Source organism: Garra rufa, chromosome 5 (assembly GCF_049309525.1).
Source record: "Garra rufa chromosome 5, GarRuf1.0, whole genome shotgun sequence".
NCBI lineage: Eukaryota > Metazoa > Chordata > Actinopteri > Cypriniformes > Cyprinidae > Garra > Garra rufa.
The window spans coordinates 44576525-44648613 of NC_133365.1; the positions used below are offsets into that span (position 1 = coordinate 44576525).

The following is a 72089-nucleotide window of genomic DNA, read 5'->3' on the forward strand; positions in this document are numbered from 1 at the left end:
ATATATATATATATATATATATATATATATATAATATTTTACATTATAAATGTACAAATCTATTTTAAAATCAAATTTTTGTAAACAAATATATAATATAGGACAAATATGCATTCCGTTAAGTTATTTTTTAAATATATTTATCTATGGTTTTGTTTTGCTATCTGTTGCAGGGGATTTTTTTAGGCTTTCCCATAGCACATAAAGTCCTTGAAATGTATATGTTAATGCTGATTTATATTTAATATGGTACATAACATTGCTATATATATATATATATATATATATATATACATGGGCGACATATATATAGCTATATATATATAGCAATGTTGTATATATACTGTGTGTGTGTTCCTTTAGAATTTTATATTGTTTAAAAAAAATATTCTGAAATATTATTACAATGTAAAATAATGTTTTTCAATTTTAATATACATTTAAAGCTAATTTATTTCTGTGATTAAACCTGAAATTTCATCATTACTTCAGTCTTTAGTGTCACACAATCCTTCAGAAATTTTTCTAATATGCTGATTTATTATCAGTGTTTGAAACAGCTGTGCTGCAAAATATTTTTCTGGAACCTGTAATACTTTTTTCGGGATTCTTTGATGAATAAAAAGCAAAAAAAGAACAGCATTTATTTAAAATAGAAACCTTTTCTTACAATATACACTACTGTTCAAAAGTACATTTTTATTCCTTCTTTTTTTGAAAGAAATTCATACATTTATTTAGCAAGGATGTGTTAAATTGATTAAAAAAAAAAGTGATGGCAAAGAAGACTTATATTGTTAGACAAGATTTATATTTTAAATAAATGCTGTTTTCGTTTGTTTGTTTGTTTGTTTTTACTTTTTATTAATCAAAGAATCTTTAAGTATCACAGGTTCCAAAAAATATTTGACAGCACAACAAAGATAATTCTAATAATAAATCAGCATATTAGAATGATTTCTGAAGGATCATGTGACACTAAAGTAATGGCTGATGAAAATTTTGATTTGCATCAGAAGAATAAATAATATTTTATTTATATATTTTACAATATTTTGATAAAATAAATGCATCCTTGATGAGCATAAGATACTTCTTAAAAAACATTACAAGTCTTACTGATCCCAAACTTTGGACTGAATATACTGTGTTTGCATGTTAATTTATAATTGTATATTATTTATATTAAAAAAAAAAATATGTATAATATAGAATTTGTATTGTATTGTTTCAGATTTTGAGTTCACATGGTAATGAATGAGAGGGGCGTGCAACACTCTTCAGCTGTGACTATATTCAGAGTTTATTTGGCCTCTTCTCTCTTGCTGCTCAGATAATAAAGAGGTGAGTGAGAGCGCAGTGTTCAAACTCTACTCCATCACATCAGTCTGCTGCAGGTGTTTCTGAGATCATGGCTTTACATAAATATATTCCTTGCGAAGGAAGCAAACACAGCTGTTTTAAAAATCCGGAGAGCTTTAGTGTGGTTCATCTGGCCATCTGTATGTGATGTATAATAGCACTGATTCAGTCTGACTGCTGTCAGATTATGGCCCTGCAGCCAATGTTTTTAACAGACAAGACAGTGCAGAATGAACAGGGTGTAGAACATGACATTTCCTTCACACTCTGATTGCTTGTGTGTGCGCTGGGGTCTGTTTGTTTGTTGTGGGCTGCAGAGTCTGAGTGTTCATCAGAAATCCGCAACAACCCAGCAGAGGGTATAATTTACAATGATTGCATTTGAATACTCTCTGACACACGCTCCGTGACAATTCTACTTACTTTCTTTCTTTTCTTCATTCTTCCCCAATTGCTTTGCCTCACTCTCTTTCGCTGAGCAGGTTGGAACAAGTGTATCGGCAGTCAGACAGATTGGTTTCTACCCTGGCATTTTGGGGATTAGCTGGCTAAATCAGCTGATAGTGTCCATATACACAAAAAAAAAAAAATGATGAAACAGTTTTCAGTGAAACGCTATGTGAGCTGCCACACAGATGGTTCTGGAAATGTCAATTTACAGTTTTTCACTTTAATTGAATTGTTGAATTTATCACTTCCGGAAATGGAGCCCATTTCCGCCACTGAATACTTTTTAATTTACAATTTTTACGTTTTTTTACTAGTGGTGGGCCGTTATCGGCGTTAACGTGCTGCGTTAACGTGAAACTCTTATCGTGCGATAAAAAAAATATCGCCGTTAATCTATTCTCAAATTTGGGTTGGGAGCTGGGTCTAAACTACGCAAGCTATGGTGACTTTCACCTTGATAGTTTAACGTGGATGTATACCGAAGAATATGGTTGCGCGTTTAAGTCTCCTCCACCAAAACACAGACGGGATCGCGTCGTCCTCCATTCATAAAAACCGAATCTACTATAGCGAAATGCCACGTAAATTCGTCGTTTTTTGGATTCATAAATCAAATGTTGGTCAGTCACTTAATTCAAATCGCGATATGGACTAGTGTATGTGAAAACTGAAATGCAAAAAGACCGTTTTAATATGAATCCGATATGTTCCGTTTGCCTAGCTGTATGTATGCATTGCGGAGACGAGCTTTTACTACACGCATACTGAAACACACGTGACGCTCCCGGTAATTTTTGGCATTTTCATCTCACATGAACAGATAAACTCAATCTCCCAAACTGCTGTGAGTGTCACTTTTACCGTTTCATTTGAGAAAACTAGCATCATATCATACTGTATGACACAGAAACTTCACGGCAACCTGTCAAAATAAAAGTACGGTGTAACATGTAATGGGCTGGGTAGGTGTTGACGTTAAAAAAACACAATCTAATAGGTAGAAAAAATAATTTCATTGTTAGTTAGTTAGTAAACACAAGTACATCTAATTGAACATAATTTATTTTCATCAACAAATTATCATAGAACAGCTTTATGAGCTTTATGATCCAGAATTTAAGTCATTATTTGGGTAGCACACATATTCTGAATGCCTTCAGCAGAATTCAAATTAGCCATTGTAATCTAGATTAATCTAGATTAATTCCAAGATTTAATCTAGATTAATCTAGATTAAAAAAATTAATCTATGCCCACCCCTATTTTTTACACAATTGTGAATTTAAATCTTGCAATTCTTTTCTCAGAATTGCCCAATACAAACTTGCAATTATGACTTTTTTTGTCATAATTGTGAAATATAAACTTGCAATTGTGAGAAATTAAGTCAGAACTGCAAGACTGCAAGACTTATTTTTTACTTATAGAATTGCAAGTTTATATCTCGAAATTGTGACTTTTTTTCCCCTCAGAATTGTAAGTTTATATCTTGTAATTTTGAGAATTGTTTCGCAATTCTGACTTTATAACATGCAATTGTGAGAACATATCAGTCCATTTTTTCACCCTCAGAATTGGACTTTATAACTCGCAGTTGTGAGTTTATATCTCATAATTGAAAGAAAAAAAAAAGTTACAATTGCAAGAAAAAAAATCTGAATTGTGAGATATAAACTCATAATTGTGAGGGAAAAAAGTCAGAATTGCGAAATACAAACTCGCATTTGTAAGAACAGTCAGAATTGCGAGATAAAAGCGATTGTAAGTTTATATCAAGCATTTCTGGGAAAAAAGTCAGATGAGTTTATATCTTGAAATTGTGACTTTATAATATAAACTCACAATTCCGAGAATTCTTTTGCAATTCTTGACTTTATAACACACAGTTGAGAGAACATATCAGTCTATTTTTCCCCCTGAAAGTTGGACTTTATAACTCTCAATAGCGAGTTTATATCTTATAATTCTGAAAGAAAAAGTCAGAATTGTGAGATATAAATTTGCAATTGCAAGAAAAAAGTCATAATTGTGAAATGCAGATTTGTGAGAAAAGTCATAATTCCGAGATTAAATCAGAAATTCTCGCAATTGTAAGTTTATATCACGCAATTTGGACTTTTTTTCTCAGAATTGCGAGAAAAAAAAGTCAGAATTGTGAGATAAAAAGTCTTTAGTATTTTTTTTATTGAGTGGTGGAAACGGTCTTCCATAGTATTTTACTGTGCAATTACATGAAATATTCTTGTTTAACTATCCTTAAATTAATGATATAAATAATAATGCATGTATAATCTATATAAAAGTTACATTTATAATATATTAATAAAGAATATATATATGCATCACAATAACGAAAAAAAAAAATTAATAGGGTTAGATTTTAACCACTATTTTACTGTAATAGATCTAATGGGACATTTCATGAAATTTTACAGTTTTTCATCATATAGAGTAAAGAAAGTCTTTTACTGGTAAAATTATTTTTTTTACAGGGTTTCTTCTTCCATTCCTATCTTTAATATTTTTTATCTAAATAATGATAATAAACAATGCAAATAATAATGCAAACTAAATAAAAATGGTTGTTGAAAAGCTGAAATAAAATTATAATTAACAAAAATAAAGAAATATTTCAGTAGTCTAATCATCTGGTGATCATTGATGTCACTGTTAACTAACGCTAAACTGAAAGTAAAAAAAGAAAAAAGAATAATAAACCACTTAACAAAATCACTAAAATTTTAACTAAAATTAAAATGAAAACTAAACTGGTAAAAAAATATAAACAAAAAATAAATTCAAAATGTTAATAAATATTGTAATAGTATAAATGATACTATAATAACATCAATATCAGTATGGCATCCCTGCGGAAATGACCCACAGAGACACATTACATGATACATTTAGATTTATTCATTTAGCAGACACATTTATCCAAAAGGACTAATGAATAAGGAATACAAGCAGTGATTCATCATAAAGAGGCAAATAAACACAAGGAGTGCTTGTAATACAGTTTTTAAACATCATTTAGAACAGTACAAGCTAGAACAGGGAGGCATTAAAGGGGTCATGCAAAATTCATTTTGACATATTGAAGACAGAGGATTACTTATTTGTGATCCAGCTTTACCTACAGAAAAAGTGAGTGTAAGTTTTTTAGTGTAAGTTTTGTTTATTTTTTTTATTAATCTTTGCAAATCACCTTTGCTAATAATGTGCTATTAATAAGTTGTGCGACAAATGCGGCTAAAATTAACAGTCTCGGAGAACTGCTCATCACCCCACAGAAGAGAGGGGTGGGGTGAGCAGAGCTCATTAGCATTTAAAGGGACATGCACCGAAATGGGTCGCTGTGAACAGGGCTGTTTTTGACAAGGTAAAAAGGGTGTTGTTTTAACCAAAGTATGTTATAGACTTTTCATTAAGCCTAAAGAATTATATACTTGTAGAAAATGGGCACTCGATGTTCCTTTTAAGGGCAAGTTAAAGCATATATATTATTATTTTTTTATTATTAAGATGCTCATAAAAGAGACGAGTATTCTTCTCTCTGTACACGATCTAGCATAACTGATGTAAAGTTGTGCATGTAAATACTAGTTTGTTATCTTTTGAAAACTACTTTTATGGCTAGTTTTCTGTTTTCACTGCTGAAAGTCTTTCTTTATCAAACAAAACAAATAGAATGTGGCCAAGCACAAAAAGCAGACTGTTTGTTTATCTGCTGCTCAGTCCTGACACTCACTTAACATTCAGCCGAGCAGAGACTGATGGATTTAATTATGATTCTGTCCATGTGAGTGTGTGAATGATTTCTCAACATTCCAGAATGCAAATAGCAGGAGAGGAGGGAATTGTTCATGATGGGAATCAGGCAGAGAAAAGAACAAGTGTGGGGGTATTGCATGTCTGATTAGTTCAGAAGCGGTTTAAAAATGATATAGTTGAACTGGTTTGTGGTATGAGAGCATGTTGGCAGCCAAAAAGTGACGAGAACAGGATGCATGACTCATGATGTGGGTGAAATGGGACCATCATTCTCCTTTCTAAAGAATATTACAGGAATGCAACTGTCAGATTACCTGGCACTGGGTACAAAACATGACAAATAGTTGTTTTTCACCTCAGTTCTATAAATTCCACCCCCAGTTTTTTTTGTTTGTTTTTTTTTCAGATTGAACAACAGAATTGAAAAAACTGCCATCATTGCAACTATATGTGTAGAAACTGAGAAAATGTAATCATTTACTTGTCAACTCAACCAGAGGTCCCCAGCTCAAATTTTGATTTTGCCAATATTTATTTTTAAGAAAGATAAACATATTTAGTGATTGAAAGCCAAAATATTAAATGTCATTGAATATTTATTGGGTAATCCACTATTTTGTAGAGGGAGGTCAAAATTACAAGTTACAGTGAGGTAAAAATTACTTCAGAAAGATGGCAGCATCATTATCTTATTTTTACACAGAGATTGGTAGTTATATTAGTAAAATATGTTGACTTTAGCAATCTTATTTGCGTTATGTGCCAATGGTGACCATTCAAAAATGGGGAAACTGCACTTTTTCAAGTTTTTCTTCAAAGTTTGAATGCCTGTAACTCAAGAAGTATTAAAGATATCTTAATGCTCTTTTAGATACTGGGTTTTGACAAACTTTCCTTTTGGCATTTTTATTTTTAATGCCCTATGAGATTCGGTTCCAGAGGTATTGATATTTTAATATGGCTCCAGAAGAAAATCGTTAAATTGTACGCATTTTCAGTGGTCAAAAACCAAATGTGGGTCAGTTTGCAAAAATATGACGGACATTGTTCTTAATAATAATAAATAAATAAAATAAGTATCAGCTGTACAAAAAGTGACCAACATTTGTTTTTTGACCCCTAAAAATATGGGTAATGTTTAACAATTTGGACATGGAGCTTTATTGAGATCCCAATATCTCTGGGACTGAATGATGTAGGGTCTTGAAATAAGATTCTAAAAGAAAAGTTTATGAAGAACTAAAATCTAAATTCATGTTATCTTTAATACTTTTTGAGTTATAGGTATGTAAACTTTAGAATAATATTTATGGCACTCAGACTGGTCTGTTCAATGCAATTTGTTATTCAGACATTCCTATTTAAAACAAAAGAAGTATCATATATTTGCAAACTGACCAACATTTGGTTTTTGACCACTGAAAATTTGTACATTTTAACGATTTACTCCTGGAGTCATATTGAAATTCCAATATCTCAGGAACCAAATCTCATAGGGCAATAAAAAATAAAGATGCCAGAAGGAGAGTTTGTTAAAGCCCAGTATCTAAAAGGGCATTCAAATATTTTTTTATATTTCTTGAGTTACAGGCATGCAAACCTTGGAGAAAAACTGTGCTGTTTCCCCATTTTTGAATGGTCACCATTGGCACATAATGCAACAAGGAGTGCTAAAGTCAACAGATTTTACTAATAGAACTATCAATCTCTGTGTAAAAACAAGACAATGATTCTGCCATCTTTCTAAAGAAATTTTTACCCCCCTGTAACTTGACTCTGAATCTAAGGTGAAAATTGCCATTTTGACCTGCCTCTACAAAGTAGTGGATTACTCAGTAAATATTCATCCATGCCACTTAATATTTTGGCTTTCATCACTATGTCTATTCTTCCTCAGAAAAAAAATATTAGCAAAATCAAAAATTTGAGCTGGGCAATGTAAAATGTAAAAATTTGGTTGATTTGACACGGAATGACCCTTGTATGCGCACATAAAAGTTATTAATATAATTGACATAATAATTTAATTTCTAAGGAAAAAAATAATTTTAACAATTAAATAAAAATTAATTTCTAAGAAAAATTAAAAACGAACAGATGCATTTATAATAAATAATAAATACATAAATGCATTATAAACAAATGGGATTTTGCTGCAAATTCGCTGTTGTGTAACTAATAAAATAAGAAAAGATTAATTAACAACTATTAATTGATTCTTTTTATATCATATGTAAGATTTACTCAGCTTGTTTGATTTTTGCTCTCCTTTTTTCTGTTTTTATTTCTCTATATTCATGCCAGCTTTTTAATTTTTTCCGTCTTTGCTAAAAGACTCCAGATGGAGTCTCATATGTGGGTTGTATATTCTAAAACTATATTTAAATAACAAACCCCCCAAACCTAAGTTTGATTGATTTGTCTGAAGAGCTCCATTTGTGTTTGTATGTGATCGGTCTGGCTCTTCTAACAGCCAGATGACTGTGTTTTTGATGAATTGTCCAACAATCGTTTGATTGACTGCTCCTTGTTTTGTCTTCTGGCAGTGTCCCCACGTCAATATTCTCCAAATACAAGGGCTGGTCCTGTCCTGGTGGATCTGCAGGGAGGAAACCATGTCAGAAAGTTGCCAGGCAGCTAAACAGGTGCTCAGCAAAACCGTCAGTCCTCACAGACTTCCCCGCTGGTGTGTATTTATATACAGTTGACTCGAGAACTGCGTCCGCCCACCTTCCCCATGTCTGTCTCTCAGATCCAAGATCTTATCAGCTGTTTGAAACTGAAGTGTTAGACTGCTGCCCACACAGACATACACACACCTTTAAGTCCAGATAAGAGATATAGACATTTCAGATTAGTGCTGACAGAGATCTACAAAAGTCAAGCACTTCTATCCAAAAGGACACCAAGGGAGCTTGTAAAAGGAGGTGAAATTGCCTACAGGCCTTTTCAATTTAATTTTCCTAAGCATTTGTTTGTCACTTTGCTAATTTGAAGGATCTGATGAAAAACATTACATAAGAAATTACTGGATAAGATTCAAAATTGAACGTTTGATTCTTTCATACACGCAGCTTTTTACTTAACAATGTTAATTGATGGACTGGAGTCATGTGGATTGTTGTGATGTTTTTATCAGCTGTTTGGACTCTAATTCTGACGGCACCCATTCACTCCAGAGGATCCATTGGTGAGCAAGTGATGTAATGCTCTGTTTATCCAAATCTGTTTAGATGACTACTATCATATCTGTATCTATATATATCATATTTATCATGTATTTTTTTGATTAACAACTTTGCAGAGTGTTTATACTGAAGGATAGCCATGTTACAAATTGCATAAAAGACATTTTTCAAAATCCCATATGACCAGGGGCCTCATTTATAAAACTTTCTTACGCACTGATTTGATCTTAGAGTGTTCGTACGATCAAATCCACGTCAAAGTACAGATTTATAAAAACCGTCTTTGACGTGGAAAAGTACTTATCTCCACGTCACATTCCAGCTTGGCGTACGACCGTTTCCTTGTGGTAATGCCTGGTATTGCAGATAGTTCAGCCTCACTATAATTTGATTTCTTGCGCTCCTTTTTACTTGCCATTGTCACAGAGTTTTTGCTTTAGGAATGAGCTCATTTTATAAGTTAATTAATTAAGCAGGGGCGTTTTGACGGCGGAACATTCAGCTGCACACAATTCCACGATCATTTGTGATTTATAACCGAATGACTGGCGTACGCATGGATTTCGTGGTACGTTAGTTTTCTCTGAATCGCTCTTACGATCAAATCATCAAATTACATAAAATCAAGGATGGTTTCTACACAAGTCTTTATAAATGAGGCCCCTGCTCTTTAAATTCATCTCAGTCAAAGTAACAGTTACATGCTGGTGCTTCAGCAACCTGTTATTTGGGTATTAATTACAATCAATAAGTGATGTTGTAGCACTACAGTGACAAAGTCATACATATAATCATGCTCAATTCATACATTCTGTGTAGGAAAGAAATTCATCATGGAGAGCATTGTGAATATAAACGAGTGTTAATTAAATGGGGATGTTGACTGTTCTTCTATTTCAAGTAAATTTGGACACATACCAATTGGTATGATCACACCTTGATGCCTAAATTAGACGGCAGTCCGTTCTGAACGATATCATAGCTTGCATGTCAGAATTTTCCAAACCTAGCAATTATTTTAACAGTGGTGTGATTTCACCCAAGACTTGCCATAAAAAGTTACCAAATTTGTGCTTCAGCACTGTTTGCTTTGTTAAAAATAAAACGGCATATGCTGGTTAGGTAGGTTTTGAAGCATGCCAGCTGGTTTGAGCTGGTTTAGGCTGGTCCTTAGTTGGTCATGAGCTGGTTTAAGCTGGTCAGTCCTGAGCTGGTTTAGGCTGGTCCTTAGTTGGTCATGAGCTGGTTATGAGCTGGTCTTGAGCAGGAGCTAGTTGCTTAGGATCAGTACCCGACCATTTTTAACCAGCTCAGGACCAGCTTTCATGCTTCAAAACATACTTAACCAACACATGCTGTTCAGTAGGGTGTAGTACATTTAATTTCTTCTTTGACTCTCAAATCAGGATGTTAATCAACTGATATAACCGATATAATGAAAATGTAGAATTCAAAAATAAATATGCTATTTATATTATATATATATAGATTTATAGAAAATAAATCTTTCAAAGTCACTAATTATTGTCAGAAATAGACAAGTATTTCAGACAGCTTTCAGATGATGTATAAATCTCAATTTCAAAGAAATGTATCCTTATGACTTTTGTGGTCTGGCGTCACATAGAATTCAGCTGACATGTTGCTATATTGCTATAGTTTTATGGTTTTATTGTTTTATGTAAAATGAGAGTTGATATTGTATAAAATGTGAATGTGAAAATCTGACCATGTGAAGTATTAATGTTTGTACTCCTCATTCTAGGAAGTTCTTCAGCTCTCGTCAGTAAGTCAAGGAGGACAGCGGGGCCAGAGGCCACAGTGTCATTGTTTGTGCCAGTCTGAGGGACACCGTTAATATATTTTACTCTAAGCCTTTTCAACACCAGGATTTATATTGTATTAAAACCAGTCCTGACACACTGAGGTTGCTTCTCTCCAAGCTTCAACCTTGAGAGCAATGGCATTGTCCCTCTCCCACAGCTCTCTCGAGGGACAGAGAAAAAAAAGAGGACGTATTAAGAGGACTGAGAGGTGTAGATGGACTGCCATCATGTGGCCCTGCTGCCCACTGCTTCTGCAGAGAGAGAAAAAACTGACCCAGAGAGCTCTCACCTTACACTCTTTTGCACTGCATGGTGGGTGATGCTACCATAGTATAATTTTAAAGGGTTAGTTTACCCAAAAATGAAAATTAGCCCATGAATCACTCATCCTCCAAGCATCTTAGGTGTATATGACTTCCGTCTTTCAGACAAATCTAATCAGAGTTATATTAAAAATTATTCTGGCACTTCCAAGCTTTACAATGCCATAGGCAGGTGTTTCACTTCATCAGTCCAAAACAAGTCTAATAAAGTGCATTCATCCATAATAAAAAGTGGCTTACACGGCTCCGGGGAGTGAATAAAAGCTTCCTATAGCCAATCGATGCATTTTTGTAAGAAAAATATCCATATTTAAACGCAATAATTACTTTAAGCCATGGAGAAATCAAAACAACGTTCACAAATTAGAAGTTCAAAACAAGGATTTGTAAAGGAAAATGTAGGAGGATTTTGATATAAATCAAGAGGAGACTGGTTTTCCTTTGCTAAACTAAGGAAACTTTGCTTCCTTTGCTCCTGTAAACAAATGCTTCCGGGTAAGACCAGTTGGCAGAAGCTAGATTAAAGTGATTCTTACTTTTTTAAATATGGATATTTTCCTAGGATGCCTGAACGGTGAGTAATGCATGAGCTAATTAACTAACCCTTTAATAGCTGAGCTTAAAATATTAACTAGCTTCAAGTCAAAACTATTAGCTCTGGAACAAATAATAGATTAATGAGAGCAAAGACTGCCTGTTAGATTTACCCCAAGTAAATTATATCTCATGTTTAACCACTAAAGATACATCAGAGCCAGTGGCAAATTCCATAAGATCTGGCCGAGGTAAGGCTGCTCTCGGTGGGTTCATGAGGGCTGAATGCCTGCTGACTCCCTGGAGCTCACGTCTCCGAAAACACTGAAGCAAATTTTTGAGTAAACCGCATATTTGAAGTCTAAACAAGTACATTCTCCCCTAAAAACTCTTAAAACTACATTCCGTAAATCAGAAACAGTATTATTTATACAATTATAGTGGATTTGGGCGTCCACCAAGACATTAGCTATAAGAAATATCACAACTGAAATGATACAAACAGTGAAACAGTTGGAGCTCTGTTATCACTAGAATATCGCACCTCTTTCAGCCAATCAGATTCGAGGTATCTATCAGACTAATTAAAACAGTAAGTCTAAGAGTCTGTGAGTTGATACATGTGACCCTGAACCACAAAATCAGTCATAAGGGTACTTTAAAAAAAAAAAAAATTAGATTATACATAATCTGAAAGCTGAATTTGATGTATGGGACAATACTGCCCTCCAAAGGCAAAGTGCAGTAACTACGCCAACACTGAAACTTTGAAAAATGCCTTTAAGGTTTTTATACGCTAGCTAGTCAAACATGTTGACACTCTTGTTTCTCTGGAACAAAAATAAACCAGGCGACTTTGCCACAAGACAAAAGAGTTGTCACAAAGTCCATTTTAAGCCTTAACTTTGACCAAATGCGTAGTTACTGCGCTTTGCCTTTGGTCGAGATACAACTATTTGAAAATCTGGAATGTGAGGGAGCAAAAAAAATGTAAATATTGAAAAAATCACCTATAAAGTTGTCCAAATTAAGCTCTTAGCAATGCATATTACTAATCAAAAATTAAGTTTTAATATATTTACAGTAGGAAATTTACAAACTATCTTCATGGAACTTTACTTAATATTGTAAGGATTTTTGGCATAAAAGAAAAATCTTTCATTTTGACCCATACAAAGTATGGTTAGCTATTGTTACAAATATCCCGTTCTACTTAAGACTGCTTTTGTGGTCCAGGGTCACATATGTTTTGATTCACAAAAAATAATTGTTACATTTGTTTGTGAATCAGACTAAACTGTTTGTCCTGTACATTGCATGCAGCTCTTTAGGACGAGATGAGTTTTCTTGCTATGATTTCTTGGTATACAACGTCTTCTCTTATCAAATTATGTTTGAACTGCAAAATATGAGTTCTTTTGGCATGGTGCTGTAGATTCAGCAGTGTGAAATAACTTTATCCCAGGGTAAAATATGAACACAGTATCCAAGATTGCATAAACCTATGCTAAACTACAAAGGTACTGCTTCCATTATTCTTTAGCTTCTTTGTTAAAAAAAAGTACTGTTCTGTTTTCTGTTCCTCACTTCAAGATAAACAAGTTTTGCAGTTGGAGTCTAAATGATGAAGAATGAGAGTGGAATTCATAACTTCAAAACTCATTTTCCTGTGAGTGTTCAAACAGATTTAAGTGAAACCCTGTTCAGCTTCACTACAGTGCGCTGCTGTCATATCCATCAAATCTGTCGACAGGTTGAGATGGTAAAAGACTCGGGCCTCGACAGCCTCTCTGTGGTGAGATGTCCCGTGAGGTTTCCTCTCTGACAGATGGACCACTCATTGACCTCCACTGTCTGTTTCTGCTAAAGGCAGCATGGCCCAAATGTCACCTGTCCATTCATAATTCATACAAACCCAAATAAACAAATATCACAAATTTGATGGGCTTTTGTCACAAAGTAAGTATTAGTCTTTCAAAGTTTTGAGTGTGCTTGTCATGATAATTGATGGGTGACAACTTGTTCTCCAAAAATAAGAACTTATTTGAGAACTATTGTCATAAATTGTCATCTCATGTCCAACAGACAGTCACACAGCCTAGCAATACATTTTGAGGTGTCAGGTTTGAATATGTGCAAATGAAAGCTGTTGTATAACTTTAAAAGACTTAGAAAGTACAGCCAAGAGTCAAACAAATGACATTTATGGTGCTATTTTCATCATTTTTAGAGGTCAACAGCTCCGGTCCCCATTCATGAAATGTTCAACACATGAAAGTCCAAGTTTGGATTAACATGAGGGTAAATAAATAAAAATTTCAATTAACTTTTCTTTTAAATGTAATCAGAAATTATCAATGAACAACTAATACATGTTTCTTCCCCTGTCTGCCTCCATTTCCCTCTCCACACACAGAGTCAGCTGGAGCAGTGAGCTATTAGTCTTCGCACTGGTCTGAGAGGTGAAAGTTTGAGTGTGTAAATCATGAAATGTGCTGTGTGTGAGGTTTCAGGCTGTGGGGTTTTTGAGGGGACGGCTTTTAAATTGTGTTTAGCTCAGAGTCAGACCTTGTGAGATGTAGGCAGCACATGTGTCACTTTTACTCTTCCTTCTGTCTCTCTCTCTCCTCTCCTGTTTTCTGTCCTGTCTTTCTCAATCTAAAGACACTGTAGCCTATGTATATTCTCTCTGTACTGTTAGTATTGCGGCTTTCAGAAATGGAGTGCCTTGTTTTTAGATTATATACATATTCATAGGGGTCCGTTTTTTAAAATGTATACATCAACTATTTGAAAATTTTGAATCTGAGGATGCAAAAAAAATCTAAATATTGAGAAAATTGCCTTTAAAGTTGTCCAAATGAAGTATGAATATATTATATATTATATATTAATTACATACAAACTTTTAATTAAAATTTTAATTATTTTTTTTATTTTATTTCTTTTTTTTCTGATCAGTTGCTGCTTTGACATTTCAATGCAGTTTTGCATTTTAAAGTGTGTTTTACAGGGTGTGTTTCAGAGTTGGATTGCTTTTGTTTTTTAAAATTCATAGTCTCAAACTAACATTTTTATTTTATTTTATGTCTGTTTAACTGCTGCTTTGACTGACATTTCAATGCAGACTTAAATTTTTAAGTGTGCTTTACAGGGTGTGTATCAGGATTTCTTTGTTTTTAGATTTCATAGTTTTTAATTAAATTTTTTATTTTTTTATTATTTTGTTGTATTTTATTTTATATTATCTGATCAGCTAATGGTTTGATTGACATTTCAATTGCAGACTTGCATTTTTATGCATGTTTTACAGGGCCATCGTATATTACTGTAATATATATATATATATATATATATATATATATATATGTGTGTGTGTGTGTGTGTGTGTGTGTGTGTGTGTGTGTGTGTGTGTTTGTATATGTGTGTGTGTGTGTGTGTGTGTGTGTGTGTGTGTGTGTGTGTGTGTGTGTGTGTGTGTGTGTGTGTGTATTTGTATATGTATATATGTGTGTGTGTGTGTGTGTGTGTGTGTATTTGTATTTGTATTTGTATATGTGTGTGTGTGTGTGTGTGTGTGTGTGTGTGTGTGTGTGTATTTGTATTTGTATTTGTATATGTGTGTGTGTGTGTGTGTGTGTGTGTGTGTGTGTGTGTGTGTGTGTGTGTGTGTATTTGTATATGTATATATATGTGTGTGTGTGTGTGTGTGTGTGTGTGTGTGTGTGTGTGTGTGTGTGTGTGTGTGTGTGTGTGTGTGTGTGTGTGTGTGTGTGTGTGTGTGTGTATTTGTATTTGTATATGTATGTGTATGTGTGTGTGTGTGTGTGTGTGTGTGTGTGTGTGTGTGCATGTTTTTTGATAGTAACAACAGTAATTTTGTGAAATATTATTACAATTTATTTTTTTAATTTTAAGACCTCAATGTACTATCATCACAAGCTGCATGTGTGTGTGTGTGTGTGTGTGTGTGTGTGTGTGTGTGTGTGTGTGTGTATTTGTATATGTATATATATGTGTGTGTGTGTGTGTGTGTGTGTGTGTGTGTGTGTGTATTTGTATTTGTATATGTATGTGTATGTGTGTGTGTGTGTGTGTGTGTGTGCATGTTTTTTGATAGTAACAACAGTAATTTTGTGAAATATTATTACAATTTATTTTTTTAATTTTAAGACCTCAATGTACTATCATCACAAGCTGCATGGTTTACTTAGTTTTTTTTCTGTGTATTTTTTTTACTATTGAAGATTTGGTAACCATTGACTGCCATTATATAAATGACAGACTACAACGGTTTGAGTTAAAAATCTTTGTGTTCTACTGAAGAAACAAAGTCACCTACATCTTGGATGCCCTCAAATTTTCATTTTTGGTGAACTATCCCTTTAAATATTTTAAAATGTAATTTATTCTTGTGATGCAATTTTCAGCAGCCATTACTTTAGTCTTCAATGCCACGTGATCCTTCACAAATCATTCTAATATGTGACCCAGGGACCACAAAACCAGTTATAAGGGTCTATTTCTTTTAAATTTATACATCAACTATTTGAAAATCTGGAATCTGAGGGTGGAAAAAAAATCTAAATATTGAGAAAATCACCTTTAAAGTTCAACTTCTTAGCAATGCATATTACTAATCAAAAATTAGGTTTTGATATATTTACAGTAGGAAATTTACAAAATAATTTCATGGAACATGATCTTTACTTATATCCTAATGATTTTTGTCTTAAAAGAAAAATCCATAATTTTGACCCATACAATGTATATAATGGGCTTCTATGGTGCCCCTGAGTTTGAACTTCCAAAATGCAGTTTAAATGCAGCTTCAAAGGGCTCTAAATGATCCCAACCGAGGAAGAAGGGTCCTATCAAGCGAAATGATTGGTTATTTTCTAAAAATATTTACAATTTATATTCTTTTTAATCTCTACACACAGAGCTAGACAAGATGAGCATTTGAGGTTAAAAAGTATATAAAATGTTTTTTTTTTTTAAATAACTGATCATTTTGCAAGATAAGACCCTTCTTTCCTCAGCTGTAATCGTTTAGAGCCCTTTGAAGCTGCCCTTTGAAGCAACCCTTGGAAGGTCAAACTCGGAGGCACCATTAAGTCCATTATATGGAGAGAAATCCTAAAATGTTTTCCTCATAAAACAATTTCCTTACAACTGAAGAAAAAAAAAGACATGAACATCTTGGATGACAAGGGGGTGAGTACATTATCTGTAAATTTTTGTTCTGAAAGTGAACTACTTCTTTAAGACTGGTTTTGTGGTAAAGGGTCACGTATGCTGATTTGGTGCTTAAGAAACATTTATTATTATTATTAATGCTGGAAACAGTTGTGCTTCTTAATATTTTTGTAGAAACCATTTTCAGCATTATTTCATGAAAAGAAAGTTCATAAAAACAGTATTTGTTTGAAATAGAAATCTCTTGTACCATTGTTTTTACTGGCACTTTTGACTAATCAAATGCATTTTTACCAAGAAAAAAATTATATAAAAAATAATAATAATAATACTGACCCCAGGCTTTTGAACGGTATTTTTTCTTGTGTGTAAACTACTTTTCCCTTCAGAATCTGTAAGTAAACAACAAAAAGCTTGAGCAACACACTAAAATGGCATTTTGGCATTTTCTAACATTTATATAAATGTTCAGATCAACAAGACTGAAGTCATTACAGCTGTGTTTGTTTCAGAAAAATGGCATCACTCCGAACTACGGCGCCAAAAACGGCATTTGAGCCCCAGAGAGCTGACACTTAAAAGCCCTTAGGCGAGGCCTCTGGACTGATATGGTGAGCAGAGAAATGTGAATTAGAAATGAAGGCTTTTGAACACTGAACACAGACGCTTCTGACTTATATAAGAGGCATATTGTCCATGCTAGAGGTCTCTTTATGAATTAGCTTGTGTGTGTGTGTTAATGCAGATCTCAGGTGTTTATCCTCTAGTGTTAAAACGCAGCTGTTCCTGCTTTTATAAGACTTTTCCATTGTTCGCACAATGCTAAGCCATCCATTAAATGCTAAGGGTCATAAGTCTTGGCCACTTGAAAAGAAAGTTGTTCATGTTTGACGAGTGTTACATTTGTGTATATACGCATTGTGATAATTGAATTCTTTTGTATTCATTTGGAATATTCTGTATGCAAGTACGGTTAATACTGTGGCATTTATGAAGGTCACAAGCTTTTCACTTGTGCTGGGGTTTGATATACAAAAAAACAAACAAACTTTGAGACATGCAAGTTAAAGGGTTACACTCTTAAAAATAAAAATGCTTTAAAGGGTTCTTCAAGAAATGCCATAGACGAACCATTTTTCAGTTAAAGGTTCTTTAAAGAACCATCTCTTTCTTACCTTTTTAAAATCTGAAGACCCTTCTTTCACACAACGAACCTTTTGTGAAACAGAAAGGTTCTTCAGATGTTAAAGGTTCTTTATGGAACCATTTAGACAAAAAAAGGTTCTTCTATGGCATTGTGAAGCACCTTTGTTTTTAAGAGTGTAGTTCACCCAAAAATAAAAAATTATTTTATTACTCGCACTATTCATTTCTCACCCTGTAAGACCTTCGTTTATCATCGGAACACAAATTAAAATATTTTCGATTAAATCCGAGAGATTTTGAAGGCCCAGAAAGGACATTGTTAAAGTAGTCTATGTGACATCAGTGGTTCAACCATAATGTAATGAAGCTACGAAAATACGTCTTGTGCACAAAGAAAGCAAAAATAACGACTTTGTTCAACAATTTCTTCTCTTCTGTGTCAGTCTTTGACGTGCGTTTGTGAGAATACCTTGATGCATCTCACAGTTCCACACAGTATTGCATTCAGAATACTCATGAGGATGAGTAATTAATGACAGAATTAAAATTTTTGTGTGAAGCATCCCTTTAACATCAGTTATGGTTCATCATTTTATTTTAAAAGAAAAGCAAGATACAGTAATATTTGATGTTCTTACAAAGATGCTGCTGCGTTGCATTAGTCAGAATAATCAGATACCTTCATAAGTATAATCTTTCTATTGAATATAATAAAAAGTGCATACTATTAGGTTAGTCATTGGTCTGAAGAATAATGGAGTAAGATAATGGATCCAGCAACCATTCACCAAGATGTTGTGTTTTCTTTAGCTTTGTGCAATACCATTCAAAAGTTGAACAAGGATGCATTACATTGAATTGACAGTATTTAATTATAAAGTATAAGACTTTAACGTTATTACAAAAATGTTTTGTTCTCTGTTCTTTTGAACTTTCTATTCATCAGAAATTCTTTGGAAAAAAAAGTATGTTTCCACAAAAATAAATGAATAAAAAATTCTAAATTAAGAAGCACAGCTGTTTAAAACATTGATAAGAGTTTTCTTGAGTACCATATTAGCATATGTGACCCTGGACCACAAAACCAGTCATATTTTTTTCCAAATTGAGATTTATACATCATCTAAAAGCTGAATTAATAAGCTTTCCAATGATGATTTGTTAGGATAGGACAATATTTGGTAGAAATACTATTTAAAAATCTGGAATCTGAGGGTGCAAAAAAAAAAAGTAATTTAAGTAATAGTATTGAGAAAATCGCCTTTAAAGTTGTCCAAATGAAGATCTTAGCAATGCATATCACTAATAAAAATGAGGTTTTGATATATTTATAGTATTAAATACACTAAATATCTTAATGGAACATGATCTTTACTTAATATCCTAATGTTTTTTGTAGGGCTGTCAAAATTAACGCGTTAATCGCGCGTTAACGCAAATTCATTTTAACGGCACTAATTTTATTAACGCGCGATTAACGCAGCGCGCATTTCTGTTTGACCCACTACCTAGCCCATAGTTAAAGAAATGGATGCAGTGCTGCCAACCTAGCGAAAAGTGTCTAGCAACAATACATAAACACATAATTGGACAAACCCAATATAGTTTCTGAGGCTCTTCGGTTTTGCTGAACGTGCGTGAGGTCTCCCAATGAATGCGCGCGCACCTCCCTCTCTTCATATCTGCGTCTGCTCTGTTCAGCGAGCGGCAGTGGAGCAGCGCTTTCGGTTAAAACAGATGTTATGTTCATTCCAGTGCTTGAAGTGGGCCGGTACGCAGGTACTTCTGTATTTTATCCTTTTGCGTACACCGGCACTTCTGCCATATTTAATGAATGCAAGCGGAGTCGGGCTACGTTAGGATTGTTGCTGTGGGGTTGATGCGTAAAGCCACATACGAGTATGCACGCGAAAACGGCGTATTAAATGCACGTCAAACACATGCATAATTGCATATCATATGTACGCCAAAGTTAATTTCAGCTTGTTAATAGCACGCCAAATAGAAACAGAAAGTCGTGCTAGTGCGCATTTGCATGAGACCAGGCTCTCCAATCAGTACATTATAACCAAAACAATACATTAAAACATAAAAGAAGCAGGTTTTTGGGATCACATAACTTTAAATGGCTAAACACCTAAAAAGTCAAAGGATCCTGAAGGCATTCAAACAGGAAGTTAAAAACAACGATAATAATGCAGGGAATAGTGACTTATGTCCAGATGCCGGTAAATGATTCTTTTCAGTGATTGAATCATGATCATAATTCAGGATTTTTTTTCAGTTATTATTTCATATTACTTTGGTTGTCTGATAACAGAAATATTACATCAAAACAATGGAAACAGTTTTGTTGAGAACTTGGCTGCATCAAATGACAGTATGTGGGCACCTAGAGGCAAACAAATGTAATAATAAACGTAGATTTTGCATGTTCAGAAGAAGTGAGCTGCCCTGTCCTGCAAATAATGTAAACAGGCTTGTGTAAGTAAATTGCTCAGTGCAAAGAAAGAGAAGTAATGGGAACCTGGTGTTTCTATGTTCTTTTTTTCATGTGTCTAATAGACATGAACAAGTTATTTGAAAAACATCTATGACATTTGAAACAAGTTAGTCTAGTCAAGTATGGTTTCACTGATAATAAGCACATATTTGCTTAAAGCATCCATGCCAATGTTGATTAGAGTATTAAAAACTTTAAAAAGTGTTAATTTAAGGTACATTTAGAACAGATAAAAATGTGCGATTAATCGCGAGTTAACTCAAGACAACCATGCGATTAATCGCGATTAAAAAATTTAATCGATTGACAGCCCTAGTTTTTTGGCATAAAAGAAAAATCAATAATTTTGACCCATACAATGTATTTTTGGCTATTGCTACAAATATACCCATGCTACTTAAAAGAGAAGTTCACTTCCAGAATAAGAACTTACAGATAATTTACTCACCTCCTTGTCATCCAAGATGTTCATGTCTTTCTTTCTTCAGTTGTAAAGAAATTGTTTTTTGAAGAAAACATTTCAGGATTTCTTTCCAAATAATGGACTTCTATGGTACCCGTAACTTCCAAAATGCAGTTTAAGTGCAGATTCAAAGGGCTCCAAACAATCCCAGCCGAGGAAGAAGGGTCTTATCTAGTGAAATGATTGGTTATTTTCTTAAAAAAAAATTACAATCTATATAATTTTTAACTTTAAGAGAGAAATCCTGAAATGTTTTCTTCAAAAAAAAGTTTTCTTTACGACTGCAGAAAGAAAGACAAGAACATTTTGGATAATAAGGGGGTGAGTAAATTATCTGTAAATTTTTGTTTGGAAGTGAACTTTTCCTTTAAGACTGGTTTTGTGGTCCAGGGTCACATATTAGAATTTCTAAAGGATCATGTAACACTGAAGACTGGAGTAATGGCTGCTGAAAAGTCAGCTTTGCATCAAAGGAATAAATATTTTTAACAATTATTTTAAATGGTAATATTTGTTTGTTTGTTTTTTCAAATAAATGCAGCCTTGGTGACTTGTTTAAAAATATATATTCTAAAATTTGTACCAACTTTTGAACAATAGCGTACTTTGTTTTAAATCATGCATGACACTAAAAACATCAGGGGCCTCATTTATAAAGACTTGCGTAGAAACCATCCTTGATTTTATCTAAGAACTTTTCTGATTTGAACGTAAGAGCGATTCAGAGAAACGAACGTACCACGAAATCCATGCGTCCGCCAGTTATTCGGTTATAAATCACAAATGATCGTGGAATTGTGTGCAGCTGAATGTTCCGCCGTCGAAACGCCCCTGCTTAATTAATTAACATATAAAATGAGCTCATTCCTAAAGCAAAAACTGTGACAATGGCAAGTAAAAAGAAGCGCAAGAAATCTAATTATAGTGAGGCTGAACTATCTGCAATACCAGGCATTACCACAAGGAAACGGTCGTACGCCAAGCTGGAATCTGACGTGGAGATAAGTACTTTTCCACGTCAAAGACGGTTTTTATAAATCTGTACTTTGACGTGGATTTGATCGTACCAACACTCTAAGATCAAATCAGTGCGTAAGAAAGTTTTATAAATGAGGCCCCAGGTTTCAGATATTTCCATCAACCATGTTGTAGTACCTAGAAAAAGTTTCTTACCAGTGCTGTTCTTTTCTTACCAAAGCCCTGTATTTCCAGCAAGAGAGTGGTAAATTTGGACCTGGCTGAAACAATCAGATCTCTACTACCACCACCTGCCCAAAGCAAGGTAGTACTACATCATTCAGCACCAATAACAATGCCCTGATGTTGGTAAGTTTGTACCAAAATCACATACGAGAGAGAAAGAAGCAGCAGATATTAGAATTGGTAAATTGTTTATTCCTTTTTTAATTGAAGGTTTACCATTTTCTTAATTTTATAGAAAACGGAGAAAAAAGAAATTGCCTTTTACAAACATTTACAAATAAATGACAAGTGGCTGTACAAATAAGAACTGAAGGAGAAAGACCAAAGAAAGGAGGGAGGGAGAATTGGATCACCACTTATAGCAACTTTTAGTTGTAGAAGTAAAAATGTCCAGTTTTAAGATGACCGCCATGCCAACTTTGTGCTTGATCAGAATTATCCCAAAATGTGAGCTAACCCATCCTTGTCATTTTCCTTTCTTACCACCGGCACAAAGTTTACAAACATAATTAATAAATGTATTTAACAAATTCATTCTTAAAAAAAAAAAAAAGAAAACATCGTTATTTTTGTCCATTTTAATTAGTGTCCATGTCTGCGTTAAAGATAGTGCTGTCAGTAAAGCTAAGGCAGACTGTTAGCACATGTACAGGCCAGGAAGGGGTCAGGGGTGAAAACATCAAAAAGTCAAAGGTGAAGTGCTATTTCAAACGCAGCAGTTCGAGCTGATCCTGATACTCGGTAAAGAGTCTCTGGAACCGCAAGTTCTGACCAATCACAGGCAACACCTCTGTCAACAGATCCCTCTTTCTCAATCCCTGAAATAGACACAGATGATTGTGAAAATTATTTTGAAAGGCACTTTGGTTTTATCAGTAAATGCAGCAAATCTGTATGTTCATACCAGGACTGTTGGCTCCCAGGAGCTGCTACTGGATTTGTGAACTGGTCCTAGTAAATCCTGACATAGTTCCCTTAACCTCTGCTCATAACCTGCACAGATGCAAACAGAGTTACTGTAAATCTGTTAAGATTACGAAACTACTCATTTTCATCTTAAATATATTTTCAACAAGTTTTCTGTGAACTACTGCTTTTTTTTACCAGCTGTCCAACTCATCACTTACCCTCGTTTACGATGAAACGTGCGTAGATGAGAAGCCAGTATCTGTACTCGCTTGCTGAGAGGAGGATGAGGGCAGAAGAGAGCTGGTTCTCCAAGAAGGCCAGAGTCATTCCCTGCTGTAAGTGATGAGGAGTCGACGACAAGCGAGATGCCAACCGCCCCGCACTGAAAGAAACAAATGAGAGACAGTTAAGGCCTGTTCACCCCAAGAATGGCAACTTATCCACTTTCTTTTTCCTGTAAGAGCAGCACGGCCATTTGTAAATTTTATGGTCTGGCTTTCAGTCTCATCTGCGTCCAGCTATTTTTAGCCGTACAAACAGCTTGTTTTGCTGCTTGATATTCCACATTGGTGTGTCTTACCATGTTATTTTAATGTATTGAATCTTTAATTTTTTTTTATCTCATTTATGAACACATAAAGCCATAGGCTTTATTCTGCATTGAAGAATAAGGTGGATAATGCAGGGTTCGTACAGATAGCGTAAAAATGAAATTCCAGGACTCTCAAGGACTTTTCAAGCACTACTTTTTTTGATTTTCAAGGACTTCAATTAGAGACCTCGAACAATGACTTCTATTTCAAATTCTAAAAAACTGAAAATATATGAGAAAAAGGCAAAAATAAAGCACATGCAAAGTATTATTACTGAAGTATACTGCATTTTTACTATAGTAAACCCACAGTTCATTTTCTTTAGGGATTTGTATTTGTGTATACTTTTTTCTTTCTTTTTTGTTTTTAGAACTGTACTGCCTTAATGGTTCGTTCCGAGAACTGGTTCGTTCCGAGAAATGGTTTGATTTCAGATCGCTCTGAAATCCTGATCTGAAACAAATGATTTGCGAACCCGCACCTAAGTCCCAATCTAAATCAAGTGATTTGTGCAATGCACTTTCAAGTTCCAATCTAAAGGAAAAGATTTGCAAACCCGCTCCAAAGTTCCAATCTAAATCAAATCCTCTGAAAGACCAATATGAATAATAATTTGTGAACCATCATTTCAGATCAGGACTCAGAGGACAGATTGACTTGGATCTGAACTTTGTGTATCGCAAATCATTTGATTTGAATCATTCAATTCGTAAAATGATTCACAAACCTGTTTCAATCTAAATCAAGTGATTTGCGATACGTGCTCCGAAGTCCTAATCTGAATTAAGTGATTCACAATACATGAATTTCTGATCTAAATCAAACGATTTACGATATGTGATTTGAAGTCCCGACATAAAAAAAAGATTTCCGACACACGATCCAATTGGAGCACTTTAAAACAGTGAATGATTCTGCGATGCAATAGTTTAACTGATTCTAAGTTTTGAAAAGCACCGTTTCACCCATCACTATGTGCTTTTTAAAATCATTATGTTGAAATGATAATTTGATGAATAATGAATCAATCAGAGTGGTTCCAGCATTAATAAGTCAATTGTTCACCCAAAAATAAAAATGGTCAACATTTACTTGCTCTTAAGCGGTTCCAAACATAAAAAGTTTGTTTCTCCTGTTGAACAAAAAAGAAGATATTTCGACAGTCTGGTTACCAATAATCTTTCAAAATATCTTCTTTTGAGTTTACAGAAGACGGAAATTCATACAGGTTTAGACAAACAAAATATGAGTAAATGAGGATAATTTTCATTTTTGAGTAAACTATCACTTTTAAATGTGCAAACGCTTTAAAACTATGATAACGGCATGGGTATTACTAGTTTAGTGTGGACTTCCCTAATCTCAAATTTATAATGAGTATTAAACCTAGTTATAGTGATTGTCTCTAGTGTGAACAGGCCGAAAAGCAGCATTAGCAGAGTACAGAAATGGCTTTTACCTTAGATTACGGCCCTGTGTTAGGGCCAGTGGCCCCGTGGAGCCCACAGCATCCTGAGAGGACATGCAACTGCGGAAGTCTGCACACTGTACTAGAGAGTCCTGTTTATCTGCAATCAAATTCCTATTGGAGATGAAGAGAAAAGACAAAATATCAGAGGCAGAATAGTCATAGTGGCCCTGAAAATTATTTGGACAGTTTCTGGTTGTTACATGTTAGTGAAACTTAACTTAACACATGGTTTGTGTATCACTCACCAGGTCTCCAGTGATGAGTTAAAGCAGTATGTTTTGCCATTTGACAGCGACACCACAGGTACACCTTGCTGAGTCAAAAAAGACCGACTTACTGTGGCATCTGTGCCTGGAGTGACAGAGAGATTATATGAAGTTATTATATTTCAATTGATTTATCATAGTTCAATTATTCCTAATCATCATTTTGTCAGATAGGCTTTTGCTCTTCATGAAATTCAGCAGATTTGTGTACAGTACCATTCAAAAGTTTGAGCTCAACACAATTTTTAAATGTTTCTGAAAAGTCTCTTATGCTAACTAATGCGGTTTATTTGATCAAAAACACAATAAAGAACAGTAATATTGCAAAATACTACTACAATTTAAAATAACTGCTTTCTATTTGAATTTCTTTTTTAAATTGTAATGTATTCCTGTGATGCAAAGCTGAATTTGTAGCACTCAGTACTCTTTTAGTGGCCTTCAGTGTCATTATCATTCAGAAATCATTCTAATATGCTTATTTTCTGCTTAGGAAACATTTAGTGGCCTTCAGTGTCATTATCATTCAGAAATCATTCTAATATGCTTATTTTCTGCTTAGGAAACATTTATTATTGAAACAGAAATCTTTTGCAATATTATAAGTGTTTTACTGTCACTTTTGGTCAAACAATGGGTCCACTCATGTGCCACTTTTACGTTGACTTAGAAGCATGTGCATTTTTTCCAGCCCATCAATTTTTAAAACTTTATGAGCAGTAGGTGATGAATGAGGTCAACATAAAGATATAAAAAAGGCAGAAGAAAACAAAATCACACCTGATAAGATTGGACTCAAAGATTCATTTTTGACCAAAGCCGTCTGTTTCTGAACATCCCTGCAGAAAAAAAGACAATACCAGACATTTAACATTATGTCAGATCTAGATCTTTTACAATTTACGTTCATAATCGCTGGCCTTTAAGGCACAAATCAACTTCAATCCTATAATAATATAGCCACGTTTTTATCATCAATCAACAAATGACTTGTCTGGACTTTTCTATTGAGAACTAGAGAGGAAGGGTCAGTACCAGACAAACAGCGTGGCTGATGCCATCAGTGCCATGACAAAGTGTCCCGAGCAATGAAGTGCTGACATGGGGGCAGGCAGCATGATGGATGGAATTAGTCTCCGTCCACAGGTAGTGAAGACAGAGAGTGTGCGGTCCTCGCATGCTACAGCAACAACATCACTATGAAAAAATAAAACAAAAATAAGTTATTTTTAGTTGAGATGTCAAAATCAGGCATAAACCAGTGTGTTTTAATATTGTGCACTAACCTGCTCCCAGTTGCTATGATGATGCGACTAGGCAGCAGAACGTCCCACTCTCGCCCCTCTCTGCTCCATTTGAGCTGACTGAGACGAGCGCCAGACACCACAGAGACCTCGTTCTCCACCTCCAGATACGTGATGGCGTCTGTGCTCACCTAACACGAGATTAAAAACCCCATGAAATCAAAATGACCGTATTGTCGATTTAAGTCAATGTTTTTATTATAAGCTGATTTAAATCCTGAGTCATTAATAGCTTAGCTATTTGAATTACATTACATTGAACACTTCTATAGACTTGAGCTTCCTGATTACACATTACAATCTGCCGAGAGCATTAATTGCACACACAAGACTGATATTTTGGGTGTAGAGTGTTTTCGTGTCATACCTGAGTGCTGAATGATTTCTGTATGGATGGGGTAGGAAGTTTTAACACCACTACAGGTGTTGTTATTCGAGACGGCTCCTTCTCTGCTGAGACTGGAGTCTACAACAGAAAATATGAATCAAAAGTCAGTAAACAGAATTTGTATTTGAGGCCCACTGACATCACATGGGTTCTAATGAAGAACCCTCCAGGTTTCTTAAAGGGATAGTATACCCAAAAATTAAAATCTGTCATTAATTACTCACCGTCATGTTGTTTCAAATCGTGAGATCTTAGTTTGTCTTCGGAACACAAATTAAGATTTGATTAAGATTTGATATATATTTATTTTAAAATGAAATAAAGAAATTAATGGTTTTATTCAGCAAGGATATATTAAATTGATCAAAAGCGACAGTAAAAACAAATAAATTCAGTTCTTTCGAACATTCTTTTCGTCAAAGAATCCTGGGAAATTTATATTTATTTTATATATAAGTTTTTTTACTAACAATAACTGAGAATAAGAACTAAATTAGCATGTTAGAATAATTTCTAAAGAAAAATCATGTGACACTGAGATCTGGAGTAATAGCTGCTGAAAGTTCAACTTTGCCTTTAAAGAAATAAAATATTACTGTTTTCACTGTATTTTTGTTAAATAAATGCAGCCTTGGTGAGCAAAAGACATTGATAACACTTCACATTAAGGTTCGATTAGTTATTGTTAGTTAATGTATTAACTAACAATAAACATTAACAAAGATGAATAAATACTGTAATAAATGTTTCGTTTGCTGTTTGTTCATGTTAATTCACAGTGCATTAACTAATGTTAACAAGCACAACTTTTGATTTTAATAATGCATTTAGTAAATGCTGAAATTAACTAAGATTAATAAATGCTGTAGAAGTATTGTTCATTCTTAGTTCATGCTAACTAAAGCAGTTAACTAATGTTAACTAGCGAACCTTATTGTAAAGTGTTAATGAGACCTTTCAAATGCATAAAAAAAATCGTACAGACCTCAAACTATTGAATAATAGTCTATATGTATAAAAATCCAGATTTAAATATGTATATATTTAAAAAGTAGCACCAATGCTTTATTTTACATGCTTACAGCATGCAGTGCTTTAGCATTTACACAGTTTGCACGGTGAAACCCTCTCAGAAAAGATCTGAAAAGGTCCCATGAGTCGACTTTGGGCTCCAAATATCTTTCAAAAGAAGAAATGTCACCTGTGGGAAGGGCTGTGATATGGGCATCATCATTTTGGCATCTTTCCTTGGCCTTCCCTTCTTCCTCTTCTCCACCACCTCTGCTCCCTCCATCTCTCCCTTCCTCTTGGTCAGAGAGAGTGATTTCACCATGGTCTTGTCCTCACTGTCGCTACTAGTTTCATCTTTTCCTTTCGGCTCCTTCACAGAGCTGCTGTCTTTTACCCTGAGTGAGAACCACAAAACAATTTCAGATTGTTTCTAAGTTCACTTTAGAACAGGGGCGCCCAAACTCAGTCCTGGAGGGCCGGTATCCTGCAGAGCTTAGACACACCTGAACCAGCTAATCAAGCTTTTACTAGGCATACTAGAAACTTCCCAGCAGGTGCGTTAAAGCAAGTTGGAGCTAAACTCTGCAGGACTCTAAAGAACACACCAATTATCATGCAGACTTTATTACCTGTCAAGTGGGGTGATGCCTATAGTGAGGGGAACACTAGAAACCCCTGGCGTGGCTTTTGACCTTTCAGTAAACCGTGAATCTAGGGCTTTCATGGGCTCGATCTTGGAAGCAGATGTCAACAGCAAATTCGATTTCATTCCGATTGAGTTCACAGCTGCAGTTCCACTAAAACAGAGACCAGAGAAAGTAAAAGAAATTAGATTTTTACAAAGTACTGGAAAAGAGATGAGGACATTACATACATGTACACTTACCTGTCCTTGTTCTCCTCCGCAGTTTTGTTGGGGGAGGTGGTTGTAGGGTCGTGTGAGGGTCGCAAGCCTAGTGAGTTGGCTGTACTTGAATCCGAAGAGATCTGAGGGGTGAGCTGAGTCGATGCGGACGACCCCGGCAAGATTGGGACGCTGTTGAACAACGCTGGTGAGAAGTCCCTAGATAAAAGAAAGAGACATTCAGCCACCGAACGTATGTTGTGTTATAGGTGAGTGATAATTTTAGACGTGTTGTCGTGCATGTTCGTTACCCCGTGTCGAGCTGTGCGATGCAGAGAGGTGTGATTCTTCTCCTCCCATCTGCGGTTCTGGTCTCCACCTGCTTCTTTAAGAGGTTCTGTCCAATCCCAAAAAATAAATAAAAAGTGTCATTTGTTGTTAATTGCAGTCCTGCAAACATGTTATTTGGAGACAAAAGTGTTAGGATACATCTTCAAGCTCTCTAAACTACTATGCTATGGCCATCATGGTATTAAATGATACATAAATATACAGATTCATACAGAGACAGAGAGACAGGCAGATGTGCATGCAAGTGTATGCAAATTTTTTAATATCACACACCCACACATTATGTATTTGCATGTAATATGCATGTAAACCATTACAATTTTACATAACCACTCATTATGTGCCATTTCATTAACAAAAGTGTCTTTTTGGGACTGTGTAAGTTACACATAAAATGTAAATTTCATAAATTTAGATACCTAAATAACAAACCAACTAGCATGGTTTGGATTTTAAATATTTGACAAAGCAGCAAACTATACTTTTTACTTTGTAAACTTGGTGGAAATACGAGTAACTAATCATTATTTTGCATATTAATCATTTTAAGACTGTTTGATATTTCATCTGACCTTCCTGATGTCCTCCAGGGACTCTCCATTGAGCACATTGGTGAGTTTGGTCGTCTGGTTCTCAGGGCCGCTTCCCTGGGCTCCATTGGGGTTCTGGTTCCCCTGTCGTTCCTGCTGATACTTGAGCATTTCTGGGTTCTCAATAATAGTGCTGGAAAGTTGGGATTCCATAGTAATGGCCAGACTCTTTCCGTAGATGTTCTGATGAATAGAATTCTACAAAAAGGCATACAGAAATCGTATTTTTCACCACCACGTTAGTTTGTGTGTGCTGAGTAACTAACTAAAAGTAGCAAAGCTATTAAGCCATTTACATTCTCCAGAAGCGTGACAGTAGCTCGGCTGTTTTCAAAACAGTGTGGCTTTTCCTGTAACAAGCTATTTTTTTTTTCAATGCTGCATCGCTGTTTTTGTCACACTGCATTAAGCAAGCAAAGGCAATTAGCAAACTCTTCTAGAATGTGTTGTATCTTTTTAAGCAGCAGTGGAAAATTTGATTCAGTTCGACTGTCTGAATGAACAAATTTGCTTATTCAACAAATGGTTCAAAGAAACAATACACTTAGGTCAGATCTCACTTTTTCCAATTATATAACTGAAAGTTATTGTTGCCTTAAAGGAGAAGTTCACTTCCAGAGCAAAAATTTACAGATAATGTACTCACCCCCTTGTCATCCAACATGTTCATGTCTTTCTTTCTTCAGTCGTAGAGAAATTGTGTTTTTTGAGGAAAACATTTCAGGATTTTTCTCTATATTGTGGACTTCAACGGTGGCCCAAGTTTGAACTTCCAAAATGCAGTTTAAATGCAGCTTCAAATAATCCCAAATGCGGTTGTAAATGATCCCAATCGAGGAAGAAGAGTCTTATCTAGCAAAACGATCAGTTATTATTTTAATTACAATTCATATACTTTTTAACATAAAATGCTCATCTTGTCTTGCTTTGCCTGAACTCTGTTTCCAGTTCAAGACAGTTGTCAGTATGTCGAAAAACTCCCATCTCATTTTTTCCCCCAACTTCAAAATCAATCTACATCGCTGTTTTACATTTTTTGTGTGTTTGATCTTCTTTGCATGTTCACTTTGCAAACACTGGGTCAGTACTCCTGCAGTGATGTAGGATGATTTTGAAATTATTTTTGAAGTTGAGGGAGAAGATGGGAGTTTTTCAGCATACCCTGACTGTCTTGAACCAGAAAAAACTGTTCAGGAAGAGCAAGACAAGACGAGGGCTTGAGGCTAAAAAGTATATAAATTGTAATTTTATATATAAATAAAAATTAAATAACCTTTCGTTTCGCTAGATAAGACCCTTCTTCCTCAGCTGTTATCACTTACAACCGCATTTGGGATCGTTTGAAGCCACATTTAAACTGCTTTTTGGAAGTTCAAACTCGGGGTACTATAGAAGTCCACTATATGGAGAAAAATCCAAAAAAAATTTCCTCAAAAACAATTTTTTTTTTACGACTGAAGAAAGAAAGTCATGAACATCTTGGATGGCAAAAGGGTAAGTACATTATTTTTTACATTTTTGTTCTGGAAGTAAACTTCTCCTTTAAATACATAAATACATAAAACACTGGTGTGTGCATATTTTCTCCACCTTTTCCTCTTCATTCAATGGATCTCCCAGTTCATCTTGCGAGAAGTCCAGGAAAGCCACAGTTCCATCCATGGAGCACACCAGAAGTCCCAACCCATTGAGTGTCCTGAAAGATTCAATCCATTCACAAAACTCTCATGCATGCAAGTCTTTACACCACTACAATGTTTATGTGGCTTAAAGCTTGGAAGATAGGAAATCTTTTGTTTTTGTTAACTTACCATGTAATATCCATAATGGACTTATCAAAGAGATCATGGATGACAACCAGTGGGCGCTTGAGTGAGGTGAGCTGAAAAACAAGATCAGGATAACTGATTCAAGGTGTCATTTTAACATTCATTACCATTTTTCTGTCCTCACTGAAAGAGAAATATTGTGCAAAACAAAAGAATGCGAACATATCAGAATGTATTAGGTTCTTAAACAGCTTTGTGAAGCTTTGGACCAAAAAAATGCCACAGTCCAGCGTAACAGCGACTGACAAAATGTATTGTCATGGTTGCAGCTGGTTAGGGCAAAAACTCATTAACATGGACGAGATGTGATTTATCGCTTTCACTTTTCTGTTTTATATTAAACATTAAACAATATTTTTAGTCAGAGTATAACCACTGAATTGTTTATACTAAGTTTAAGGTCAGTAAGATAGTTCGGAATGAAAACAATACTTGTATTCAGAAAGGATGCATCAAATTGATCAAAAGTGACAGTAAGGACTTTTATACTGTTACAAAAGATTTCTGTTTCAAATAAATGCTGTTCCATGGAAAGTTCTATTCATTAGCAAACCGTGAAAAAAATTATCCGGGTTTCCATAAAAACTGTTTTCAACAGTTATAATAAGTTATTATAAGCATATTACACTGATGTCTGAAAGAAAATGTGACACTGAAGACTGGACTAATGGTTGCTTAAAATTCAGTATTGCATCACAGGAATAAATTACATTTTAAAATGTTACAATAGAAAACAGTTATTTTAATTGTACATTTCAAGATTGTATTAGCACCAGTTTATAATTTAATTAATAATTTCCATGATCATAGGAACACAAACACAAAGGGTAAAATAAGGGGTGATACTGAGAAGTCTCATACCCAAACAGAGAGCGAGCGGTCCTTACTACCCACAGCACAGCAGCAGTACGGGCAGCTGGGTTTGGGCGTACTGCCATTCTTCTGTTTCTTCTTAAAAATCTTAGGATTGAACTTCTGCAAAGAGATGGAAAGGAATTAATAAACCACTCACTAAGAAACAAGAATCATATCCTAGAGCTTAGCCAATTTTACAAAATCATGATTTGATCAAAACAAAAGAGAAACATTGCAGTATAAACTACGACAGTGATTTAAATGCATGCTTTGTGAAAAATACAGATTTGAACCAACACTAACCACCACAGTGACAGCTTTCCGATGGCCCACAAAGTCCATGTTGGTTTTCCAGCCGTCGCGTTCGATGATCTGAGCTGTTGGCCCAGAATTATTCATGGCATGAGCTGAAACCAGGTACTGACCATCTGGAGACCAGCTCAACCGCAGGACGTGTGTGGTGCCGCCACACTGAATCAAAACAAGAGAGAAGGAAAAAAAAATAAGAGAAGACAGGGTCACACACATGCGAACAATTTAAAAAAAGATGAAAACAAGATAAACAAAAAGAGTAAATACAAGCACAAACTGGCATTTCTGGCCAGCAGTTTAAACTGTGAAGGCTTACTTCACTGAAGGGTTTGGTTATGTTTGTCTCCAGCTGCCAGTCCATGGTCCTCCAGACCTTCAGGCTATGGTCATCTGCCTGGGAAGCGATGTACTTTCCAACAGGGTCCCATGTCAGGCCTTTGACCAGCCCTGTGTGTCCCTTTAAAGCCATCACAATCTCTGTGGCATACACATACGCAAGCAACTTCAAAATGACGTATTTTAAGCTTTGATTCAGAACTGAACTTATTGATACAGACGCCAACGCTTCATAAAAGTCCCTCATGAAACTTTCATAGATACTACAGTGGCCATTGCATTATAAATACAGTTTAAGTCAGAAGTTTACATACACCTTGCAGAATCTGCAACATGTTAATTATTTTACCGAAATAAGAGGGATCATACAAAATGCATGTTATTTATTTATTTATTACTGACCTCAATAAGAGGTTTACATATAGTCCACAAAAGAAATACTAAATACTGTGTTGTTGCCTGAATGATCCACAGCTGTGTTTTTGTTGTTGTTGTTGTTTAGTGATAGCTTTTCATGAGTCCCTTGTTTGTCCTGAACCATTAAATTGCCTGCTGTTCTTCAGAAAAATCCTTCAAGCCCCACAAATTATTTGCTTTTTTCAGCATTTTTGTGTATTTGAACGCTTTCCAACAAAGACTGTATAATTTTGAGAATGCTCTTTTCATACTGAGGACAACTAAGGGACTCATAAGCAACTTACAAAAGGTTCAAACGCTCACTGATGCTTCAGAAAGAAAACACGATGAGAACTTTTTGAATTTAAAGATCAGGGTAGGTTTAACTTATTTTGTCTTCTAGGAATTGAAACATGATATCTTCTCTAGCTTTTGAAGGGTAGTACTAAATGAAAAGAAATATAATATTTAAGCAAAAAATGTAGGCACAACTATCACTAAACAAAAAAAACAGCTGCGAATCACTGAGGTAACAACACAGTATTAAGAAACAAGTGTATGTTAACCTTTAAACAGAGTCATTTTTATAAATTCAACTATTATTTTATCTTGTGGACTCTATGTAAACATCTTTTATGTGAAATATCTTATTCAGGTCAGTAGTAATAAAAAAAAATAACATGCATTTTGTACAACCCTCTTATTTTGGTAAAATTATCAACATTTTGACTTCAACTGTATATCAAACCAAGCACCATCTGCAAACAAATGACAGAAAAACGGACTTTTCACCTGGAAATTTCCGAGCGTTCCATATAACGATAGTGTTATCCACACTGCAGGACGCGAGCCAGACATCATGAGGTGACCAGGCGACATCCATTACATCTGAATCAGATTTATAGAGAACACCACATGTGCTTCACACAATGCCAAAGCTGAAGACAATATCCAGCATCTACATGAGCAGCGTTTTTTCCCCTCACCTCCCGTGTGGTTCCTCAGAATCGTGACGCACCTCCACTGTTCCACATTAGCCAGTTTACTGCTGGACCCAAACACTGTGCTTGGACCTATGAAACTGCACAACAAATACCAGATAATGCCCTAAAGGCCTGTGTGTGGATGCATGTGTGGCATCTATTTGCGTCATATAAACAAAAAGAGACAACAATGTGCGTAGGGGAAAAAGTAAGGTAATGAGTAGTGCATTTGCACAAGTGACATCTAGGTCATTCTGTCAACTTGTATACAGATTTTCATTTTTATTTTTAAACTTTAATATTCCAATACATTAAATATATTATTATAGCATTAAAAATGTATTCATGTTTGTTTGCGCGTTTTGTTTTTTTAGAAGTAATCCAATCATCATGTGCATGCGTGGAGAGAAATGAACAGACAGCGATACACAGAATGAGTCTGTTTTACTCACGCAGCTCTCTTCCACACCATGACCAGTTTGTCGTCTCCTCCTGACGCCAGGTATAAGCCATTATTTGACCAACGCACGCAATTCACACATGCTGAAAATGCACAAAGTTACATAAAACATTTAATTAGATACTGAATATTCATCTGTGTCACACATTCTGCCTCACATTCTGCCAGTGCAGTTCATATCCAAATGAGTTTAAAATACATTTAAGTGACAAAACATGATCTAGACACCATCTCTGAATTATTCTTTGATTGTTGGAAGCAAAATGTGTGACCATGGACAACAAAAACAGTCATTAAGGGCCAATTTTTTAAAAATTAAGATTTATCCATCATCTAAAAGCTGAATAAATAAGCTTTCCATTGATTTGTGGTTTGTTAGGATAGGATAGTTGGTGAGATACAACTATTTGAAAATCTAAATGTTGAGAAAGATCACCTTTAAAGTTGTCCAAATGAAGTGAGCAATGCATATTACTAATCAAAAATTAAGATATTGCTACAAATATACCTGTGCTACTTAAGACAGGTTTTGTAGTTCAGAGTCACATACATGGTATAAATGCAACAATGCACTTCATATATCTTAATCTTGAATATAGAGACAAAAAACAAAGTATCAAGTAATACCTAAATGATTGTCCATCTGACAAAGCAATTTGGGAATACTTTCGTTCTTCTCATCTTCCTCCCGAAGAACCGGGGCCATATTCCAAATGACCACTTTCCCAGAGTCCTCACCTGTCAATCGACACAACACATTACTTTCTTATGACAAACTGTCACAAAATTAGGATGGTAAACTTCTACAAACTAACAGTTAGCTAAAGAACGACAGAAGAAATGTTTAGACTTTCACCTTGGCCACCTGTAGCAAACTTAGTTCCATCCGGATGGATGTCAACTGAGAATATTGGTTTACCTAAAAACAAAAACACACTTGTAACACAAATGCAGTTTGAAAATACACAACCTAACACGATCAAAGAATCAAGAAACAAGCAATAACAAACAACAAATGTATACAATACATACAATGCGATTCCCAAAGCAGGTTAAATGAAATGCAAACAAGGCCACAGTGGAATATAACAGATAAACAAAGTCATAGATTTAATTTAATCTGTTAATTAAGTCCAAATCACCTTTGAAATTACACAACCGACTCTTATTTTTAACTGTACAACAACACAGCCATCAGCTCCAGCTTCATCGACCCATGTCAGAGGTCTGCCTGTCTTTTGCAACTTCAAAATGGGTGGTGTGCACATCATATATTCATGGGTGGCTTCTAAAAAACCAGCCAAACTGAAAAAACAGCCGGTTACTATGAATCTTATAGCGCTAAACCGTGCAGATGAGTATCCGATCGTGAGCACAGCCCTGCAGAAGAGACCCGATCCGTCTCTCTACATAACAAAAGCGCAAGTTGAAGCCCCGGATTCCTGCACAAACACACACACATACATACACACAGTCGGGCTGCTGCTCTCACCATTGTGATTGACCCAACTCGGCTTCAAGAGCTTCATCTTCCCGCTGAACAATTATAAAAGCACCGTTTGCAACCCGCGATCTCTCTCCGCGCTCCAGAGGAGAATGGTTTCCAGCGTCCACCCGCCCGCCCGGCCGTTTAAGTGCTGCGGCTCATCCGTTACTTTGTTGCTCAGTTGAACTCCATGTCTGTCTCTCTCTCTCCCCCTCTCTCTCTCATCACTCTGTGAGCGTGAAGCTGCAGCAACTGAAGTCACGCCGGAAGTTCGCCGTCTTCTTCGAAGTTCCCTTGGAAACAAAGAATGAACTTGTGTGTTCCTTATTTACATTATTTTGTTTGGCAGAAGCGTAATCCAAAGCTATTTACAAACTAGGAAATCACATATACAAGCGAGTTAATAAGCTAATATTGTTAGCAGTGCTACATTTACATAAGACTGAGGTCAATAACAATAAATATCCGCGATATCACCATATTTTGGACATGTAGCAGAGATGCAGCATAGTAATGGTATTGACGTGTTTCTGAAATAATATTTTTTGTGTTTTGCCGTCAGAATTAATTATCAAAATATCTATCTATCTATCTATCTATCTATCTATCTATCTATCTATCTATCTATCTATCTACACAAAAAAAAAAATCTCTTCTGCTCACCAAGCCTGCATTTATTTGATCCAAAGTACAGTAAAAACAGTAAAATTGTTAAATATTTTACTATTTCAAATAACTGATTTAAAATATATTTTAAAATGTAATTTATTCCTGTGATCAAAGCTAAATTTTCAGCATCATTACTCCAGTTTTTAGTGTCACATGATTCTTTAGAAATCATTCTGATTTGCTGTTCAAGAAACATTTATTGTTGTTATTATTAATATTTAAAGCAGTCACAGTTGAAAACACATCAGCATTTACCTGAAATAAAAAGCTTTTGTAACATTATACACTATACCATTCGAAAGCTTAGAGTGAGTATAATTTTTTATAGAATTATAGACCTTTTTCATAGACCTGAGTAAATGATGAGCGCCGCCATTACGAATTCTAACGTCAGATTGAATGCTTTTCTGTTCCGGTTTCCATAGGAACTCATTCAAATAGCGTCCATCTGTTTTTAATGTAGCTAACGTCCGCTGCTTCCTGTCATCTACACACTCATTAAAGTGAGGAACTGACAAATGACGGTCATTGCGACATTGCCAAGTGATGGCGCTATGGAGCCATGTGCTTTTTAAAAACATTTGAATAGGTTTAACATTAGTTTATTAGCTCGGAATATACCCTAATTTGACTAGAAACAATGCAGACCGGAAATGCAAAGCATTCTTTCAGTTAAGAGCCGGACTTACTTCCGTGTTCAGGAAAAAGGTCTATATAAATTAATACTTTTATTTAACAAGGATTCTTTAAACTGATCAAAAGTGATGATGAAGACATTTATAATGTTACAAAAGATTTCTATTTTAGATAAAAACTGTACTTCTGAACTTTTAACATTTGTAATTTAATTAATTTAATTAATTTTAGATTTAACATAAAAAATCTGACTGGCAGTGTATCTATCTATCTTTATATTTCTATTCTCATTGTTCCATTTTGATATGTTTCTGCAGTTCACAGATTTAGCACAGTTTTATTCAAAAAAAAAATTTTGTTTATAAACGAAAACGTTTACAACATTATAAACAATGGATGAAAATTTAAAAATTAAATGTAAAATACGAACATACAGAACTTTTGAATAAAGGTTAGACAACAAACATTTTAAATAATTTTGAGTAGAAAAATTTTAAATAAAGCTTGAAAATAATAAAGTTCTATATAATTCTATTTTACAGCTTCCCACTGGGTGGCGAGCGCACATCTTTTTCATAACGGCTGTGGAAAAGATATGAAATACAGAAATAGAAATCGAAATACAAAGGAAACGCGGATACAAACCTTTTAAACCCAAACTGGGTGGAGCGTGATGTGTTATAATAGATGATTGGACCGCACAGCGCTCCCTGCAGGACTTACATACAGTTACAACCATCTGTAACAACAGTTGCCATTCTAGCTAGTTTCACTTTCACAAGTGCAGGCAGGAAAAGCGAGCCGCAGAAGAAGAACTCCACTCAGTTTGTTTACATCAGCAGGAGGTGTCAGAACAGAGGCTGTCCTGACAGTATGGCTCAAACTTTCACTCTATGACGTGGTATGGTTTATAACATCAACTGACCCGGAGCCATGGGCGCATTAGCTTGTCTTTCTGTGCTGAGCTGGATGTGGCTTTGCCCGCTGGTGTCCAGCGAACAGGTGGCATTTGTAGAGGTGTTTCTGGAAGAACATCAGCATGTTTTACTGGGTGAGGTGGTCCAGGGGAGTCTGGAGAACGACCCCATGGAAAACCACAACAAAAAGAAACATGACCTCAAAGGAGACCTCGTATTAGTAAGTGATCAATGCATGCAGATACTTGATATGACAAGTTAGTTTGACCATTCTGGATGTGAAATAGAACATGCATTAGTTTGCAATTTTCTCGTGTGCTGTGTCAGCAACGCGAAACAATACAATGATATTTAATACATATTATATTAACTATTCTAAATATTGTTAATGTAGAACTTCTAAATTCTATAAAGCTTTAAAAAAACTTTTTTTTTTTTTCAATTTTTTCACAACCAGTCATAAGGGTCAGTTTTTTTATATCGAGATTTTTATATTATCTGAAAGCTAAATAAGCTTTCAATTGATGATTGGTTTGTTAGGATAGGACAATATTTGACAGAGATACATCTATTTGAAAATCTGGAATCTGAGGGTGCAAAATAGCTAAATATTGAGAGAATCACCTTTAAAGTCGTTTAAATGAAGTTCTTAGCAATGCATAGCATATTACTAATCAAAAATTAAGTTTTGATGTGTTTACGGTAGCAAAATATCTTTGTGGAACATGATCTTTACTTAACATCCTAATGATTTTCGGCATAAAAGAAAAATATAATTTTGACCCATACAATGTATTTTTTGGCTATTGCTACAGATATATCCATACTACTTAAGATGGTTTTGTGGCCCAGGGTCACATATTTGCATATTAACGAATTTCTTTGTATTTTTTCTGTGCTAGTCAAATATGATAAATATATATATATATATATATATATATATATATATATATATATATATATATATATATATATATATATATTGATAATAGCAATATAGCATTAATTTATTATAATATTCATTGTTTTATAATATTTAGTGATAATATAATTATTGTTTTAAAAATATATATACATTAATTGACAAAATATTTAATACATACATAATACATACATTTAAACCTACTGATTACATATTTCCAATAACCATTATGTTGCCTAAATCCCTAAAACAATAAATAATATAGACTATAGGCAAGCAGAAAAATAAAAAACGTACATGACAATTTATTATTATTATATTAAATATTACAAATATTTACAATATAGCGCTTATATGAATAAATTAATTGAGAAAATATAAGCACAGCTGCTTAAAATTATATAAAAATGTATAAACAATTTTGTACAATTAAAAAAGTAAACATTAAACAAAATTAAAAAACATTCTAGTGATTATCTTCTATTTTTGATTAAAGTGTAAAGATTGATATTTTAGAAACTAATATTAAGAGAAGTTGTGGACAGTGTCTTAAGCCTCAGTGTCATGCTTCTTTGTCTCTGCAGATAAAAGACGAAGCTCTTAAAACCAACAGTGAAAGCAGTGATGGAAAGGATCTGAGCCCTTGGATTGGAGTGGTACCTGTCCAGATGGAGGAAGGCACAGTGTCCAGTAACAGCAACCAGGAGTCCTTTGCTGCCTCTATGGTCAATAAGGTATTCAAAATGGTGACTTAAGCATAATGTCTAGGTAGTATTGATAAAACTAACAGATCTTTCTCTTATAGATGAAGCGTGCTCTTGTTTTGGGTGCATCTGCTTTGATCATACTGGCTTTAAACCAGAATACTGTCAGAGAGGTGAGAGCTTTGCTCTTGATTTATAAATCTTTATTTGATTTGATAATGGTTATTAGATAAGTCAAAGAAATAAGAACAAAAAACTGTTCTTCCTCTATAGATGGATCTCTCTCAGGTCCTCTCCAAGCCAATCATTATCATTCAGACGTCAGAAAATGTCACTAAGCTCATTGGAGCACTCCTCAGGTAATCCATCGTCATTAAAATTATCGATTTTCTTCTGAATAAAGAATATACTGAATTTAGGCATGTGTCTTTTTCAACTTTTATTCAATTAGGGGCCTTCATGCAACAGCAAAAATCACTTACAAGTCTTTTCTACAGGACAGCCTGGTAAGATTGTACTCATAATCCATTCCTCTGTAGCATAGTTTTGTGCTTGTCATGGTTCATTATTGTAGGAGTGTGAAATTTCCAAATGTTGTGTCATAGGGGGCCACCTTGACCCTGTGGTCCAGCTGTGGCCGTTCAAGAGGAGGGTTGTATGGGGAATGGCAAGGGGTCATCTGCACCGGGGAGACCAACTCTCAGGTCCAGGTATGAACATTATGAAGACATATGTGACCCTGGACCACAAAACCAGTCATAAGGTTAAATTTGACAAAACTGAGATTTATACATCATATGAAAGCTCAATAAATAAGCTTTCTATTGATGTATGGTTTGTTAGGATAGGACAATATTTGGCTGAGATACATCTATTTGAAATCAGAAATCTGAGGATGCAAAAAAATCAAAAAGACCGAGAAAATCACCTTTAAAGTTGTCCAAATTAGGTTCTTAACAATGCATATTACAAATCAAAAATTACATTTTGATATGTTTACATGAGGAATTTTACAAAAAATCTTCATGGAAAATTAACTTTACTTAATTTCTTAATGATTTTTGGCATAAAAGAAAAATCAAACATTTTGACCCATGCAATGTATTTTTGGCTATTGCTACAAATATACCCCAGCGACTTAAGACTGGTTTTGTGGTCCAGGGTCACATATTATATCATCCAGGATTACTATCATAGCTTTACAGCTCAAAATATGCCAGCCGTATGAAATCCAATTTATGTTTTCCCAAATTGCGTTTTAATTTTTCCAAATTAAATTTTTTTCTGTTTAAATTTTTTTTGGATTCCATTTTAATAGTTGAATTAAATTTTAAATTAAAGCATGTCTAATTAATTGAGATCACAAAACGTATACAATTTAACAGCAGTTTATTAAAAGTTTAACGAAAACCCTGTGAAATAAGTGTCATTTTTTTCTCAAATTTAGGGCTGGTTTCACAGACAGGGCTTAGACTAAGACAGGATTAGGCCATAGGTCAATTAAGAAATTAAAGTAATTTTTATAAAAATGCCTTAGAAAAAACATTACTGGTGTGCATCTCGAGACAAAACAAGGGCACCGACATATTTCAAGATCAATCAGTGCAAGTTTCTTTCAGTTGAAACAACGGCTTACGCTTAGGGGGTTAGTTTTCCATTAATTGTCTGGATTGCATTTGAATGGTTTCATTAAATTTGAATAATCAAAAGCATTTCTAAATAATACATTTTATTATTTTTATATCTTTTATTTATTTATTTTTTCAGAAATACTGTATTATGTATTTACATTTTTCTGGTAAATAAATTCTGGTAAAAACATTTTCTGGTAAATATTCCTTAAAAATGATGTTTTCATAATTTTATTAATAGTACTGTCATTACAATAAGTAATATATTTCTGTCACAGTTTCTTCAAGATAAACCAAACTTTTATTTTGACGGGTTGCTGTGAAGACCATTAAGTTTCTGTTTGTAAATGTTTTTTCTCACAAGAAATGGTAAAATGCTTATGAAGTGAGCAGTTCCAGAGATTATGTTTATTTGTTGATGTACACCACATTCACACAGAGACACGCAGAACATGCAGGATTCACATTTAAATTTTATGGCTTAATATTCACAGTCACTAATCCGTATTGATTTAAGTGTACTGACCTAGTTCTGATTTATTCATCCAAAATTATAACATTTGTTATACAGTAAATTCCATTTTTATGACTGGATTCGACATATCTGTCCTCATTTCTGGAAATCATAGAGCCCTATGTAATCATCTTATGTTTCTTAAAGGGGTAGTTCACCCAAAAATGAATGGTTTGGAATGACATGAGGGTGAGTAAATGATGACAGAATTTTCATTTCTGGATGAACTAATCACCTTTAATTCTTAGTGTTCTCAGTTTTATTAGTCTGCAAATAGAATTTCTCTTCTTTTTAATTTCTTTTTTTGTCCATCTGTCCAGAAATATCTCCAGCAGCTCTGGAACACTGTGGTTCTGGTGGCCCTGGTCCTCTCCACAGGGGTCATAGTTCATGCACGCTGGCAGTACCAGGACAACCAGTTTAATGATGATTTAGAGGTGAACACTGTTTTTGTGACAGAAACTTTTCAAAAGTTTGTGACACTAATGTGACTAACTGAAGAAAGAAGCAATGTTAACTGAAGACTGGAAAGAAATTCCATCATAAACATACACTACCATTTAAAGGTTTTGGGTCAGTAAGATTTTTTTTTTTCCAAAAGAAAGTTTTATTCAAGAAGGATGCAATAAATTGATCAAAAGTGACATTAAAGTTGTTTATAATGCTGCAAAAATTGGTAACACTTTAGTATAGGGACCAATTACAAGTAACGCAAGTTACATAATCAGATTACTTTTTTCAAGTAATTAGCGAGGTAACAAATTACTTTTTAATTTACAAGAAAATATAAAAAGTTGAGAGAAATTGCAAAGTAAGATGTTGCTTTAATTCCAGAATAAATGTGAACATGCATTAATTAATCTCACTCACAAAAAAAACATATTCGGTATTCCTCAAATTGAATAAAACCTCAAAAGTATGATGCAAACCTGCAGTAATTAAATATGTTAAATAATACAAATATCCTTTAAGTATTTAATCCCATTTTATTAACCAGTGTCTTTGCTTCTGACTTTTGATGATCCAATTTAACCATACTAAAAAGCAAAAATTACTCATTTTTTTCTTTTTATGCATTCTATTGTATAGACGTTAATTTACTTTTCCTTCAAACTGATGCTTTTGGTGTGAAAGGGCTTTTACATTTGCCAAAAATAGAACTTTTTATATTAAAATCGAAAAAGCAAGCCCTGCCCAGATTTAAAAAGTAATGCAAAAGTAACAATTCCCAACACTGCTAACTATCAATAAGCAGCAAATTAGGAGTTTATTGAGGCAAAAGTTGTAGTTAATGGATTGTTAATAGCGAGAATTTGACCTGGAAATAAAGTGTAACCCAAACATTTCTTCTGTTAATTAAAAAGATGGAATCACTGTTTTCACAAAAATATTGCTCTTTTCACATTAATAATTATAAGAAATGATTCTTGAGCAACAAATAAGCATATTACAATGATTTCTAAAGAATCATGTGACACTGAAGACTGGAGTAATGACTTCTGAATATTTTTTCCATCACAAGAATAAATTACAAATAGAAAACCAGTTATTTTAAATTGTAATAATATTTCACTTTAGTACTCTTTTTGTTCTATTTTTAATCAAATAAATGCAGTATTAGTGAGCACAAGAGAAATGCTGTACTCAGTGGTAGTCTCTAAACTATACACAGTTTATAATTTAACTCAAATTAAAAATAAACTCTTTGTCTTATAGTCAGACCTAAAGCAAGACATTTTAAAGAGATTATCAGCACTAAAGACGAGGATATACCGGCAACCCAAAGTGAGATGTGACCCAACACAAAGTCAGCCGCTGGAGACGGACAGTTGTGCTGTTTGTCTGGAGCAATATAACAACAACCAGGTGACAGATCCTCTGCACATTCTTATGCTTTTGCTCAGTATAGAGTCATTATTTTTTCATTAAGAGAGACTGTTTAATCACTGCTGTATTTGGGTGTGTTTTAGTGTTTGAGGGTGTTACCGTGCCTCCATGAATTCCACAGAGATTGCGTGGATCCCTGGCTACTCCTCCAGCAGACCTGTCCTCTCTGCAAACGTAGCGTGCTTGGTGAGGAAAAACAGAAAGATATTACTATAACGTCTGTATTTTTACTCTGTGCACAGTGTCAATCAATCATAAGTTGCCCAATTTAAACTGAACTCTTCCTTGGTCTTATTCAGGTAATTTTTATTGAGCTGGACCAGGATGGATTCTGGACTGGGAATTTGTGGAATTGGATTGACTCTTCTGATTCAGACATTTCATGGCAACTAAACTGCTCCTCTGTACTGTAAGGTCAGAATACCTCCATGATAATTATTTTTGACCTCTCCAAAGACTATAAACCTTGAGTTCTTTCAAGATACTCCAAGAGTCAGGACTAGTTCCTGATCTTTGGTCAAACCACTTGAGAAGTTTCTAGAAGGTAGGTCCTCGTACATGGGATCAGTTTTTTTGCGCACAGTACTTTAGTTACATTTGCTGAACCGGCTTAGCAATTCACAGATTGTCAAGTCATATGCACAGAAAAAAACAAAAGTAATATTTTAGAACTCTACAAATTAAGAAGGAATCATACCCCCTCAATTCTCCTTTTTTTGTTCAAACAAGGGTTGGCATAACATTTATATAAAATCCTTCAAGAAAAAATAACTAATAGTATTCAAGCACTGCATTTGCCTCTAATACGAGACCAGGGGTAGTGCCCAACCTAGCCCTGTTCCACCCTTTTTCACCAAAAACAGATGCTGTTCTTGACTAGAGTTGGTTAGAGTTGCTATCTTTGGAACTGAAGTTGGTTGTAGATGCTGTCTTTGATAGCAACCTTGAAGTTGCTATCTTGACATCTTTTGAGAACATACACTATATTGCCAAAAGTATTGGGACACCCCGTTCTAATGAACAGGTTTGACTACTGTAGTAATTATCATAGGTACAAAACCTGATGTTTAAGCATAAAAATGATATTCTAGGGGATTGTGTTCTTCTAATGTGATAGCAACAGCTTTGACAGGACCCTTTTCTATTCTAACATGACAATGCCTCTGTGTATAAGGCAAGGTTCAAAAAGAAATGATTGATTCAGACAGTGTGGAAGAACTTGACTGGTCTGCAAAAAGCAAAGTCCTAATCCAATCTGAAAATCTCTGGAGTGATTTTAAATGCAGACTTTGAGCCAAAAACTCACCAAACACCAATGACTTGTAACTATGGGTACAGTCATTTTTGACACTTCCAAAATGCTTGCAACAGAGATGGAAATACAATTTATAAATACATGAATTGTTTCCATCTTGCCAGTTTTGGAAGTGCCTTTTTCTGTTCTAAAGAAGGGGTGTCCCAATACTTTTGCCCATATAGTGTATGTACAAATCATTGGTGTTTGGTGATTGGTTTTTGGCTCAAGGTCTGCATTTAAAGTCAAACCGGAGGACTTTGCTTTCTACAGACCAGTCAAGTTCTTCCACACTGACTAAATCAATCATTTCTGTATGCTGTAAAATTAGAAGCACACAATCCCCTAGAATATCATTATATGCTTACACATTAAGATTTGTACTCATGGAAATTACTAAATTAGTCAAACCTGTTCATTAGAAGGGGGTGTCCCAATACTTTTAGCAATATAGTGTATAAAATATGAATACATATAAAATTATCATTATGTTTGTATTAAGAGCATAAAATGCTTAAAAAAAACAGTAGCACCATTGTTCAACAGCTAAACCTCCAGCTCCAGAACTAGCACCAATTTTGTGGAAAAGGAATGTGTTAATCAGTTCTGTTACCCTAAACTACCCAGTGAAGTCAAAGATACACAAGTATCAGTATTTCATACAAAGAGCTGCAAGGATGCCCTATGCGTTCTCGCTGCACAAAGAGCGACTTTTACTGTTGCTGTCGCTTTTAAACATAAATTACAGGGACAATGAGTACATTTACATGCATTTTAGAAGATCAGTTTCTTTTCAGATTCATTTTGAAATGTTATGTAAATGCTTTAGTCTGAAATCACGCTAGTTGGGTTTTTGCATAATTGGACTATAGGCTAAAAGTAACACACCAAGCCGACTTCAAAGAACTAGCGGCGACAAAAGCTGACGGTTTCGTCACTTCACGTCGACAGCATCTGGACCAAAAAGCTGCACTTGAACACACCGCACAGACTACAGCCAACTGCAAACTAACATGTGCTAACATACATAATTAACTAACATGTAATGAACCTACAGTACACTACCGTTCAAAGGTTTGGGGTCGGTTTAAATAAGAAATTAATACTTTTATTCAGCAAAGATGCAGTATATTGATCAAAAACAGTAAAAGAAAACATTCAGAAGATTCCAAAAGGTTTCTATTTCATATAAGTACTGTTTTTGTTAATGAATCCTCAAAAAAATGTTATCACTATGGGTACAGTAACAAAGCTACTTTTTTAGCATCATTGCTCCAGTCTTCAGTGTCACATGATCCTTTAGAAATCCTTTTAATATGCTGATTTGCTGTTCAACAAACATATTATTAATATTATTATCAATATTTTAAACAGTTGAGTACATTTTGTTCAGGATTCTTTGATGAATAGAAAGATCCAAAGATCAGCATTTATCTGAAATAAAAGCTTTTTAACATTATACACTATACCAGAAATTGTAGAAACAAAGGAAATGAACTTTTATTTTATTTATATTTCTGAAGGATCATGTGACTGGAGTATTAAAATCACAGGAATAAATTACATTTTAAAATATATTCAAATAGAAAACAGCTATTTTAAATAGTAAACATATTTCAGAATTGTACTGCTTTTGCTGTACTTCGAATCAAATAAATGCAGGCTTGGTGAGCAGAACTATTTTAAAAACAATACAAATCTTACTGTTCAAAAACTTTTGATTGGAAGTGTATGTTTTATTATTTTTGATTTTGAAATAAGTGCAGCCCTTTTTATTTTCAATCACGCATTGTGTCATGATTAGTAGAACGTATGAAGACTGTAGCTCATCTATGCAAAAACCTGTTGTAGCTTGATTATAACTGCATGTAAATGTACTTGATAGAATATAGGAATATGGAATCTCAAGGCAGCCAATCAGAGCATCTCATTAAATAAAATTTACAATCTATGCTTATGCCAGATCTGAGGAATTTCGCTGATATTAGCCATCATGCTTCACTCATGATGCGTGAGCTGTCTTGACTCCATGCTATCTCAGGAGGGCATCTGCCAGACAGGTAGACAACCATTACGTCAAATCACTTTAAATACTAAGAGGAACAATATAGAGACACAGTCTTAAGAACAGTATTTATTCTTGTTTTATCTTCCTATGGTTTGTTTTATTTCAAAAGCCTTCTTAAATATGCTTTTTATTACAAAACGCTTTGAATTTATCTTAGTAGTAGGTAGAAATATGTCGCTCCACATGGCAAGAGAACATTGCCTGTTCAAAGTGAGAAAAATTACATCTCCTTCTTCTAGAGTAACAAATGCTTATAGCCTTTGGCACAATATGACTAGTCTCAAACCTCAAATCATTTCTCAAAAGATTGCTCTGAGGTCAAGTCTTAATCGCTTTCTGAACCTTTAGAGAACTGGAACAGGATCTTCTAAGCTGCATTTTTGCTTCAATAGTGTAATGTACCATCTTTAGGAGAGTTCATTCTCAAATTTATTTTAGATGCTACACTCTCAAACCTGATGTTCCTTTATTTATTTATTGAATTTTACTTAACAGTGCAATAACTGTTTGTACCTCTTCTCTGTTCAATAAACTCATGTGTTACAGGGCAAAAGACATGACTCCTTTGCCTTACAACACTCTGCTTCTTTGTCATACATTTTCAACATTTAAAAAAAATGATTATCTTGATCCCTTATAGACACACATCCCTGTGCATTTTACTAATCACTTCAAACTTCAGAAAATAAACTCACTGAGAACTCATTTTCAATCTGAAAGAATAATAGGTCTATGCAATAGACCAGAGTGTCATCTCGATGCATATCGATCTTATATAAGCAAGGAGCTACATTTGACCTCAGGTACTATTTCTGCTTTTAGCTCTTCAAGAATGTGCAATGTGTTGTTGTTAATGTAAAGTCTTAAGAAGGGATCATGCCCTTGTTCCTTTTCCTGTCAGCCATCGATCTGCGATTGTGATTGGCTCCTCTGCTCTTATTCGCTTCTTTTCTGCGACGGTCCAAAACGGTCTCCTGCGCCTGGCCCCGTCCCTTTGGCCCACCTACTACATTACTTGCTGGTGGTGGCGGTCTGTAGCTATCAGGATAAAACAAGTAAAATAAATTAATGACTGACTGATCCAGTGCACATGTGCAGTACAACTATATTCCAGTCATAGTGTTCTCAGATTTACCCTTTCCTGCTTTGCATAGCAGCTCTCCTGGCCTCAGCTCGCTCTCTGAGGACTGCTGGGTCCTGGACAAAGTGATCCTTCTTCACAGCCTCATTCTAATAAAAATAACACAAGAAAAGACCACTGTAATCACAGTCTAATTTCTATTAACAGTGAAAGAAAAAAATGTAATAAAGAGATCTGCATAAGGGACTAAATTTATATTGATAAAACAAAAAGTGATTCATTCAAACCTTGTCCTCTTCCTCCTCATCCTCATCAACTTCCTGAGCCTTTTTGCTAGTTCTGAGAACTTGTGGGGTGGTGAATGGCCTAAAAGCAAAAAACGTAAATGTTAACTTAAGTCTATATATCAATGTGACTCTAATAATCATTATCACTATAAAAAACTAATATTTATAACTGTATTCTTCATTTTCAAACATTAAAGGATTAGTTCACTCCAGAATTAAAATTTCCTGATAATTTAACACTCATGTCATCCAAGATGTCTGTCTTTGTTTAGTCAAAAAGAAGTTTTGAGGAAAACATTCCAGGATTTTTCTCCATATAGTGGACTACAATGGGGATCAATGGGTTAAAGGTCCAAATTACAGTTTTAGTGCAACTTTAAAGGGCTCTTCACAATACCAGCTGAAGAATTAGGGTCTTATCGTGCAAAATGATCTGTCATTTAAAAAAAAAAATGAAAGTAAATGAAAATAAAGTGTTTACAAGTATGGAGAATACGACAGCGTTTTAGTGCCACGTTAAAAAATAGAAAAATGTAAAATTACGAGGTTAAAGTTGTAATATTTTGAGAATACATTTTTCAGAATTGAGAATTAAGTTAAAATTACAAGAATAAAGTCGAAAATGTTTTCAGAATAGAATATACTCTCAAAATATTATAACTTTATTTCTTGCAATTGTTACAATTTTTTTTTTGTAATTTCGACTTTACTCTCGAAACACTTCGACTTTACTCTCTTAATTTTGACTTTATTCTTATAATTTTGACTTTAATCTCATAATCTTAGATTTTTTTTGATGTGGCACTAAAATGCCATCGTAGGAGAAGGAGGACTGTTCAAAAGTTGCGTTATGTTGAATGACACTTTGTTTTAATTTATTGTTTAAAATAGTCTGTTCATGTGCATATCCTGAATGTTTAAATCTTTTGAAGCCTAAAAGATTTATTCCGCTAATAAAAAAACGTGACCTTTCCAACGTTATTACATAATGCATCAAGACGTGGACGTGCATCTTAGAGCTAGTGCAAGATGAGCATTTGTGGTTAAACAGTATATAAATTGTAATGTTTTTTTTTTTTTTTTTGACAATTACCTATCCTTTCATTAGATAAGACCCTTATTGCTCGACTGGGATCATGTAGAGCCCTTTGAAGCTGCATTGAAACTGCAGTTTGGACCTTCAACCCGTTGGCCACCATTAAAGTCCACTATATGGAGAAAAATCCTGAAAAGTTTTTCTCAAAAACCTTAATCTTTTCAACTGAAGAAAGACATGAACATCTTGGATAACATGGGGGTGATTCAATTATCAGGGAATTTTAATTCTGGAGTTCACTAATCCTTTAAAAGATCAAGCTTTCATTCTGAGGGAAAACCGATAAACAATTGCAAGAAACGGTCCTGAAAAACCTGTATTGATCAGCCACATTGGAGTGAGATGCAAGTTTATGTACATTAGTCAAAGCTCATACCTGCGGTTCAATAATTCATCCTCTTCATCCAGATCATTGGCTCCTATTTGGTTGATATCATACGTGTCGTCATATTCGTCATCATAATCATCCGGGCCAAAAGCATTATTACCGTCTCCAGAGTCATTCGTTATGGGAATCTCATCCACCACTGTCTGGTAGGCTTGATATCTCTCTCTTTGCTCTTCTATGTGCTGCTTGTCATCGAGCATGGCACGCACACTCTCCCCCTGTCTAAAATAGACAGAGATATTAATTTCTAGCTGACACAAACCATCTTTTACAGCTTGAGCTGAATATTTCATAAGCCCACTTTCATGCGGTTCTCTGATGTCTTCTCTGTTTATGCTGTACTTGTCAAAGACTATTTCCTCTTGACCAAGTGAATTCTCATAACATTTAGCAGCTTGTTTGACTAATCAGGCTAAAATTAGAATAATGTACTGGAGGGCAGAAAAGGGCAATGCTTTTTAAGTGGAAAGGGCTGAAACTGAATTTTATCTCGCAACGTCACAACTCACTTCCGGCCTTTCCAAATGCGACTCATGTCTAGTTGGTCACGGTTGAACACATCAAACTCATCATCGTCAAACACATTTGATCTGGTGCTCAAAACTGGGGGAAGCTCTTTCTTCACAGGCCTACATGGAAACATTACAAAGTCAATAAGCAACAATCAAGTGGACCTGAATTGAACTACAAATTCTAGTATACAAGACACCTCACCTGGCCATTGCCCTGTCTAGTTTGTCAAGAGAAGGAGACAGGTTATCTTCCAGGATGTTGTTAATGACAAGTTCAGAATTGTAGCCATACTCCTCCAAACATGCCAGTATGAATCCCTCTCCAAGATCCGGAAACAGGTCTCTGATATGGGACAGCAGAGACTCCAGTTCCCCAGCACTCACAGTACACACTGCCCCCTATAGGCCCAAAAAGAGAGGGTGTTTAAAAACATACAGTTGAAGTCGAAAATTTGCATACACCTTACAGAATCTGCGTATGTTAATTATTTTACCAGAATAAGAGGGATTATACAAAAGGCATGTTATTTTTTTTTAGTACTGACCCAAGTAAGATATTTCACATAAAAGACATTTAAATATATTGTCCAAATATATGTGATAGTTGTTCATGAGTCCCTTGTTTACATCTTTCCCAGAAGGCAAAATAAGTTAAAGTTATATATGAGTTTCTCAGTTGTCGTCAGTGTGAAAAGATGGATCTCAAAATCATAGTCATTGTTGGAAAGGGTTCAAATACACAAAAACAAAAAACAAAGAATTTGTGGGACTTTACCTAAAGGATTTTTCTGAAGTACAGCGGGCAGTTTAACTGTTCAGGACAAACATGAACACTCTTGTGGACTATATGTAAACGTCTTTTATGTGAAATATCTTATTCAGGTCATTACTAAATAAAAAACAACATGCGTTTTCTACGATCCCTCTTATTTTGGTCAAATAATTAACATTCTGCAAGGTGTATGTAAACTTTTGACTTCAACTGCACTTTTACCACTGTTGTAGATATTTTTAGCAGCTGATGAACTCACGTTGTCCCCCTTACGGGGAATATCAGTCATAGCCTCCGCTCCTCTCAACTCCTCTCTGTCTCCCAACACTCCTGCTCCTTCCTTCTGGGAAGCTGTTAAATCCCTGCCAGTCTTGCTCATGGCTCCTGCGCTGTGATTGGCTGATGAGGGGAAGCTTCTCTTTTTCCCCACAAACTCCCAAGCAGAGTCTACACCCTGCAACAGGTAAGACGTCCTGGTGTCATCTCTGAGTAAACAGATCAAGGAGAACAGCAGAAAATCATAGAAAGGAGCTTGAAAATTTTAGAAAAAGGCATTATTCTGATTCTTTGTGAAAAGGCAAGAATGTGCTTTGTGGTTCTATACTTGTACAGTGTTAAATCTGCAACAACTCCACTGACATTTTATGTTCTTCTGCCAGTGTTTTATGGCATGGCAATGCTAATGAAATAAACTTTGTACATGCATGGTAGGTATCGGATATTGGTTTTTGAGGAAATGAGCACCAGTATCAGTGCACCACTAATTATAAAGCGTGTAGGAAAACAATTAGAAGTGACTTTCGAATCACTCAGGTCATCTCTAGTAAAACCCTGGAAGATGGTGGAATGCTTCTCCTTTTGGTCCTTTCAAACTTAGGTAAAGGATACAAATGAGGGAAGGCCTGCTGAAGGAGACTGATGTCATCCGCTAAAGGGAACTGTTCATCATAATCTGCCAGGAATCTGAGAGATAAAGACACAAACAGTGCAATGAGAATGCAATTTCATCACTGGCTGTGACAGATTACACACATGGACATTACCTTGCTGAGAAATTTCTGCATAATTTACCTTTTCTCTTGAAGGAAAGCTGTGAAGTTCTGTAGAAGATCTTCTACATAGGATACCATGTTTTCAGAGCTGTGAAAATTAATGAAACATCAAGGATATCTGGTATTCATTCCTGTTTTGGCTTATCTAATGTGGCTTTAAAGCATGTTTTTTTTCCCCTCACCCCTCAAGTATTGGTTGTAAACACGTGTGTTGGAGCAGCAGGTGAGCAATCTCTACCATTTTCTTTCTTGAATGAGATATTCGTCTCCAGATGTCCTCCTGTAAACTGAGACAGATTGCATATAGTTGTACAACTAATCTCTACAAATTTGAAAAAGTGTGTGTATGTTTGTGAAAGTACACATCAGTCAAGTTTGCCATTCTAACCTTTTATTGAAATTTCTCTTCTTGACCGCTTTCTCCAGGTCTGGAACTGCCATCTCATAGAATGACGATAATCTACATTGAGAGATGCTTCATTCACTATTTCTGTATAAGTAATATCAGGAATGAAATTAACTGTTTGAATTATATTTTGGATGGTGTGAAAGTATTTGTGACCTGTTAAGAAAGTTGTGTTCTTTGAAGGTAGAACAAGCCTCAGGAAAGATGTCCAGGAAAGAGTGAATAGTAGTGCAAGTATCACACATGTACGAAACCAAGTCTGCAAGTTCCTACACACATATATAAATGTAAGCATGCTATTTCTGCCTTTTAGGACGTTCAAGGTAAAGTCAGTATGTGTCTCTGTATTTGTAAAAATGGTTAAAGTTTTGATTACCTCCTCTGGCATGGTCATGGCAGTTAGGCATTTGTTTGCATTCAGTTTAAGTGGTTGACTGGTTCCTGTGTCTTCTGACTGAATACCACACTTATGTAATATTGTATCAAACACCTAGAATATATTCAGTACACACACTTATTTTCAGTAAGTTCATCAGAATTTAATTAATCAAAGCATTTAAAAAAGTCTCATGATTACATGTAACTACCTGGATGATAGAAGGTATAGTCTCATTTAGGTCTCCATAATAACTGGGCTGTTGAGTAAAAATGTTCTCTGGAAAAAGAGAAAAGTCTGAAATGTTAGTTTTTCATATGGAAACACTGAAAACAGTATGAGTGATTAGAGAATCGGATGAGTTCATACGGCATTCATGTATTTTTTTGTACTTCATATATACACTCCCGCTCAAACATTTGTGATCAGTAAGATTTTTAATGGTTTTTGAAGACGTTTCTTATGCTCATCAAGGCTGCGTTTATTTGATCAAAAATAGAGAAAAAGCATAATATTGCAAATTGTTATTATGATAGAAAATAATGCTTTTTATTTGAATATACTTTAAAATATAATTTATTCCTGTGATGCAAAGCTGAATTTGTATCAGCTGTTTCTCCAGTCTTAATGTCACGTGATCCTTCAGAAATTATTCTAATATGCTGATTTATTATCAATGTTGAAAACAGTGCTGCTTAATATTTTTTTGGAACTTGTGATACTTTTTTCAGGATTCTTTGATCAATAAACGGTTAAAATTAACATTTATTTAAAATAGAAAGATTTTCTAACAATATACACTACTGTTCAAAAGTTGGGGGTCAGTAAAAATCTTTTTTTTTTAAAGAAATGAATACTTTATTCACCAAGGATGTATTAAATTAATAAAAAAAAAGGTGATAGCATAGATTTACATTGTTAGAAAGGATTTATAGTTTGAATAAATGCTGTTCTTTTTAACTTGTAATTCATCAAAGAATCCTGGAAAAAAGTATCACAGGTTCCAAAAAATATTTGGCAGCACAACTGTTTCCAACATTGATAATTCTAATAATAAATCAACATATTTGAATGATTCATGAAGGATCATGTGACACTTAAGACTGGAGTAATGGCTAATGAAAATTCAGCTTTATATATTAAAAAAAAAAAACATTTTATATTATAGTATCATTTTGCAATATTACAGTTCTGTTTTCTGTGTTTTAAAAATGCAGCCTTGATGAGCATAAGAGACTTCTTTAAAAAACATTACAAGTCTTTTGAGGTGCAGTGTATATGTACTATAATACAATCAGATTTTGCGTACCGATCATTTTATGTAGCAGTTGGGAATTTCCTTTCCCAAACAGCACACAGAGATCCAGAATTTTGGGAATGTCAAATAGGTAGTTGTTGTAAATAATCTCTGCAAACACTTCAGGGGTAATGAAGTTCTCCTGTGGAAAGGAAAATAAATTTTGAATCTCACTGAAAGTCAAATATATTGTGATCATATTAATTGAACACAATTTAATACACAACCACCAGCATAACATGGAGACTACTGATCAAAAGTTTGGGGTCAGTAATTCTTTTCTTTTGGAAAAATTGATCCACAAGACTTTAAATAAAGGCTGTTTTTTTGGAACGTTTTATTCATCTTGGTGAGTTTAAGAGACTTCAAAAACATTAAAACATTTTCCTGACCCCAAATGTTTGAACAGTAGTGTATAGCCTTAAACCCTCTCCAAAACCACACTGTACAATGATTATAAATCTTATACAAATAATATAGTTACACAATAAAATTTATGTAATAAAGAGTTAGTTCGGGAGTTTATGTTTACCTTGGACTCTTTGTGTGTAGCCATCCTAAGGAAGACCATGAACACAGAACGATGAATGTTCCTCTGCATGTCGGCCACAGCTGGAGTGCACGAGAGACCAGGCGAGTCCAAACCACGTGGAGCGTTTCTCAAATAAGAGTCCAAACACCTCTGTAACGACTCGTCAAATACCACCTAAATGAAGAAAGATTAAAAAAGAAACAATATGACAACTGCCAGGCCGCATGCCATATGTAAGCGTCCAGAAATAACAATATTATTTTGCAGTAACAGATTTTATTTCATTTTACTCAAATCTCAATAAACAACTTTTGTATTTTAAAGAGTCAAACCTGACACCAGAACTTGTCATGAGGTAAAGCTAGCAGCCACTCCAGATCCTCGGAGATGAACTGAGCATTCTCCAGAAACTCCTCCACCAGCACAGATGTGCCATCCTCAGGTGGGGGTTTATAGGTTAAGAAATATCTCTCTTCTTTACGGTCAGGGTGCTGATGGAAGACATTAAGGTGGCATCAGCATTCACATACAGGAAGTACTAGACTATATTGATTGTTCAGGTCTACTCTAGTAAATTACGCTGGAAAAATGCATGAAGTAAAATATTCACTTACCAGTGCTGGTAGGGTGCGTTCCTTGCCTTGTGGTCCAAAGGGCTCAGTCACATGCAATTCATCTAAAGGCACTTTTGCACACGCCATTTCACCTGCACAGATACGAACAAACTTGCACTGAGAAAAATAGAAATAGAAATACCTCCTGATAAAACATATTTAATAATTGAATTTGTCTGCATTGTGGGTTCTGGTTTATGCTTTATTCGCAGGTCTTAAACATCCTGCCTAAGTATTTTGAGTTGTTACTATTTTGATTGACAGATTGACTGTCTGTAGAGGGCCTCACTGACAGGCTAATGTGTCTAAATGAGATCCACAAACAGTGAGAAGCTTGACAACACCATAAACATATATTGTCATGGTGGAGACTGTGTACACAACACTTATATTTAATTTAATTTAATTTAATTTGATTTTAGGCTCGTTACATATGCTGCTGTCTAACTATACGCAAAGGGACTTTGCTATAAGATACTGACTGACTGTCTGACTCGCTGTCTACAGTATTAGCGACCTGGCTAATGCTGTCCGTTTCAATGAGCTCAGCGTCTTTATTAAGACAACACGAGTTTCTAAAGCAGTTTTCATTATCTGCAAATGATTTTAGTAAAAGGCAGACATAAATAAAAACAGCACAATTTACTTGACTGTTACTGATAATGAGCCAGAGAACCACAATCAGATTGAAACTAAGGCAAAAGTTAGATTTCTTACGTTTAAATGACAAATTACATTGTTCATCGTAACAACACAAAATAAAACTAACGTTTATTCAAATCCAAGTGATAAAAAATGTCACCTCTTCACAGAATCTTTCAACAGATGTTTAACAGCTCCAGCTCAAAGCATCACATCTATCTTCGTGGATATCCGGTGTACTGGCGACGAAGACATTTCAAAATAAAAGTCTTTAAAAATAAAACGCTGTTGATCGGCGTTCAACCAGTGAATACATAAAGAATGTATATAAACAATAGAACTTACATTGCTATTATATTTTTATTAATTTATTTCTAAATCTATAACTAATTATCTATTAAGTAATGTTTGATGTACACTACCAGTCAAAAGTAAGATTTTTAATGTTTTTTTATTTTATTTTAAAAAGTCTCTTCTGCTCACCAAGCCTGCATTCATTTGATTTAAAGTACAGCAAAAACAATAACATTTTGAAATAATTTGACTATTTAATCTTTTTTTTCTTTTTCAATATATTTTAAAATTTATTCCAACGCTGAATTTTTAACATCATTACTCCAGTTACATGATCCTTCAGAAATCATTCTAATATTCTGATTTGATGCTCAAATCTTACTGTTCAAAAACTTTTGACTGGTAGTGTAGTATTATTAGTTCATATTTTGTTTTATTTAATTTGTCTTATTATTGTTTGTTTAGAGCAACACTGTAACACTTTGATCAAGACAAATTTCCTCTCAAGGACAAAGAAAGTTAATTCTTATCCTTCTTGAAGAAAGTTGTTGAAGTCTTACCAAGAAAATCACGCAAGCAAACCGCTGTACCTAATTAAATTAAATCTTTGCTTGTCACTGAAGTCAGTTTTCTCCCTAGTTTACCAATTAATAACTTACATTATAGAGCTGACTGGGTCTCTGTCTTATCTTCATTTCTGTCTCAATTTTTTTCCAATTTAGTTATGTTTTATTAGCATAAAAGAGCATATATTTATATACATAGAAATGTATATTTGCAATGCCAAAAGGCAGCTAAACTTCAGCTGTCTATTGGCTTCAGACAATGAATAACCTGCATTTGTATATTTGTACATTGCTTCCGGCTCAAGTTACTTTCCGTTAGGATCAGTATATGGTACGTCGACAAAAGATAAGTGTTGTCATTAATTTTTACTTTTTAATACCCTTTATATCAAACAACCTCAAAAACGGTTTTAAAGATACTTTAAATAATATGTTACCCTGGCCTGGACAACAAAACCATTCATAAGGGTCAATTTTCTAGAATAGAGATTTATAAATTATCTGAAAGCTGAATAAATAAGCTTTCCATTGATGTATTTGCTAGGATAGGACAATATTTGGCTCAGATACAACTATTTGAAAATCTGGAATCTGAGGGTGCAAAAAAAAAAAAAAAAATTGAGAAAATAAGTTCTTTGCAATGCATATTACTAACCAAAAATTAAGTTTTAATATACTTATGGTAGGAAATTTACAAAATATCTTCATGGAAAATGATCTATACTTAATATCCTAATGATTTTTGGCACTATTGCTACAAATAGGCCTATACCGGTGCTACTTAAAGGGGTAGTTCACTTTCAGAACAAAAATTTACAGATAATGTTCTGACCCCCTTGTCATCCAAGATGTTAATGTCTTTCTTTCTTCAGTCATAAGGAAATTATGTTTTTTGAGGAAAACATTTCAGGATTTCTCTCCATATAATGGATTTCTATGGTGCCCCCTAGTTTGAACTTCCAAAATGCAGCTTCAAATGGCTCTAAACGATCACAGCAAAACGATTGGTTATTTTTTCAAAAAAAAAAAAAGAAGTACAATTTATGTACTTTTTAACCTCAAATGCCCATCTTGTCTAGCTCTGTGTAAACTCTGTATAGAGATTAAAAAGTACATACATTGTAAATGTTTTTAGAAAATAACCATTCGTTTTGCTAGATAAGACCCTTCTTCCTCGGCTGGGATCATTTAGAGCACTTTGAAGCTGCATTTAAACTGCATTTTGGAGGGTCAAACTCAGGGGCACCATAGAAGTCCATTATATGGAAAGAAATCCTAAAATGTTTTCCTCAAAAAACATAATTTCTTTACGACTGAAGAAAGAACGAGATGAACATCTTGGATGACAAGGGGGTGAGTACATTATCTGTAAATTTTTGTTCTGAAAGTGAACTACTCCTAGGTTCACATATGTTTTGTTATAGGCAGGTGAACTGAGGTAACTGCTTGAGGCTTCCAAAGACTTCTGCAAATGTGGTTTGTCCAGTTTATCGTCCGCACAATAATTAACTGCATAGTTACAAGAAGAGCATCATTGTATTGTAGACTATTCCTGCACTCCTTGTTGTTTTTACATTACGTTCTTTTTGTAACATTCTGGTCATGTGACTACACCACACATGCAAAAATGTTTATACGAAATCAATACAATCTGCATGAGGTAAACAGGATAATTCTCCAAATCTGCCACCAGAGGTCAGACGATACCCACAGCACATCACAAACCCACAAACACTCTGAAAGTTTGGTTTTGCAGTGGACACCGCTCTCTAAACTCAATCTTTCAAATTTCGTGTGCTTTGATATTTGATTAATATGATTTTAAAGGTCTTAATATGTTCCATAGGCTTCATTCATGATTTCCTTTCGAGTAAGAAGAGATGTGTGTGTCAGCTCCACCCCGTGTGTGATTTGTCCATCCTCGCAAAAGCCCAAGTGTCTTTACGCCGCTTGCAAACCTCAAGACACGACAAGGCCCCACTGATGGAGCGAGCGAGCGTGTGTGTGTCGCCTCCTCTATTTGCGTAGCGGAGGCTCCACCTTTCAAGCATTGCAGTGACCTCAGCAGTGGGCTGAATTGAGCTGGGTGGGATTTTCAGGCTCGTATTCCCGATCGCGTATTCAAGGATCACGATTTAACGGTGTATGTGACGGAGCGAATAAGCGTTTAGCCGGCTCGCGCTGAACGGTGCAGGATTTGTGTTCGGGTTTGCGTGCGTCTCACGACAGGGATCAAATAAACGAGGAATGTGGGATTTACAGAATGCCCAACAGCGTTGGAAAAAGATTTAAACCCACCAAATACATCCCGGTGTCCACTGCCGCCACTCTTCTGGTGGGATCCACTACTTTATTCTTCGTTTTCACGTAAGTTTGCGGCGATTTCATTCATGAAACGCTGGGAGTGATTGTAAACTGTTCACTGGAATAAGTTTTATGACTGTTAAATGGCAACAAGGCCTGTGGTTTTACTAAACGCCTTGAGCTATTTCTTTGATTTCTTCATTTAAACATTTAGATGTGCATTTATAAGTGTGCATGTTTGGGGAGTCTTAAAATGCTAAATGAAACTGGTCATTCCTGTTGAGATTTCATATTTGAAATCCTAAAATACTTGTGCTATAGAATAAGTTAGAGACTGGACTGATCTGCAGCAAATACTGCCTGCTTGTATAGACATTTTCTGTTCTCTTCATTCATTGCACTGATTTTTAAATGTAATAGGTTTTGGCGTTCACATAGTTTACATAAAAAGATACTGTATCCATATGATTTTGTAGACATTGCTTAAATGCTCAAGGCTTCAGTATACAGAGTGCATTGATCTTTGCTTCAAAAGCTTTCTCCTACTATGAAAGGCTAAACTCATTACCAAAGATCACCATAAAGTGATCTTTGTAAGTGTATTGATGGCCAGGAAGTTGCTTTAAGGTTGAGGCATTCATCAAGTATTGAGAGTGATAGAGCAGATTGTGACAGGCTTTGATTTACTCTAGCAGTTGTTTGAAGAATCAACATTGGGCTCAGTGTTTTGGATCACTTGTGTTTTAACAATTCTCTTTCAGATTACAGTACAGAGTACATTGTGTTTATTTGATCATCTTACAGACATAAACCCGCTTGTTCTTGGTGTGTTTTGTAGAAAGAGCCTCTTGCAGATTGGGCTGTTGTGTCAAGCTTTTTTTTGTTTACCATTTTAATCACCTTTTTGTTCCAGCTTGTTCATTTTAAGTATTTCTGCTGTATGACAAATTATTTTTTTGAAATCACAAATGTTCATTCTAAAGTAAATTCGCCATGGGTTCACCTGAGATTTTCCTATAGGTTTATGAGTAAAAAAAGATATGCTATAAATATAAATTGACAATATTGGCCAACATTTTTAGAGCACTAGTATTTTCACCAACTAAAAATGGTTTTAAGTCAATTATTCAAGTCTTTTGCTGTAGTGTGTCAGTAGGAAATATCAGTTTACATTTCCAAACATTCCTTTTGCCATTAATTGTAATAATCCAATGAGATTTTGGTTTGCACAAGAAGTCTGACAACAGCTAGTGCTCCACACAAAGATCTGATCTCAACATCATCCAGTCTGTCTGGAACGACATGAAGAAACAGAACAAATTGAGAGAAGAAGAACTGTGGCAGCATCTCCAAGATGCTTCAAGAAGCTTACCCGCAAAGCTAGAGTACTGTTAAAAGTTTTAGGCACTTGTGTTAAAATGTTGTAAAATGTGGACGCTGTCAAAAAAAATCAACCATCTTTTGCATTTAAAGCAGCTTTTGCCCTAGGTGCACTAGTGCATAGTTTATCAGGTAGCTTTGCAGGTCGGTCTCTTGAAGCATCTTTGAGATGTTGCCACAGTTCTTCTGGATGTAATCTGTCAACTCTGAACAGATGGATGATCTTTGGATTAAGAGCTTGACCCATTGCTGTTTGATTATGTACTGTTTTGAAAATAGGGGTTGTTCTAATCTAGACCTTCACATGCTAAATTCCCTATGCAAATAATAGGAAACAGACTGGTTTTTCAGTTTCCTCTGACAGCCATTGAGAAGGTAGATCAGACCTCAGACCTCCAAAACCTCAATGCCATCTGTATTTAAAACAGCACTCAGGTGGAGCATCAAAGCTAATGTTAGTACCTACCTACAACCACACTTGTTCACTGACTGCTCACTAGAGAGCAATCGATAGACCTTCAAGGCAACAAAGGCCTTGTGATGACTTTCTCCTGAATGTGAGAAGTGAGGGGGGATCTGGGTGTTGTCAGGCATTTACACAGATCTTAACAAGGTTGTTCTCTATTGGTTTTCACTTATGGCCGCCTCAGTACATCACTGCATTTGTGTAGAGGACAGTAGTGTGGAGACTTGTGACATTGCCTTTATGATCTTCCCATATGTGACCCTAGACCACAAAACCAGTCATAAGGGTCAATTTTTGGAAATTGAGATTTATATATACCTGAAAGCTGAATAAATAAGCTTTCCATTGATTTACGGTTTGTTAACTATCTAAGGATGCCAAAAAATCTAAATATTGAGAAAATCACCTTTAAAGCAACACTAAGGAGTTTTTTTTTACCTTAAAATAATGTTTTCGAACTCGTGTCAGTGGTTCATCAACTCATAACAGGGTGAAACGGCACTTTCTTATTCGCTTTGCGACCCTCTGTCGGCCAGAACAGCACTATGTAAGTTTGGGTCGTCGGGTCGTGGTTTTGTAGTTCAAATAAGACTACAAATGCGACTTGCTTTACGGAAAAAAAAAATAGCAAACTATGTCATTATTATGTTTGATTTCGTTTTCATACTTTCATAAAGTCATGCAAAATACTCTACCTTGTCACTGGACATTGTTATTTCCAAAGCCGGTCCAGGGGTCCGTTCTTCGTACCTCGCTAACTAAGTTAGCTGGATTTGATTGTTGACGATTTTGCGTGATCTCGGATCGTTCGGTTCTTCGAAGCTCATCCGCGACTTGCTGTCATAGTAACCGGTCCGTAAGTTTAAACCTGCTCGGGAGCAGGTTTATCTCATGTAAACAGGATTTAGGCTGCGCTCCTGACAGGTTATGATTGGTTGAAGTGGTGAGGTTACATCTGATTGGTTAAAGAGCACGACTGACACGGACTGACTCACGTGGGAAAAGAAAAGTATTTTGCAAGAAAGTGTAGAAAATAATTACGACGATTCACACACGAATGATGACCACAGCTACACACACACACACACACACACACACATTATATATATATATATATATATATATATATATATATATATATATATATATACTACCGTTCAAAAGTTTGGGGTCAGTACTTTTTTTTTTTTAAAGAAATTAATACTTTTATTCACCAAGGATGTATTAGGTTAATAATAAAAAATATTAAAAGTTAATAATAAATAATTTACATTGTTATAAAAAATATGTATTTTGAATAAACACTGTACTTTTTAAACTTGAAACCAGAAAAAAAAAATCATAGGTTCCAAAAAATATTTGCAGCACAACTGTTGATAATATCCAACATTGATCATTCTAATAATAAATCAGCATATTAGAATGATTTCTGAAGGATCATGTGACACTGAAGACTGGAGTAACAGCTGATGAAAATTCAGTTTTTCATCACAGGAATAAATTCTATTTTAAAGTATGTTAAAATATATATATAAAAAAACATTATTTTATATTGTAAAAACAATTTGCAATATTAATGTTTTTTCTGTATTTTTAATCAAATAAATGCAGTCTTGATGAGTCGAAGAGACTTCTTTAAAGACTATTACAAGTCTTTCTGACCCCAAACATTTGAACGGTAGTGGATAAAATAAAAATATAAATAAAATAACATACCAAGGAAAAAACATGTATCATGGGCAGCATTAACGCATTTAATTTGTTCACTACTTTTTGCCAGCCCTCTCTCCTTGCTTTTCCAGCCTTTGCAGTTTTCCCTTGCGTTTTAATTAAACTCTGAAACTCCTGAAATCCCTCAATCAAGAGTTCTTGCTCTGCTGCAGAAAAATACTGAGCGCGCTTCTTCGTCATGTTCGCCGACCAATCACAGAGTTGCCAATCAATGTTTCTACTATCGATACGTAGCCCCTTTTAAGCCACGTAATGATCTCAGATCACTTCATCCAGCTATACTAATCATCAACAACAGGTGCGTTCGGAGAACCGGAATAGCGAGCTCATAGTTAGCGCGATGATTTGATCTTGGATGTGTCATTTGATCTTGGATGTAGTAAGCGAGGTACGAAGAACGGACCCCTGGATAGCCTCCAAACAAATAACGTGCGTGTGACGCGACGGTAGGGTTCAATTATTTACGACAGCGGTAATGGACAATTCCGCTTGCAACCTGTAGAGGGAGCGTTGAGGGAAAAGTTACTTGGTGTTGCTTTAAAGTAGTCCAAATGAAGTTCTTAGCACTGCATATTACTAAGCAAAAATTAAGTTTTTATATATTTACGGTAAGAAATTTACAAAATGATCTTTACTTAATATCCTAATGATTTTGGCATAAAAGAAAAATCAATAATTTTGACCCATACAAAGACTGGTTTTGTGGACCAGGGTTACATATATAATTTGTCTTGGTGCTTTACCACTTTCTAAGACATATTCATATTATAAGTTTTCCTGAGATTTAATTTTTGAAAATTCGCTAGTTAAACAAGCAAAGGAATCAAATTTAGTCTCTCATTTTCATAGAGAATGAACTGCTCGAGTGCTCTTAAGAAACATCACATGTGTGAAAAGAAAATGAACTCAATTGCTTTATAATTATGACCAGAACTAGTCAAAAGATGAATTATGAAGTAGCAGCATTACGTCTGAATTCAGTGCGGATAGATTTTTTGCAAACAGCATTATTGTGAGTGTGATGTTTGGTATTTGAGCATTGTAATGATTCTCACCTTTGAAACATTTCACTTTTCAACCAATGAACTGTCAGTAGTGTCCCCCCGTAATTTGTGTCTAACCTCTTTCCCCTGTTTCCCTAAAGGGGGGCAGATTGGATTAACAGCGGTCTGTGTGCAGATGTCCTGTGGTCTGTAGTATTTCTAAACATTTATGGTGACATAATGGGCTTTAAATTTAAGGCCGCTAATGAAGTGCTCATCTCCATTTATATTTATCTTCGTTCCCTGCTGTGCTGCTGTTCTTGTTAATGGGCCTATAATATTTTTTATGCTGTTCTGTTAGATTTCATGATAAGCTCTGGCACCGTGTACAAGTATTTGCACATAAAAATATACTAACTCTTCTTGTGAATTCAGTGTTTTAGTGTTCTGACACAGAGTTTAGAAATGTGAGGGAGAGGACGAATTTGATATATTAATTCAAATGTCTGATAACACACATAAACACTGCTTTTGTTTAGCAAACTGTCAGGATGGGAATAATATTTGGCTGATGCATTGTGCATAATTCTACCAATAATGAATTCATCAGGACAGAGACTCAAACAATGGCGTTTATTAACTCATGCCATTCAAAAACTGCAGTCTGCACAAGAAAAAAAACGAAGAAGGATGGAGATGTGGCCCACAGTTACACAGAAGCTTTGGCAACATTTGTTTTCTTTTTTTGCCACACACACACACAAAAAAAAAAAATCCAGTTTTGGAATAACATAAAGTTTATTTTATTTATTTATTTTTTTGGCCGTACAATGAAAGTCTGTTGCTTCAGACCCAGCTGACATTCTTTTAAAATATAGAGGCCCGGTTTCACAGACAAGGCTTAGTCTAAGCCAGGATTAGGTCATAATTAGGACATTTAAGTAATTTTTATAAAAGTGCTTAGAAAAAAAAACTTTACTGGTGAGCATCATGAGACAAAACATAGGCACTGATATATTTTAAGATCAGTCAGTGCAAGTTTCTTTCAGTTGAAACAGCTCAGACTTATATTTTAGTCTAGGACTATGCTTAAGCCTCGTCTGTGAAACCGGTGAAAAGGGTTTGCGTGAGTAAAAGATGACAGAATATTTTTTTGCATTTGACATTATTGCCTTTTTCCTTGTGGTTTCACCAATCAATAGTCCTAAATCTCCTAAAGCTCTTTCATCATCTTATCCTCACATCTTCACTAAAATCTGCAGGAATATACACATAGTGCGAATATGGATAAGCGATTTTGGTTTGTAGGTCATTTTTGTTTTGAATTGAACAGTGCTGTGCGGCTGTCAGTGTTGGTGATTTTCCATGAATCTCTAATTATATAAATTATTAAAATCAGGGAAGAGCCTGAGACTAAGAATTCAGAAGAAGAATTCTCATAATTGCACATTTTTAATATTCATATAACTATAAGGTGCTAGTAATGATGTAGATGATATAGATATAGATCTTGTTTGCCTTCATATGCACAGAAAGATGGAGAAAGCTTGACCTCAGATCTGTAACTGTTCATAAAGCTCTGTGAATACAGGCCATAAACTTTAATTACAACCATGAGCAGTTTGTGGATTTGGCTCGTCTTTTAAGTCTCATTCATTTAAAATGATTTGTATTTCTTTTGCATTCCCTAGAGGAAGCTATGCAGGATGAAAGTTAAACGCGTCTGAGAAGTTTTCATTGTTGGTATCTGTGCCGTTTCTGTTTAGTGCACCATATGGTGGCATTATCTGGGTAGAATGGAAAAAACTGCACTGAATTAAATAAGCAATATCTTCAGGTGGAAATGCAATGGGAATTATAGCTGTTCAGTTCTGCATGGCTATTGAAAGTATTCTGATTGTAACATTATTTAACCTTTATATCCATGTCTAGGGTATTTGTTACTGCAAAACAAAAATTGAAAGCATATCTGTTTCTTTCAGAGCCCTGCAAGCTTGCTTAAAACAATAGAGACAGCTATGACTCATTCTCTCACCCTATGTGGGACTCGCATTAGAATGGATGTGGGAATCTAATTTTGGACGTCATAGCTCATGTATTCTTAGCTGGAGGCTACATGACAGTAATGAGATCAAATCTGTTTCCCCTGGTTAGTTGACATTAAGTAAAGGGGGTGTTCATGAAGATTGATCCAAATGATGGTGTTAATTTAGTATAGGAAGATTTTCCATGGCTTAAACTAGTCTGTGCACCCTCTGAGAAATACAATTACGCCCCATTATCGTTACACCAATGCATAACCATAAATTTCTAGCGTAACATTTTGACACCTGCAGCTGTTGGCCCTCAGTCGAAAGATGAATGATAGATGAATAGCCTATGTGCATGGGACTTTTTGCTTTTCTATACAAAACCAGTCAGACGTTTAGAGATGTTTTTGAAACTAACGTTAGAAGATGTCACGTATTCTCACCAAGGCTGCATTTATTTGATGAAAATGTAGCAAAAACATTAATATAGTGAAATATTATTGCGCTTTACATTAAAATAATGTTTTTTTATGGTTATTTGTACCCTAGACGACAAAACTAGTAGGATGGGTATATTTGTCAGAATAGCCAAAAATACATTGTATGGGTCAAAATTATCGATTTTATGCCAAAAATCATTAGGATATAAAGTAAATTATGTTTCATGAAGATATCTTGTAAAATTCCTACCGTAAATGTATCAAAACCTATTTTTTGATTAATCATATGCATTGCTAAGAATTTAATTTGGACAACTTTAAAGGTGATTTTTCTCAACATTTTTAATCTTTTGCATCCTCAGATTCCAGATAGTCCAAATAGTTTTATCTCTGCCAAATATTTACAAACCATACATCATGGAAAGCTTATTTATTCAGTTTTTAGATGATGCATAAATCTCAATTTCAAAAATTACCCTTATGACTGGTTTTGTGGTCCAGGGTCACATTTGTTTAGTTGAGTTGTTTTCTAATGAGGCTGGCAGTTGCAAACTTGATTCTGTATGCATGGCTAAACTGTTGGATCTGTTTTCATTGATTGCTGATGCAAGTCTCAGACAATCTATCAGCAATGAACTATAATACACAGAAACATGATCTGTCTGTGTATTGATGATTTGAGAATGCAGACAGATCAGCATGCCGTCCATGTGAGGCATTCTAAATGGATCTATGGAGACTTGAGTTTTTCATTATACAAATATATTGGCGCTAAGAACGCAGCGATTGACCGGTCAGATGTAATAATTTTACAAAACACTAGCATCTGGTGGAGTAAAGCAATGCTGCAATTGTAAATTAATGAAGAAATGGCCATTTTGTTATTTAAAGGAATACTTCACCCAAAAATGAAAATATGCTAAAAATGTACATACCCTCAGGCCATCCAAGATCTAGATGAGTTTGTTTCTTTATCGAAACACGTTTGAAGAAATGCTTGCTTACCAATGGATCCTCTGCAGTGTATGGGTGCCGTCAGAATGAGAGTCCAAACAGCTGATAAAAACATCATAATAATCCACAAGTAATGCAATGTGAAAAGCAGCCAATTTTTAAAGGGTTCATTTTTAAATTGTTTACTTATCCTTCAGGGATCCTAGGTGTATATGACTTTTCAGGCAAATACAATCAGAGTTATATTAAAAATAATCCTGGCACTTCCAAACTCTATCATTTACTTCATCAGTCCAAAACAAGTCCAATAAAGTGCATCCATCCATAATAAAAGGTGCTCCACACAGCTCTGGTGGGTGAATAAAGGCCTCCTTTAGCAAATCGATGTGTGTGTTTAATTTTTTTTTTCATTTTCATTTTTGAGTGAACCAACCCTTTAAGAAAGAAATCCATCATTAAAGCGTTTAAACTTTGGGGGAAAAAGTCGATAATCTAAAATAACGCTTCCTCCACTGAAAACTCCATTCTCTATTTTCCTTTCACATCAACATCCACTATTTTGGACTGTTTTGTAAGCGGTTCATGCTTGATCTGGGCATATTTATTCATTATGAACACAGAGGTTTTTGCTTCACAAGGCATTAGTTGATGGATTATTTGGTGATGTTTTTATCAGCAGTTTGGACTCTCATTCTGACGGCACCCATTCACTGAAGAGGATCCTTTGGTGAGCAAGTGATGTAATGTTAAATTTTTTCCATGTTGGTTTATATGAAGATACAAACTCATCTACATCCTGGATAGCCTGAGGGTGAGCAAATTTTCAAATTTGGAACTGCTCTTTTACTCGTCTCTATTGGTTAAACTTTGAAAGTGTATGCTTGTTCCAGCTTTATTTATTAATATTTTGAGTAGCTGTAGCCACAGGCTGAAAACTAATTCAAAGAGTCAAGCTGAAAAACTAAAGCTTTTTCTTTTAGAAAAACTTGATTTGATGCTCAGTCAGTGAAGCTGTAAACGTGTCTGAGAATGTAACTCTGAAAAGAGATTTGTGTCCACATTTTTTGTCCAGTATGACAAATCAGCGGATCCTACAATCATTGCACAGCTAGTACTCCTCCGAAAGAATTTTGTTCTGATGCTTTTCTCAGTGAAGGAGACTTTTCTGACACTGTTTCCCCTGAAGACAGCACAGCGGGGTGTTGACATCTGCAATGTGTCATGGCAGAAGTGACAACAGATGAAGCCGCCACTATGGCTGGTCGACACACATGCCTTATTGCACACTGTATAGAGACTTGAACTTTTCGCTGTTTCTGCATTCCCGTTCTGTCATAAACCAGCAGGATATTTATTAGGGTTAGATCATGTCGTGACACCAGTTGTTAAGATTGTAAACAGCTCTCAAGCAGAAACAGCACAGGTCAGTCAAGGTACATCTTGATGAGCCGTCAGATGATCATGCATATCTGTTTGTAGTGAATTTGAATCATTTTTTTTTTTAATTTTCATGAAGCTTAATTACACAAAGCTTCATTTCAAGCCAAACACTGAAAGTAATAAGTGGATGTTCAGTAACTAAGTCAGATGATGATTCAGGAGTTCATACAGTTGTTTGTCAGACTGATTCAAACCAGGAACTCATTTGTTTGTGAATCAGATTTCAGTGGTTCACACTGTTTTGTTTTTGACTTTAAAAATACATTCTATCTTATTGGTTTCAGTTTAGACTCACAAGTCAGGTAAAATATAATTTATTTAGGCACAAATTATTTTATAGTTTATTATATTTTATATAATTATTTTCTGCTTATTTTCTAACTTAAGAATACATTTTAGAGTAGTCTGTATTCCCGAAAATGTTTGAGAATGTTCCTATCTTTTCTTTTCATTAGATTTTTCTAAAGACAAAACCTGAATTCCTGAAAGAATATTAATTTATTGGGTTATTTCAAATATTATGCATTACAACTAGGGGTGGGCATAGATTATTTTTTTAATCTAGATTAATCTAGATTAAATCTTGGAATTAATCTAGATTAAAATGGCTAATTTGAATTCTGCTGAAGGCATTCAGAATATGTGTGCTACCCAAATAATGATTAAAAGTAAGTCTTCGAGAACGGGCCAGGTGGCGCATTAGATCAGGCGCTCATCTCCTGTTTCCAAAATGCATCACAAACTGCTTGACAATTGCATTTACAACATAATTACCTATACAAACTTGTGCAACCAAGTACTTCTGCGCAAAAGGCTGCGCGACGTGCGCGTTCCCCTTAAATACACAGACGCGCACGGGCACGGATTTCTGCGTGCGTAGTCTTCCATTAAACTGCGTTGCTTTTAGAAGCGTCAATTCAGTTGTTGCATATAGTTTAATGTCTTTATTTCGGGATTATCAAAGTAAATTATAACTCACGTGCCCCAGTAAAAAGGGTCTAGCAACGCACCTGCCCTGAAGCGGCTTCATAGCTGCATCCATGTCTGCACGTCTCATTTGATGTGGTAATTTCACAGAAGTTGAAGACTAGTTCTCGCCCCCTGCAGTGCAATTCGACTAGGTATACGTCATCCGCGCTAAAATATCAAGGTGAAAGTCATCATATCTTACGTAGTTTAGACCCAGCTCCCAACCCAACTTTGAGAATAGATTAACGGCGATATTTTTTTTATCGCCCGATAAAGAGTCTCACGTTAACGCTGCACGTTAACGCCGATAACGGCCCACCACTAATTACAACATAACAATAGCTACATATAATACATACAGTTACAGTAAATAATTTACATACACACTGCAGAATGTGCAAAATGTAAATTATTTTACCAAAATAAGAGGGGTCATACAAAATGCATGTTTTTTGTTTAGTGATAGTTGTTCACGAGTCCCTTGTTTGTCCTGAAAAGTTAAACTGCCCGCTGTTCTTCAGAAAAGTCCTTCAGGTCCCACAAATCTTTTGGGTTTTTCATCATTTTTGTTTATTTGAACCCTTTCCAATAGGGATGCTCATATTGACCGTTTAACCGTTAACCGACAGTAAGAATTTTAACCGATTATTACTATCAGTTAAACAGTTTAAAAGGGTTTTTTTCTATTCTTTTTTTTTTTACGTTTGCTGCATGGTGAAAGAAATAATGTTATTTGTAAGTTATCTGTTTACTCGCGCGCGTGTCGACACGGGCAGTGTGGCTGTACAGACATATTTCGCTTCACCTTTACTTAGTTAACAGATGTAGTATATGCAACTCAATGGCAAGTGGCGTTATTGGGTTATCAGAGAGTGAATCCGTGAGTGAATGTATTCAAATTCTGAATGAATTATAGTCTAGAAAGTGCGCAATAGGCGCTCCCGTTACAATCACTGGAAAGCTATCACTCATCCTAGAGTAGTTCATCGCAATCTCATAAAGTTATTAAAAAGTAATAAAATAACATTTACACTGCACAATTAATATCTTATTTATATAATGCCAACACTTTCTTTGTTTTAATAAGAGAGTTCGCGAAAGTGTAGAAATCAGCAAAACTTAAACCGGGACTTTGGTTGGTGAGTGGATTGTAACATAGCCTCCTCTGATTGGCCACAGTGAAAATCAAATCAACATACATGTCTGTGATTGGCTATTGCTGAACGCTGTAAAACACGCGCTTCTCCACACGCATATGACAGTGGATGGAAGTCCCGAACCGCAAATTGAAAGGGTTTTTGTGATGGTGTTTTTTTCGCGGATCTAGGAGTTAACAGGCAGCGGTCCTGCCCATCCGTACAGCATGTCCTCATGTTAAAAACTAGGCACACTGAGGTATTGGCTGGCCTGCTATATATTTTTATGTCCGACGAGAAGAATAAGACCGGTACAATTCTACATAGCGCATAGAAGGATTCAGTGTGTTTTAGTTTTGTCATCTTAATTAGGTAGTTATTTAATTTATACCTATTTAGTGTAGGCCTATTTATATTATTCTTTTTTTTTTCATTCAGATTTTCTCTGTTCTCAGAACCGCTGCTGAAGCGTGATAATTTAAGTATATGTCAATACAGTTTTTTGTTGTTGCTCTGTATGCTGCTGTTTGCACGTTAAAATAAAACATTTGCTTGTATTTTTAATGTATCATCACAGATACTCGTGCATTCTATTTTTATTTTAAACTAATTTATTATTCTAATTTTATCAGTTAACGGTTAATGTTCGGATAACGAGCAGCGGTTGTCGGTCAGGAAAATTAACCGAAATGAGCATCCCTACTTTCCAACAATAACTGTATGATTTTGAGATCCATTCGAGGG

General features: G+C 35.0%; 4 protein-coding genes across 5 annotated transcripts in view; 2 read left to right on the forward strand and 2 right to left on the reverse strand.

Moving 5' to 3' along the window:
- Nucleotides 1-22142: 22142 nt before the first annotated feature.
- Nucleotides 22143-36568, reverse strand: hira (histone cell cycle regulator a). The gene is made up of 25 exons (XM_073839939.1): nucleotides 36362-36568; nucleotides 35726-35788; nucleotides 35497-35607; nucleotides 34862-34952; nucleotides 34413-34507; nucleotides 34219-34314; nucleotides 33011-33171; nucleotides 32686-32853; nucleotides 32389-32502; nucleotides 31510-31580; nucleotides 31289-31394; nucleotides 29681-29896; nucleotides 29069-29154; nucleotides 28800-28976; nucleotides 28543-28710; nucleotides 28104-28308; nucleotides 26882-26980; nucleotides 26497-26645; nucleotides 26246-26407; nucleotides 25991-26049; nucleotides 25190-25295; nucleotides 24933-25055; nucleotides 23099-23262; nucleotides 22876-22964; nucleotides 22143-22789 (listed from the first exon to the last, which is right to left on the reverse strand). The coding sequence occupies exons 1-25, from the start codon at nucleotides 36396-36398 to the stop codon at nucleotides 22673-22675; spliced, it is 3033 nt and encodes a 1010-aa protein (XP_073696040.1). The 5' UTR covers nucleotides 36399-36568; the 3' UTR covers nucleotides 22143-22672.
- Nucleotides 36569-38505: 1937 nt separating this feature from the next.
- rnf215 (ring finger protein 215) lies at nucleotides 38506-46747 on the forward strand. 2 transcript variants are annotated; one of them, XM_073840825.1, is made up of 10 exons: nucleotides 38506-38797; nucleotides 40084-40233; nucleotides 40305-40376; nucleotides 40477-40562; nucleotides 40655-40709; nucleotides 40809-40913; nucleotides 42669-42785; nucleotides 44065-44214; nucleotides 44319-44421; nucleotides 44535-46747. In XM_073840825.1, exons 1-10 carry the CDS (start codon nucleotides 38594-38596, stop codon nucleotides 44546-44548), a joined length of 1056 nt encoding a protein of 351 aa, XP_073696926.1. In that variant the 5' UTR covers nucleotides 38506-38593; the 3' UTR covers nucleotides 44549-46747. The 2 variants fall into 2 exon arrangements, with proteins under 2 accessions (XP_073696926.1, XP_073696925.1); XM_073840824.1 differs by having other exon boundaries at nucleotides 44319-46747.
- A 908-nt stretch (nucleotides 46748-47655) lies between these two features.
- ascc2 (activating signal cointegrator 1 complex subunit 2) lies at nucleotides 47656-56886 on the reverse strand. Its single transcript, XM_073840258.1, has 19 exons — nucleotides 56813-56886; nucleotides 56011-56102; nucleotides 55729-55887; nucleotides 55397-55570; nucleotides 54877-55006; nucleotides 53779-53846; nucleotides 53568-53681; nucleotides 53348-53460; nucleotides 53174-53245; nucleotides 52968-53072; nucleotides 52805-52873; nucleotides 52622-52696; nucleotides 51993-52218; nucleotides 51164-51360; nucleotides 50959-51078; nucleotides 50438-50671; nucleotides 48966-49044; nucleotides 48733-48827; nucleotides 47656-48635 (listed from the first exon to the last, which is right to left on the reverse strand). The coding sequence occupies exons 2-19, from the start codon at nucleotides 56095-56097 to the stop codon at nucleotides 48461-48463; spliced, it is 2292 nt and encodes a 763-aa protein (XP_073696359.1). The 5' UTR covers nucleotides 56098-56102; nucleotides 56813-56886; the 3' UTR covers nucleotides 47656-48460.
- Nucleotides 56887-59511: 2625 nt separating this feature from the next.
- The window catches only part of zdhhc8b (zDHHC palmitoyltransferase 8b), a 106013-nt gene continuing 93435 nt past the window's right edge, over nucleotides 59512-72089 (forward strand). Inside the window, exon 1 of the mRNA XM_073839784.1 lies at nucleotides 59512-59879. Coding sequence (XP_073695885.1) covers nucleotides 59776-59879 — 104 coding nt within the window. The 5' untranslated portion in view covers nucleotides 59512-59775. The remainder of the gene's footprint in view (nucleotides 59880-72089) is intronic.

Coding starts and splice junctions, on each gene's coding strand:
- rnf215 (XM_073840824.1), top strand. CDS start 38,594: ATGGGCGCATTAGCTTGTCTTTCTGTGCTGAGCTGGATGTGGCTTTGC. Junction 38,798..40,083: donor TCAAAGGAGACCTCGTATTA/GTAAGTGATCAA, acceptor TTGTCTCTGCAG/ATAAAAGACGAAGCTCTTAA. Junction 40,914..42,668: donor AGACCAACTCTCAGGTCCAG/GTATGAACATTA, acceptor CCATCTGTCCAG/AAATATCTCCAGCAGCTCTG.
- hira (XM_073839939.1), bottom strand. CDS start 36,398: ATGAAGCTCTTGAAGCCGAGTTGGGTCAATCACAATG. Junction 34,953..35,496: donor TCAGATGGACAATCATTTAG/GTATTACTTGAT, acceptor GTGCATTTTCAG/CATGTGTGAATTGCGTGCGT. Junction 26,050..26,245: donor TCAGCCACGCTGTTTGTCTG/GTACTGACCCTT, acceptor TTTTTTCTGCAG/GGATGTTCAGAAACAGACGG.
- ascc2 (XM_073840258.1), bottom strand. CDS start 56,097: ATGGCGTGTGCAAAAGTGCCTTTAGATGAATTGCATGTGACTGAGCCC. Junction 55,888..56,010: donor AACGCACCCTACCAGCACTG/GTAAGTGAATAT, acceptor GTCTTCCATCAG/CACCCTGACCGTAAAGAAGA. Junction 53,682..53,778: donor CTATACCTTCTATCATCCAG/GTAGTTACATGT, acceptor AATATATTCTAG/GTGTTTGATACAATATTACA.